General features: G+C 43.3%; 1 protein-coding gene across 8 annotated transcripts; it reads left to right on the plus strand.

Annotated features, from left to right (window-relative positions):
• Positions 1-922: 922 nt before the first annotated feature.
• On the plus strand, positions 923-29,391 carry LOC102412535 (WAP four-disulfide core domain protein 3). 8 transcript variants are annotated; one of them, XM_006048050.4, is made up of 11 exons: positions 923-1,081; positions 5,550-5,651; positions 7,981-8,082; positions 9,012-9,113; positions 11,467-11,568; positions 12,488-12,589; positions 19,547-19,654; positions 25,298-25,399; positions 26,603-26,713; positions 28,826-28,965; positions 29,141-29,391. In XM_006048050.4, exons 1-11 carry the CDS (start codon positions 994-996, stop codon positions 29,174-29,176), a joined length of 1,095 nt encoding a protein of 364 aa, XP_006048112.4. In that variant the 5' UTR covers positions 923-993; the 3' UTR covers positions 29,177-29,391. The 8 variants fall into 8 exon arrangements, with proteins under 8 accessions (XP_006048112.4, XP_006048113.4, XP_045020892.1 ...); XM_006048051.4 differs by having other exon boundaries at positions 28,829-28,965; XM_045164957.1 differs by lacking the exon at positions 25,298-25,399.
• Positions 29,392-53,524: the final 24,133 nt, after the last annotated feature.

The following is a 53,524-nucleotide window of genomic DNA, read 5'->3' on the forward strand; positions in this document are numbered from 1 at the left end:
CAGTTGACACTAAAGACCTCTTGAGTACCCAAATCCCCCAACTCACTCTGTTATTCCTAAGAGGAGGTGAGTGCTGGTACTACTTGAGATGTTATTGTTCCACCACATCCACATACATCTACAAGCATATAGATGCACAAATATTTAGCACCACCTTTAGGGAAGAAGGAGAAAGATGGGTCACTTAACAGTATCATATGATGCAATACAATATTTAGACCCAGGTGCTGATGCAGAGACAGAGGGTTATAGGAAAGGAGTCATGAAATATGAACCCAATAATATCTGAGTCTGAACCCCATTTAGTAGCTCTGTAACCTCAAGCAAGCTTGAGGTTTAACCTTGTGGTACCTCAGTTGTGATGCTTAAAGAGGAAAGCACCTTGCACACAGAGGTTGTTGAGTTACCTCTTCTATCTTTGAGCTTCCGTGGTGGCTCATATGCTAAAGAATCTGCCTGCAGTGCATGAGACTCTGGTTCCGTCCCTGCATTGGGAAGATCTCTTGGAGGAGAAAATGGCTACCCACCACAGTATTCTCGCCTGGAGAATCCCATGGACAGAGGAGCCTGGTGGGCTACAGTCCATGGGGCAGCAAAGAGTCAGACACAACTGCAGCCACTTGGCATGGCGTGGCTTCTATATATCTGTCTATCTCTCTATCTATATTCATCTACCTTTTATCACTGTCTTCTTCACCCGCCCTTACTTCTCTTGCTTTCTCATCTGATAGATTTTTTTTTTTTTAATTACACTAAGAACCATGTCTCAAAGAACTTGCTTGGAAAACAAACATTGCCCAACACCACACAGAGTTTGTGAGGGTTTTTTTTTGGGTTTTTTTTTTTGGTTCTTTTTTCCCTAGCAAAGTCAGCTGCTTGGCAGAGGTCCAAGTTTCAAGTTTCCTAAACGTTCCTTGAACGCAGGCCAGGCTCTCTGTCCAGCAGCGTATAAATCTCAGCTGCCTGGGCCTCGCACATGTGCCTCGTCTGCGCATGATGTCCTCAACTAGCAACATGAAGTTGGGTGGTCTCTTCCTCCTGGCCAGTCTCCTCACCCTCAACACAAGACTCCAGGCAATTGGTAAGTCTCGTCCCACCTCTCAGAACAAGAGAGTCAGAAAGTGGAAAATCTAGGACTGTCCTGTGCAATCTAAAGAGGGGATGGAACGGGGATGGATAAACATGGAGAACAGTCCACATGAGGAGACGCTGAGGCACGCTTTAATTTTCCCCAAAAGTCCCCACGCCAGCATCCCTCTGTGTCTGCCGACCTCCTCTCTCCCTCTCTCCAAAGGCCAACCTCTCCACTTGCACTGCCCTCACCTCCTCCTCTGACTCTGCTCCATCAGCTTCTGGGTCTGTTCCCAGCATCTCCACCCTCTTCTCTCCATTTGCTTCTACCTAAAACAAATACATTTCTGCATTGTTGAGAAACATGCTTCTGAACCCACTTCTGTTTTCTGTCTTTCTTGACAGTTACCAACCACACCTGAGCCTTTCTTATATCACTTCAACCACCACCACCACGACAATCACCACCAACAACCCTCCTCCATCAGTTATCCCCCGACTTCACTCTCCCAAAGCATCAATATCTTCCTGGTTGACAATCTAATAATTTTCTTGAATAGTCAACCTCCTTGGTATTTCTGCAGAATCTGACATTGTTCACGATTTTTTAATCTGAAACACTCTTCCACGGCTTCTCTTTGCTCTCCCTTTTCTGTGCTTTTGGCTTTCTTTTCCTACACTTCCACAGCCAAAGGTGATTTCTCTGGCTGTCTTGCTCCCCCCATATAATCAATGACCAGACTTTGTCAAATCTTCTTTCACAGTTTCTCTTATAGCCTTTGCAATCTGATTGCCACCACCCTAGTTACATACCTGGACCCTTGCATTACTCTTGGAACTCTTTCTCCTCTAAAACACATGTTGTGTGTTGAATTCCAGCCAACTCTATGCTTGAGTGTGAAATTATTCTTCCCAAAGTGCAGCTCTAATCAGGCAATTGATTTCTTCAACATGTAAATATGTTCTGTTATGTGACAACCTCCCCAACCCCGGACTGTGGAAATCTCCTCAATCCTTGAAAGCCCCAGTATACTATTTACATCATAAACATAATGGACACACTCAGTTCTTCTAGACTAGTGTGGTAGTTCTCAAACTTTAATATGACAGGAATTACCCAAGGATCCTGTTAAACTGCAGACTGTGATTCAGGTCTGGGATGGGGTCCAAAATTCTGCATTCTTAACAAGCTTCTAAGTGATGCTGATGACTCTGGCCTACAGACCACATTTTGGGTAGGAAGAGGCTCTGCCAATACTTTAGAATCACCCCAGAAGTGTATTAAAAAGACCAATGCCAAGACCCTCGGCTGGACCAATTAAATCAGGCTGTCTGAGGTCTCAAGCTCTGTGTTTGCTTGTGTGTGTTTACTGAGGTAAAATTTGCCATTTTAAGGTGTACCACTCAGTGGTTTTTAGTATATTCACAACATTGTTCAGCCATCACCACCATCTAATTGCAGACCACTCATCACCCCCTAAAGAAAGCCCATATCCATTGTCAAACTCCCTGTTCTTTCCTCCCTACCCCCCACCCCCTTCTAATCCACTTTCCATTTTTGAAGCATTTTTCTATTCTAGATATTTCATATCTAGAAATATGATATGATATAATCTAGAAATATTATATGATATTTCATATCATATAATTTCTAAAAGAAATTATATAACAATGTGGGCTTTTGTGTCTGGCTTCTTCAACATTTTCAAAGTTTATCTAAATTGTGGCATCTACCAGTACTCCATTCCTTTTTATGGCTGGATCGTATAGCTCTGCCAGGTATGATTTATACATTCATCAGTTGATGGACATTTGTGTTATTTCTACTTTGTGGCTAGTAAGCAAGTTATGCTGCTATGAGCATTTGTGTATAAATTTTTGTGTGAACATGCTTTCAGTTCCCTCGGGTGGATTTGCAAGGAGTAGAATTGCTGAGTCATGTGGCAAGTCTGTGATTAATTTCTTGAGGAACTGCCAAACTCTGCTTTCCACAGAGCCTGCACCAGTGTACCCAACATCAATCTGTGAGAGTTCTCATCCCTCCCACATCCTTTCCAACACTTGTTGACACCTGACTGTTAATTATAGCCATCATAGTGATTGTGGGATATCTTACCGTGATACCTCACTGTGGTTTCAATTTGCATTTCGAAATGGCAACCCACTCCAGTGTTCTTGCCTGGAGAATCCCAGGGACAGGGGAGCCTGGTGGGCTGCCGTCTATGGGGTCGCACAGAGTCGGACACGACTGAAGCGACTTAGCAGCAGCAGCAGCAGCAGCAGTGATTAATGATATTGGGTGCTTTTTCATATGCTTAATGTTCATTTGTATGTAATCTGTTCAAGAAATGTCTATTCAAGCCCTCCCTTTGCAAGATGGGAGGGTTTGTCCTTTTCTTGCTGAGTTGTAGGAATTCATTATATATTCTGGATTGCTGTCATTGTTTAGTTGCTAAGATGTGTCCGACCCTTTTGCAACCGCATGGACTATAGCCCACCAGGCTCCACTGTTCATGGGATTTCCCAGGCAAGAGTACTAGGGTGGATTTCCATTTCCGTCTCCAGGGGATCTTCCTAACCCAGGGAACCAACCCATGTCTCCTACACTGTAGTCAGACTGTTCACCACTGAGACACCTCAGAAGCATGTTTTAGATATTTGACCCTTATCAGACATATGATTTGCAAATATTTTCTCCCACTCTGTGGATTTTCTTTCCGTTTTCTTGACAATGTTCTTTAATGCACAAGAGATTTTAATTTTTTGAGGGCCAACTTATATGCCTCTTTTTTTGCTTTTGTTTTGGTTGTTGTATTTAAGAAACCATTGCCCAATCCAAGGTCACAAAGATTTATACCTATGTTTCCTCCTACGAGCTTTATAGTTTTAACTCCTACATTTAGGTCTTTGATCCATTTTGAGTGAATTTGTGCATATGTGTGTGTATATTGTATGGGTGTGTGTTACTCACTCAGTTGTGTCTGACTGTTTGTGACTCCATGGACTATAGTCCAACAGGCTCCTCTGTCCATGGAATTCTCCAGGCAAGAATACTGGAATGGATAGCCACTCCCTTCTCCAGGGGATCTTCCTGACCCAGGGATTGAGTCCAGGTCTCTCAAATTGCAGGTAGATTCTTTACTGTCTGAGCCACCAGGGAAGCCCATACTATAGGTATGTATGTATACATATGATTTGAGGCAGTAATCCCAATTTATTCTTTTGCGTGTGGATGTCCATCTTCTCAGCACCATTTATTGAAAAGACCATTCTTTCCCCATTGGATGGTCTTTGTCAATGTGTGTGATTGTATTTGTGAGTTCAAATCCCAGCTAATTCTCTACCACAGTAATCACTAAACCACTCCTATCTAGTCTTTGCAGTCCCTTTCTCATGTCACTTACTATTAAACATGCATAGTTTAACATGCATAGCTGTGACCTGTTGTTATTCAGAGCAAACTTGATTTCCCATCCTAGTTTTAATCTGCCTTCTTGAAACATCTAGTCCTGTTCCTTACACAGAGTTGACATTTTTCTTAGAATAAGCTAATGAATTAGAAACAAGGGAAATGAATGAATGAGTAAATGAACCATGAGCAAATGAATGAGTGGTTGGATATTGACAAAGAGTTGTGGTCCCCAACCTTCCTCCACAAATTGGCAAAGGCTGATGAAATCCTAAAATGTCAGACACACTAGCTCTGGAAGAATCTCTAGTCCATCTCAGCATCAGCATCAGCTGGAGCCCTCATTAAAATATACGTGTACAGGCGCAACCCTGGAGAAGCTGAGTAATTAGGCCTGAACAGGTCCTACTATCTGTAATTCATTGTAAAGATGATTGTTATCATCAGCCACATTTGGGAGTCACTCATCTAGTCTAGCCTCTCTTCACTTGCTCAAACCACAACACCAGACAACCTCCATTTACAGAGTATAAAAGTGAGATTGGAGGAGATTCATAATGTGGATGGCAGAGGCAGGTCACCCTGTGGCAGGAACCACAGTAAGAATTCTCTCGGTGGTGGTGATGTGATTCGTGATGGAGTCGTTATTCTTTTGCTGAAGTCTTTGATCAGCTTCCAGGGCTGCCTCCGTCTTTAAACTCTGTCTCTAGGAGTATCAAAGAGCCACACTGAGACTTTTTCAGGGATCTGAATCCAATAAATTCTCATCTGAAATAATTTCTTGACCTTTAGGAGCTTTACTCTGTATTCAAGGTTAATTTCACTGACTTGTATAGCAAAAGGGACATGTGCTTTAAAAGGAAATGTCCCTAAATTTAAATCCAAATATTCCTGCAAATTCTTCAGATATTATTTGATGAAAGGGTCAGATGAGGTTCTCTGTGGGTTCATGTTAAAACAATGAAGACCTAGATCAAAGTGTATCCTGATGTTATTAGGTCATGGTCATTTACAACATAAATAATCATGGTATTTAAGTGTCTCAACCCAGTTTTTTCTGATCGTGAAGGGGTCTGTGTGGAGCAGTGTCAAGACGACCAGGACTGCGCAGCAGGAGAGAAGTGCGTCAGCAATGGGTGTGGCCACGCGTGCTCACCAGCCCCGGAAGCAAGTAAGGCTGAGTGCTCCTCCCAATTCCTGGGCTACTATGCACTTGGTCCTTCCCAATCTTTCACCAAATGTTCAATAGTAATTTATCTTGAGCATGGTTTTGAATGTTTTCAACATAAAACATTCAAAGGATGGGGTGTTCTTTGAACTCCTTCATCACGGTACCGTGCATTTAGTCCTTCTCAGTTTTTTCCAGCACAGTCACTTCACCACTCCCCAAATATATATCTATGGTTGGAAAGTAAGACTCTACAACCAAAGCTATAGAAACAAAAAATGGTACCCACACTCCCTGTGCCCAGAGAAACATCACTGTTGGTCATTCCACACTTACTCTGTCCGTGTGTATGGACATGTTGGTGATTGCACATTTTTAACTCATTAAGATATTTAGCATTCCTTCAGCGCATTTCAGTTTCAACTTTTTATTATGGGTAATCTATGTACAAAGCAGACAGATTGGAATAATGATAGACCATGTACCTGTCACCCAACCGTTATCAACCTGTGGTCATTCTTCCTCCATGTCTAATCCCACCCACTTCCCCCATCCCTGTTATTTTCAGATTCCAGGCATTATTTGATCACATTTTACATGTATTCTACATGTAGCTCTAAAAGAGATGTATAAGGTTTATCTTACCTGTTTGGTTGTTATTTTATTTACTATTGTAGATGTATTTATTCGACACATAGTCTTTCCTTATATAACCTATTTTATTTGTGTAACCGGTCTATCCCTTTTCCTCTCTCTTATTATATGTTTTGCATTTAAAAAGCTTTCTGTTTTTTGTTCTAACAGATACCTTATATCAAGACCTTAGAGTACTTCCCTTGGTCCCCACCCTTTTTTTTATTATTGCCTATAGATTTCCTACTATGAGTAATAGTCATAATAAAATTAGCTCATTTCCATCTTTCACTCCTCTCCAATTCCCTATCCCCAGAAGTTAAGTTTAAGCATTTGCACTGGATCTTGTTAAGCTTACTCTGCTTTTCATATGTTCTTTCCTTTGTCCTTCCTGATATTTAATAGGTACATTGTCACAGCAAATAGTTCATAGACTCTCTTCATGAACATTATTGAGTCTTAATTCTTCTGTAAGTATGTATTTAATGACCTTACTAGTCCCAATTTTCATATCTCACCAGTACTTTGGTAGGCTGACAGTCAACCTCTAGTGGGTTCCTTAGGAAGCTCTCGTAGGAATGATGTCCCCAGTCTTCTCCATCAGTCACCTCATCGCTTTCCTTGGATTTCTGCACAGATGCAGACACCTCATTGGTCTGGTGGAAGATGGTGTTTTGTCTCCTTCCACCCACTCACATTCTGGAGTTTGAGGGGATATCTTGTTCTACAGATCTGTTGTCTATGTGTTTTGAATTGTGCTATTTTGATTGCTCTGTTTTTAAGGGGAGATTCTAGAAGGTCAAAAACTATGCCAATCTGCACAATTAAAACCACCTTCTCAGAATCTGACATTATTTTTGACTCACAACTTCCAAATATCTCCTTTATGAAGTGTATACTCAATCCTTTTCCCCTTTGTTCTCTTGGGATATGAATTCCTACTATTGACTTGTAAGCAATTCCAGATCCAAATTGTTTGTTGTATACGTGTATTATAAACATTTTCTCTCAATGAGGCTTGTCTTTTCTCTATCTTAATGTTGTCATTCAATGAAGAAAACTTCATAATTTAAATGAGATTCCATCTACCTACCTATTTTCATGCTCAGTAATATTTCTGTAAAATTTAAGAAATATTTGCCTATCCCAAGGTCCTGAAGCTATCTTTTATAGCATTTTCTAGAAGCTTTATTGCTTTACCTTTCCCTTAGATCTATAACTCACTTGAACAGATTTGTTGTGTGGTGTGAGGTAGGAGACAAGGTGTCTTTTTTTTCATACAGAGAGCCCAGTTCATCCAACCACATTTCAGTCCTGCAAGTTTGCTAAGCTTATCTTGATTCTTATCTTGATAATTGTTGGTTGTGGTGAACTTTCATATAAAATTTCAGAGTCAGTTTGTCTATTTTTGTGACAAATCCTTCTACAATTTTGACTGAGACTGTATTAAATTTCAATTTGGGGAAGAAATTGATATCTCTAAAACACCCTGTCTTTTCATCCAAGAACATGGCATCTCTCTGCATTTATAAGATAGTTAATTTTTTTTTCTTGTCGTATCATGTACCTTTCTGCACATAATTGGATAGATGTATTTCTAGGGAATTGATGGGTTTTGAATGATATTGTAAAGGCATTTGAAGTATTTATTTTGAGATTGTAAGAGAAGAGCTTTTAACCGCATATTTCCGCTCATCAGCCATCTGTAGCAGCGAGTGCAGAGAAGACAGGGATTGTGGGAGAGGAAAACAGTGCATCCAGGACGGCTGTCAACGAATCTGCTCCCCGCTGATGAGTGTAGGTGAGTCCTGACTTTCTGCACCCTGCTCTGTCCTGGAAGAGTTAAGTGCAGGACGTGATCTGATCTAGCACAATTGTGTGGTCATCCAGAGAAACACACTGGAATGCCTGAGGTGTTTATGATAATCACTGTGTCTGGAGTCACTTGTCTAGTCCAGACTCTCTTCACTTGCCCAGGCCATACATCAGTCACCCAGGTTCAGATGATAAAAGTGAGCTGGAAAGAGATGAATCGTGAGGGGGGCAGAAGCAGGTCAACCCTGCGGCAGGACCCACAGTGAGAATTCTTTTGGTGGTGGTGATGTGATTGTTGGTTGAGACATTGTTCTTTTGCCAAAGGTTTTGATGCAGCTTCCAGGGCTGCCTCCATCTTTAAATTCTGTCTCTATGAGTATCAAAAGTCACATTGAGACCTTTTTTAGGGATTAGAATCCAGTAAATCTTCTACTTGCATCAGAAATAATTTCTGGACCTTTAGGGGCTCAATTCTATATTCAAGGTTAATTTCAATGAATTGTATAGAAAAAGGCACATGTGCTTTAAAGGCAAAGAACCAGAATTGAAGTCCGATTGAACTTCAACCGAACTTCAAGCCCCAACTCTGCCATGGACCAGACAATTTCTCAATGGCCTCATCTATAAGATACCAAAAATAAAACCTACTGGTTAAAGATCATTGGGGTTGCCATTAACCTGCTTTCCTTGCATCTTTCTTTCCTACAAAGACTTCAGTCCTAAGGCATTTCTCCAAATACCCCTGCAAATACCTCAGCTATTATTTGCTGGAAGGGTCAGATGAGGTTCTATGTTATATCATATTTAAGCAGCGAAGTCCTAGATCAAAGTATACGCAGCTATTGTTATGTCATGGTCATTTATAAGCATTTCTTTAGTTTAAGTGTCTCAACCCAGTCTTTTCTGACCGTGAAGGTGTCTGTGTGGAGCAGTGCCGAGAAGACCGGGACTGCGCAACAGGAGAGAAGTGCGTCAGCAATGGGTGTGGCCACGTGTGCTCACCAGCCCCACAAGCAAGTAAGGCTGAGCGCCCTGCCCGAATTCCCGGGCTTAAAAGGACTATGTACTTGATCCTTCCCAACCTTTCAACAGATGTTCAACAGTAATTTATCTTGAGCATGGTTTTGAATGTTTTCAACATAAAACATTCAAAGGATAGGGTGTTCTTTGAACTCCTTCATCACGGTACCGTGCATTTAGTCCTTCTCAGTTTTTTCCAGCACAGTCACTTTACCACTCCCCAAATATATATCTATGGTTGGAAAGTTAAGACTCTACAACCAAAGCTATAGAAACAAATAATGGTACCCACACTCCCTTTGCCCAGAGAAACATCACTGTTGGTCATTCCACACTTACTCTGTCCATGTGTATGGCATGTTAGTGATTGCACATTTTTAACTCATTAAGATATTTAGCCTTCCCTCAGTGTATTTCAGTTTCAACTTTTTATTATGGGAAATCTATGTACAAAGCAGACAGATTGGTAGAACGATACACCATGTACCCGTCACCCAACCATTGTCAACGTGTGGTCTTTCTTCCTTCATGTCTAACCCCACCCATTCCCCCATCTCTGGTATTTTCAGATTCCAGGCATTATTTTATCACATATTAATTCTACATATAGCTCTAAAAGAGATGTATAAGGTTTATCTTATCTGTTTGGTTGTTATTTTATTTACTCTTGTAAATGTATTTATTCGACACATAGTCTTTCCTTATATAACCTATTTTATTTCTGCAACCTGTCTATCCCTTTCCCTCTCTCTTATTATATGTTCTGCATTTAGAAAGCTTTATGTTTTTGTTCTAATAGATACCTTATATCAAGACCTTAGAGCACTAACCATGGTCCCCACCCTTTATTTATTATTGCCTATAGATTTCTTACTATGAGTAATAGTCATAATAAAATTAGCTCATTTCCTTCTTTCCTTCCTCCCTACTTCCCTATCCCCAGCAGTTAAGTTTAAGCAATATCCTTGCATTTGCACTGAATCATGTTAAGGTACTTATCAAGCTTACTCTGCTTTTCATGTGTTCTTTCCTTTGTCCTTCCTGATATTTAATAAGTCTATTGTCACAGCATATAGAGGGTTCATAGAGTCTCTTCATATTATTAAGTCTTAACTCTTCTGTAAGTATGTATTTAATGACCTTACTAGTCCCAATTTTCATATCTCACCAGTACTTTGGTAGGCTGACAGTCAACCTCTAGTGGGTTCCTTAGGAAGCTCTCGCAGGAATGATGTCCCCAGTCTTCTCCACCAGTCACCTCATCGCTTTCCTTGGATTTCTGCACAGATGCAGACACCTCATTGGTCTGGTGGAGGGTGGTGTTTTGTCTCCTTCCACCCACTCACATTCTGGAGGCTGAGGGGATATCTTGTTCTACAGATCTGTTGTCTATGTGTTTTGAATTGTGCTATTTTGATTGCTCTGTTTTTAAGGGGAGATTCTAGAAGGTCAAAAACTATGCTAATCTGCACAATTAAAACCACCTTCTAAGAATCTGACATTATTTTCGTCTCACAACTTCTAATTATCTCCTTTATGAAGTGTCTGCTGAATCCTTTTCCCCATTTTTCTCTTAGTTTATAAATTGTTACTATTGACTTGTAAGGAACTCCGGATCCAAACTGTTTGTTGTATATGTGTATTATAAACATTTTCTCTCAATGAGGCTTGTCTTTTCTCTGTCTTAATGTTGTCATTCAATGAAGATTGAATGAGATTTAATTTAAATGAGATTCCATCTACCTATCTGTTTTCATGCTCAGTAATATTTCTGTAAAATTTAAGAAATATTTGCCTATCCCAAGGTCCTGAAGCTATCTTTTATAGCATTTTCTAGAAGCTTTATTGCTTTACCTTTCCCTTAGATCTATAACTCACTTGAACAGATTTGTTGTGTGGTGTGAGGTAGGAGACAAGGTGTCTTTTTTTTCATACAGAGAGCCCAGTTCATCCAACCACATTTCAGTCCTGCAAGTTTGCTAAACTTATCTCGATTCCTATCTGGATAATTGTTGATTTTGATGAACTTTAGTATAAAATTTCAGAGTCAGCTTGTCTATATTGTGACAAATCCTTTTACAATTTTGACTGGGACCGTATTAAATTTCTATTTGGTAAGAAACTGATGTCTTTAAAACACTGTATCTTTTTATCCATGAACATGACATCTGTCTGCATTTATGATAGTTAATTTTTTTTTCTTTGTCATATCGTGTAGTTTTCTGCACATAATTGGATAGATGTATTTCTAGGGAATTGATGGGTTTTGAATGATATTGTAAAGGCATTTGAAGTATTTATTCTGAGATTGTAAGAGAAGAGCTTTTAACCACATATTTCCGCTCATCAGCCATCTGTAGCAGCGAGTGCAGAGAAGACAGGGATTGTGGGAGAGGAAAACAGTGCATCCAGGACGGCTGTCGGCGAATCTGCTCCCCGCTGATGAGTGTAGGTGAGTCCTGACTCTCTGCACCCTGCTCTGTCCTGGAAGAGTTAAGTGCAGGACGTGATCTGATCTGGCACAATTGTGTGGTCATCCAGAGAAACACACTGGAATGCCTGAGGTGTTTATGATAATCACTGTGTCTGGAGTCACTTGTCTAGTCCAGACTCTCTTCACTTGCCCAGGCCATACATCAGTCACCCAGTTACAGGTGATAAAAGTGAGGAGATGAATCGTGAGGGGGGCAGAAGCAGGTCAACCCTGCGGCAGGACCCACAGTGAGAATTCTCTTGGTGGTGGTGATGTGATTGTTGGTTGAGACATTGTTCTTTTGCCAAAGGTTTTGATGCAGCTTCCAGGGCTGCCTCCATCTTTAAATTCTGTCTCTATGAGTATCAAAAGTCACATTGAGACCTTTTTTAGGGATTAGAATCCAGTAAATCCTCTACTTGCATCAGAAATAATTTCTGGACCTTTAGGGGCTCAACTCTATATTCAAGGTTAATTTCACTGAATTGTATAGGAAAAGGCACATGTGCTTTAAAGGCAAAGAACCGAACTTGAAGTCCGGTTGAACTTCAACCGAACTTCAAGTCCCAACTCTGCCATGGACCAGCCAATCTCTCAACAGCCTCATCTATGAAACACCAAAAATAAAACCTACTGGTTAAAGATCATTGGGGTTACCATTAACCTACTTTCCTTGTGTCTTTCTTTCCTAAGACTTCAGTCCTAAGGCATTTCTCCAAATACCCCTGCAAATACCTCAGCTATTATTTGCTGTTAGGGTCAGATGAGGTTCTATGTGAGATCATATCTAAACAGCAAAGTCCTAGATCTAAGTATACGCAGCTGTTTTTATGTTATGGTCATTTATAAGAATTTATTTAGCTTAAGAGTCTCAACCCAGTCTTTTCTGACCGTGAAGGTGTCTGTGTGGAGCAGTGCCAAGGAGACCGGGACTGCGCGGCAGGAGAGAAGTGCGTCAGCAATGGGTGTGGCCACGTGTGCTCACCAGCCCCACAAGCAAGTAAGGCTGAGTGCCCTGCCCTATGTCCTGGTCTCAGCAGGAATATATGCTTTGTTCTGCCCAACCTTTCAACAGTTGTTCAATAGCAATTAACTCTTGAGTATGGTTTTGAAAGCTTTCATCATAAAATATTTTTAAAAAGGAGATTTTTGGGAGTCTTCAATCACGATCTCATTGCATTCCATAATTCTCAACTTTTTTCAGCCTGGGCACTTCTTTTTAGGAACAACTCTTCTTTTTATCCCCTCCCCCCCAAATATATATTTATGGGTGCAAAACAAGACTCTACATCTAAAACTATGTAACCATATAAATGACACCCACAGTATCATCACCCAGAGAAACATCATTGTTAATCTTTCCACACTTACTCTCTCTATGGATGTGTTAGTGATTGCACATTTTTTTACTCATTAAGGTGTTTTGAATGTTCCTAAGCAGATTTCAGTGTCAGTTTGTATTTTGGGAAATTCTTCACACAAAGCAGACACATTGTGGAATGATAGACCGTGTACCCATCACCCAGCTTCAACCATTATCAACATATGGTCATCCTTCTTTCAAATCTAATCCCACCCGCCTCCCCTCATCCCCTGATATTTTCAAGGAAATTCCAGACATCATTTTATTGCATATTATTTCTATATACATCTCTGAAAGAGATACATGAGGTTTATCTTACCTTTTTTGGTTGGTATTTTATTTACTGTTGTGAATGTATTTATCAGGTATATAGTCATTGATTATATAGCCTATTTTATTTGTGTCATCTGTCTCTCCTTTTCCCTGTCTCTTACTGCATGCTTTGCATTTAGAAAGCTTTATGGGTTTTGTTCTGATAGTTACCTTATACCAAGACCTTAGAGTACTACCTTTGCTATTGTTCAGTTGCTGAGTTGTGTCCAACTCTTTGCAACCCCATGGACTGCAGCACGCCAGGCTTCCCTGTTCTTCACTATCTCCCAGAGTTTACTCAAACTCATGTCCATTGAGTCAGTGATGCCATCCAACCATCTCATCCTCTGTCACCCCCTTCTCCTCTTGCCCTCAATCTTTCCCAGACTCAGGGTCTTTTCTAATGAGTTGACTCTTCACACCGGGTACCCCAAGTGTTGGAACTTCAGCTTCAGCATCAGTCCTTCCAAAGAATATTCAGGGTTGATTTCCTTTAGTATTGACTGGTTTGATCTCCTTGCAGTCCAAGGGACTCTCAAGAGTCTTCTCTTTGGTCCCCCTCTTTTTTTAATTATCATCTATAGGTTTCTTACTATGAGTTACAGACATATAATAAAATTAGCTAATTTCCTCCTTTCCTTCCTCTCCACTCTTCTGCCCCCAGCAGCTGATTTTAAGCAACATCCTTTCATTTCCCCTGAATCAAGTTAAGTTACTTACCAAGCTTACTCTGCTTTTTGTATGTTCTTTCCTCCCTGATTTTTAATAGGTGGATTGCCAAAGCATATAGCAATTTCATAGACTCTCTCCATAGACCACTACTGAATCTTAATTTTTCACGTGAAATACATACTTACTGCAGAAAAGGCAGGAACTACAGAACAAATTGTGCTTCCCAGGTGGTGCTAGTAGTAAAGAACCGCCCCCCATTCCCCCGGCCGCCAGTGCAGGAGACATGAGAGACATAGGTTCAGTCCCTGGATTGGGAAGATACCCTGGAGGTGGTATTCTTGCCTGGAGAATCCCACAGACAGAGGAGTCAGGCAGGCTACAGTCCGTAGGGTCGCAAAGAGCAGGACAGGACTGAAGCAATTTAGCATGCCTGCACAAAACAAACTGGTGAAAGATGTGCCTATACTCTTATTACCTGGAGATAAACAGAGTTACATGTACATTCATATTCTTCCACATATATATTCAGGAGGTATGGTGCCAAATAATCATGGCATCACCCTCCACAAATATATTTTTTAAATTTCCTTTATCTGTTAACACTCAATAATATGTAGTGAATAGTTTGCCACAAGTGTGGACATGTGTTATACAACTTTATTTTTTTTAAAGACTTCAAAGTATTTTTATTGTACATATACCACATTTTGTTTACTAATCCTTAATCAATGGGCTTTTCAACTTCTCTAATACTTTTTTATCAAAGGATCCCCTTGGAACTAAATCTTTACGTGTATAACTTGATTCTTTCCTTAGGAAACATTCCTAGAAGTGATATTGCTGACTCAAAGGGCACGTATGTTGGCTTGTTTTTTTTAATTCAAACACACTTGGCTAATTTGCTTTTCCAAGGATGTATTGTTTAGGTCAAAAAGTTTCATGGACTTTAAAATGCTGCATATAGTTTTAAGTTTTCACCGTTTGACAGTGATAATAATTTCATATGAGTTTATTGTTTTAAACTACATGCAATTTTTTTATGATTTTTTTTAATACATATTTATTGCCTGTGCTGGGTCTTAGTTGCAGCATGTGGGATCTAGTTCCCTGACCAGGAAACGAACCTGGGTCCCTTGCATTGGGAGCATGGAGTCTTAACCACTGAACCATCAAGGAAGTCCCTACATGCAATTTTAAAACAACATGAGTGATGTTTATGAGATACGGTTCTTAGGGATTATTTCAATGATTCTTTGCAATAAGTTGGCATCCCAAAGAAAAGGAAAAGAGGGGAAAGCCCATATTTGGCAACCCTCTATGTCAGGTCTTTTCAAAGTTCATTCTTTTGTTTAATCTTGAGAACTTTAGGTATGAAAGATGTAGGTATTCACCTCACCTCCATTTTCCAGATGAGGAAACTTAAAAATGAACCAAATATATTTTGTTCCTCTTTCTCGTTTTACCGTGATTTGTGCCCACCCTCTTCTTTAAGTCACCTGGCTCACACTGCAGACAGTGACACCAAGGGGTGCCTTAACAGCGCCCCCAGCTGTTGTCCCCGCTTCAGGAAGGGCGATGCCGGGGCGCCTGGCTCGGGAGCTAGGTCTGTAGTGTGAGCTACCGTGGCGCCATCTGCTGGCTGCCACTGACCATTGCATAACCTCTGCAATCATAACATGGTGCTGGCTAAGGCGGATAAGGTAGAAATGTCTGTAGACCTCACCTTTGCATTTTATTTTCATTACACCTTCAAGAAGCAAATCTTATTATCCGCATTTCAAGTGCTTGGAAACTGGGCTTTAGGGAGAGTATGTGCTCCTCCTATATCAGGCAGTTGATAAACGGCAGCGACTCTTCATATCCAATGCCAGAGTACTTCCCAGCTGATCACCCAAAGTAACAAGGAAGGGACATTATCCACGTGGCCTGTATTTTCCTCCACATTCACACTATAAGGAAAAAAACCACCCTGCATCTTTGCATGAAGTGGCCACAAGTGTGTGTCCCTGGCGTGGCAGCTGCTGGCCACACTCTGTCTCATTCTCATGGCCACACTGCCCGCTTAATCTCCTTCCTGCTCAGATCTTCTTGTCCTGTTCTCTGCAAGGTGAACTGGAGCAGCCGCCTCTGTCCCAGGGTGGGTATTTCCCCAGGTCTGGCTGATTGATGGGACTTCCCCTGGGACTCCCCTCCTGACCCGCACAGCCCCGTTCTGCGGAGCTAGGACAGGAGGCCCCGGGGCTTCTGATGGGGAAGGCTAGTCCTGGGGCTGACATCATTGTCCCAGCTCACATGAGAACACGGCTGCTAGCTCCAGAGAGCCTTCACAGCAGTAGAGGGTAACAAGGAGGCTTGCAGTCACACAGACCACATTCAAACCCTGGCCCTTCCTTTTCCCAGCTCTGAGATGGCTGCAAGTTACTCATGCTAAAACAAGGATAATAGTCCTATCTCACAGGGTGATTCTAAGGATTAAGTGAGACTGTGCTAAATATGCAGCCAGGTGCCTGGCACTTAGTCAGTGCTCAATAAATGGTAGCCCAGAAACAAGTGAAGGGTGAGTGCCAGATATACGCCTTCCCTGAGGCTCCCTTGGTCAGGAGGGAGCATTCGCACAGACAGACATCCACTTGGCTTTTGGCTGGGCCACTAAGGATGGATGGAAATCACCACAAGCTCAAATGTCACCTCTGGGAGAATGAGAAAAAGGCCTCTTATGGTGGTCAGAGTCCAGTGGGTGCTCAGTTTGGTGACCAAATACCTTTATCCATGTGGAAAAATTGCCCTTCTCTCTGGGTGGAGGCAGTGCCCAGGTGGAAGGCTTCAGGATGAAGATGGGATGGATTATAGTCCTGCTCATCCTGTCACCGGACATAATTGTGCAGTGCACAACCTGTAAAACCATACATGGCAGCCCTGGGTGGAGTGGATGAGGGGGAAGTGTGAGTGCCTTGATTCCTCATAACATCTTTTTAAGCTGTCCTGTCACACTCATTTCCTAGACATAGAAGTTTGAGGTCAGAAAAGTTATGTGACTTGTTAATACATGGCAAAGCTGGTGTCCTCTACTTGAAAAACCCTGAACACTTTTCTACAGCCTCCCTGCAAGAGGAACTCCTGCAAGAGTCACCACTTCTGTCTCTTTCTTCATTTCCTCAAGGCACAGAACGCTGAATAGAAAGGACCCGCATCTGTCATATGGTGTGTTCTGTTCTGAAAGTCCCAACTGCAGCAAGCGAGCCCTGTCCCAGTGGGATTTCCCCACGTCTTGCTGGCTGCCTGCCTTCCTCCACAGCTCCCCTCCCTTCCCTTAGTCAGGATCCACAGGTCATCCTGAGAAGGTCTTCTGATAGAAGCAGCTTTCTGGGGCTGTCCTCCCATCCTGGTTCGTGGGTGAACACAGATGTTAGTGCTACAGAGAGGTGGCAGTGGTAACGAGGAAGCTTCTCTTCAAATCTTTATTTTGAAAGATTTGGGTGTCTCAGACTCTGTGTCTGCTTTTTTCTAGCTCTGGGGTCTTGTGGAAGTTACTCAAGCTCCCAGAGTTTCGGTTTCTGTACATTAAGAAGGCCCATCTGCTAGTGATCTTGTGACAAATAAATGAGATCACAGATGTGAGTCACTTGCCTAGAACCGGCACAATAACAAGGGCTCACTAAATGGTAGAAAAAGACCCTGGCAGTATGGGAGCCACTTATGCGCCGTTTCAGAAGATGCCCTTCATGGAAAGGGAGCATCACTCTCATGTGATTGTGGAAAACCAGGATATCCGGAGTCCAAAAATCTCCAATGAAATCCCAGCCCTGCCATGGGCCCTCCCCTGTTTTCACCTTGGTCTCTGTTTGGAGGACAATTAACAAGCCTTCAGTCCAACCTAGAGACCTGAACACTTTAAAGTGTTTGGATTCAAATGTTCAAAATTGCCCCATGAGGACACTGTAATTATGTAAAAAGTGTCAGGCAGTCCACATTGGTTGATTATCCAGTTAACTCAGTGATGCTATTAAACTGTTTAGTAATTTATTGAGTACAGTAGTTTCCACATGTGTTTGAAAACTTGCAGCGTCTACTATTTGACGATACTTGGTGTCTGGAAGGATTTACCAACCTCATGCATTAACTGATTCCTTGACAGATACATAGTCACTGTGGGAAGAAACATCAAATTCTGAGTTCCTGCTATTTTCCAGGCATGTTCTGAGATTGTTGCTTTTAAATCTCAGAAGTAGTAACGGATATTGTTAAACAAATGAGGGAACCAAGGCTTACAGTAATGAAAAGACTTACCTGTAGCCACATAGACAATGAGAGACAGCCTGGGTCTCTCTGTGAACCATACTGAAATTAGCATAAGCCCTCTATTGTGGCCTCCAGTTGCATAAATTAGCATATATCCTATTCTCTTGTATTAAGTATCCTATCATGCATGACATATGTGCTGTGCTATGCTTAGTCGCTCAGTTGTGTCTGATTCTTCTCAACTGTAGCCCGCCAGGCTCCTCTGTCCACGGGGATTCTCCAGGCAAGAATACTAGAGCGTGTTGCCCTGCCCTCCTCCAGGGGATCTTCCCAAACCAGGGATTGAACCCACATTGCAGGCAGATTCTTTACTATCTGAGCCACCAGGGAAGCCCTGCATGAATATATGTCTTTTACAATTTAACATGAGTTGTGGACATTTTGCCATGTCCACACAGATAGATTTCATAATTTTAGGATTATATGATGACTAGTGAATACAGAGTCGGACACGACTGAAGTGACTTAGCAGCAGCAGTGAATACATTTACTTTAATTCATTTAACCAGTTACCATTTGATGGTCGTTTTATTTGCTTGACATTTTTTTTTGCTATTGCCCAGGATGGTATAATGAACGTGATTTTATAGTTTTGTCCATCAGTGGAAATGTTTCCTGTAGAATATATTTCTTAGGAGTAAAACAAAAAGGTCAAGTTTATGTTTGTTTCCATAAATATTTTCTCCCTTTCTCCTCCTCTTTCTCCCTCCCTCTTTCTCTGTCTTCCCACTCTCTCCTTCCTTTCTGATACCCACTTCCTTACCCTCTCTTCCTCATTGACCAGAAGGACTTTCCTATTTTCTATGGGATGAGAACTCACATAATCTCCAGCGTCTTCTCTCTGCTCAGATTTCTAAGCCTTGTATAAGCAAAGAGGCACTTCTGAAATTTAGAAAATCTTTTCTCTCTCAGCAGAGCCTGTTGTCTAATTCAACAAAACCTAATTCAAAACTCACTGCCAGGCCCTGGCCTTTTTATTTCAGGCTGGTGTGCCTTCCCCACAAAGTAGGGGTTGCCATTGACTCCATGAGGTGGTGGTTGTGGGTGCGGATTGGAAAGCCAGAAACTAGGAAGAATCAGGAACAAAAAGATACGTGGGATCAGCGTCTCTGAATAATATCATCTCTGTTATGTCATGTACATTGTGAAAGCAGTCTTTAAGCTGAAAAGTTCTATATAGATTGTGAACTTTTGTTAAAGTGATAAAACGCAGATGCTGCCTCTTAAGAAGGGTTCCCTTTATTCTCTGCTGCAGCCCCTTCCTAGTACCTGCTTCTGAGACTTAAGTTTCTGATGCATCTTCTCTCGCAGGCATCTGTGAGTTCCAGTGCTTCAGAGATCGGGACTGTGGAGCCGGAAGACAGTGCGTCAGCGAAGGCTGTAACCGGGTCTGCTCCCCCGCACCCGAAGCATCAATAGGTAAGACGAAGAGCCCTGCCTGGTTCCCTAACCAGGTGTGCCAGGGCTAGCCCTGCCTGGCCTTTTCAAAACTGTGCTGCTGATCAGAAATGAGACAGAAACCCATCAACGTTCTTGGGGCCCCTTCCTCCACTCTTGCCCTTATAGGGGGAAAACAGGTCAGAGGGCCAGGTGCCCAGTATCTCATCAATAAAGATCCCTTAAAAAGACCCTTAATCATTTCCTTTTTTTTTTTACAAGTCATACTCATTATATAAAAATAAGAAACTAATGATGAGCCTATATAAGTGTGTGTGCATATGTATATACACACTATGATTATGATATAATTTTTTTACATATATATATATGTATGGTATGCTTTTATGACTTCCCTGGTGTCTCAGTGGTAAAGAGTCTGCCTCCCAATGCAGAATACACAGGTTTGATCCCTGGTCTGGGAGAAACCCCTGGAGAAGGAAATGGCAACCCACTCCACTATTCTTACCTGGGAAATCCCAGGACAGAGCAGCCTGACGGACTACAGTCCATGGAGTCAAAAAGAGTTGGACATGACTTAGTGACTGAACAATTGATAGCTTATGGTGAACGGTGTCAGATTTGTGGCGTCCATAGGAGAGAATTTCGATCCAGGGCCAGAGACAAAGCTTGATCACTCAGCTTTTGTGTAGAAAGTGAAGTCGCTCAGTCATGTCCGACTCTTTGCAACCCCATGGACTGTAGCCCACCAGGCTCCTCAGTCCATGGAATTCTCTAGGCAAGAGTACTGGAGTGGGTTGCCATTTCCTTCTCCAGCTTTTGTGTAGCAGAGTTTTATTACAGTGAAAAAGTGATAGGGAAATCTTCTGACACAGACATCAGAAGCGGATAGAGTGTCCTACTTACTAGTTTGGGTGGGGCTTTATATACTTTTTTGCATTGGTTACTAACAATAGAAAGGTCTTACCAGACTCACTCCCACAACAGGCATCTTAAAAGAACAGGATCAGTCAGAAGGTTTTTGTTAAGGAGAAACATGTCCTCAAGCAAGATATGTTGTTTTATGTAATCATCAGTACAGAGCTTAAGAAAAAACATACCCTTAAGCCAGATGTTCTGTTGTGTTGTGTAACCTTTTAGTTCAGTCACTCAGTCCTGTCCGACTCTTTGCGACCCCTTGGACTAGAGCATGCCAGGCCTCTCTGTCCATCACCAACTCCCAGAGTTTACTCAGACTCATGTCCATCAAGTTGGTGATGCCATCCAACCATCTCATCCTCTGTCATTCCCTTCTCCTCCTGCCCTCAATCTTTCCCAGCATCAGGGTCTTTTCAAATGAGTCAGCTCTTCATATCAGGTGGCCAAAGTATTGGAGTTTCAGCTTCAACATCAGTCCTTCCAAAGAACACCCAGGACTGATCTCCTTTAGAATGGACTGGATGGATCTCCTTGCAGTCCAAGAGACTCTCAAGAGTCTTCTCCAACACCACAGTTCAAAAGCATCAATTCTTTGGCACTCAGCTTTCTTTATGGTCCAATTCTCACATCCATACATGACTATTGGAAAATCTATAGCTTTGACTAGACGGACCTTTGTTGGCAAAGTAATGTCTCTGCTTTTTAATAGGCTGCCTAGGTTGGTCATAACTTTTCTTCCAAGGAACAAGCATCTTTTAATTTCATGGCTGCAATCACCATCTGCAGTGATTTTGGAGCCCCCAAAAAAGCCATTAGCTCTGGGCTTAATGAAAGTTAGTCTTAGGAGAAATAGAGGAGAAATAACATCTTAGAGGTTAAGAAAAAACATCTTATGTGACTAAGACACAGAAATGTAAAAAAAAAAAAGTTTGTCCTTTTCTCCTCCTGGAGAGCCCTGAACTCCTTATCAATCTACCTAAGAATAAGCTCTCTCACAATGCTTATATAATCATAATATTTTGACTGCCTAGAAAATAATGAACATTTCTACAGCATTATACTTATTATTTGCATTTATTAATTATTAATAATATTTACCATTATTATATTTTTAACCCCCAAAAGTCACCCCATACTTTTCTGTCACTCAAGTTTTATGGGAGCATCTTTCACTGTAAACACTTAATATAGTTAATTTTACTTTATTTCACATATTTAATTATTAATTCAATAAATTTATTTATTTAACTAAATTTCGTCTATCCCACCATATAGAACATACTACATCACCTCAGTAAATCACCTTCTAGTGGACATATCAGGTGGGATTTTGTTTACTGTTGCTATTCTAAGCAATACTTCAATGCTGGTTCTTCTCACTAGATTTTACATACCCCCTTATTATACTGCATGAAGAAACTGAAGTTTCTTGGGTCTAAGTGACTGTGAATTGCTCATGGTTATAAAGCCAGTGAGTGGCTGAGTCAGGATTGACTCCAGGTCCTTTCTTGGCATAGAGGGAGGTGGAGGGCAAGGCTCCAGAAACTTCAAATTCTACCTCTGCAGCTCACCAATGTGGGGTTCAGAGCAAGCTGCTTAACTTCAAGTTCCTCTGCTGTTATGTGGGTCAACACCTATGTCAGAGCATATGGTGATGGCTCAATGAGCTAATGTAGATCTGTATTTGGTCCTGACCATAGCACATACTTTCTAAAAAAAAAAAAAAGTAACAATAGGGAAAAGAATGGAGTAATAGGAAACACTGTCAGTAAGAGGCAACACTTCATGCAATTAGGAATTTTTTTCAAAATGTTGTTCTGGGGACACTGGGGAAAGGTATGTAATTTAAAAAAAAAAAAATTCATTTATTTATTCATTTTATTTTTGACTGCGCTGGGTCTTCCTGGCTTTGCACGGGCTTCCTCCCGCTGTGGTGTGTGGGCTTCTCATTGGCGTGGCTGCTCTTGTTGCAGAGCAGGGGCTCTCGGTGCTCAGGCTTCGGTAGCTGCAGCACACCGGTGCATTAGAGGTGGCTTTGGGCTCTGGAGCACAGACCCAGCAGCTGTGCCGCATGGGCTTAGTTTTCCATCGCATGTGGGATCTTCCCCAACCAGGGATAAGAACCCATATCTCATGCATTGACAGGCAGACGCCCATCCACTGCACCACCAGAGAAGCCCGTATGTAATATTTTATTACCCTCAGTTCCACATCAAGGAAACCCAGAAAATGATATCTCTGTTACTAAAAGGACTAAATGAAATATATGAATTTATACAGTATTGTCAGCCTTTTACAAGAAAATGGTAAGCAATTCAGCCAGCACAATCAAGTTTTTTTGAGAATAGCAGAGGATTTAGAATTAGAGACAAGAAAAGTGTGGTAAACTAGAGGCAAGTCAGGAGAGCAAAGGACAGCAGCATTTTTATAGAGGACAGGAGAAAGTTGGGAAGGGTTGTTTTGAACAGAAGTTCATTGGAGGAAAGTGAGAGTCTGAAGTGGTGGTGGCTTCTCATTGGCTACAGGCAAGGGCGGCTCCCAGTTGCCAGCCAACAGGAAATCTTCCTCTTTCCTGCTGGAGAATACAAGCTGCCTTGAGTGGTACCTGTGTGCGAGCTCTCCCTTCGTGGTTTCCGCACTTTATTTGTTTTCTGAACTTTTTATTTTATATTAGAGTATAGCTGATTGGAATCCCAGGTGGCTCAAACAGTAAAGAATCTGCCTGCAATGTGGAGACCTGGGTTCGATCCCTGGGTTGGGAAGATCTCCTGGAGGAGGGCATGGAAACCCACTCCAGTATTCTTGCCTGGAGAATCCCATGGACAGAGGAGCCTGGAGGACTATAGTCCGTGGACTTGCAGAGTCAGACAGGACAGAGCAATTAACACAACACAATAGCTGATTAGCAATGTTACGGTAGACAGCAAAGGGACTCAGCCACACATATACATGTATTCATTCTCCCCCAAACTCTCCTCCCATCCCCACTCTGATTTTGAGTTAGGTTTCCTTAACACATTTTCACAGTATAAACTTCTGGCAAAGCATATGTGCTCAGATAACCAGTGACTCCTTGCATGGGGCCACCCTGTGCCTGAACTCATGGGAGCTGGGACAAGCAAAAGGAATCTTAGTGTTCAGTCCACTTATACCTTTTATCCCTCTGCTGCTGCTGCTGCTGTTGCTAAGTCGCTTCAGTCATGTCCGACTCTGTGCAACCCCATAAACGGTAGCCCTCCAGGCTCCCCCGTCCCTGGGATTCTCTAAACCTGGCTAATTTAATTCAGGTCACCCAGAAGAGGGAAATGGAATAAAAACTGGAAAGGAACAGATGAGATTCAGCTTTGACACATACTCTGTTGGATACGGATCAGCTTCTTCTCTCAGATGACTTTCTTTGTGTAAGAAACTCCACATCTCAGATGACAAGTCTATCCTGGATAATAAATAGATGCTGCAGGAAGCTGGTGTGAGCGCACAGGCTCAACTTGCAGAGCTTTCACAGGGATTACTTGTTCTTCTCTTCCCTTAATGGCAAAGCTCTGGAAATCTTACAGGAGATGAGCTCGTTCATAGAACAGTCCCACCAGACCAGAGAATTAGGATGTGCAGGTTAGACCATCCTCGAGACAGGAGCCAGGAGCTGGAAACCTGGGACCTGAACTCTCCTCCCGTCGGGCCTGGGGGCCTCTGTCCAGAACCCCAAGCCAAGGTCTCCCAGCCAAACTCACTGGCAGTGAGTTGGTGACCACATCAGATTGGTTTCTCAAAGCCACAGGGGTGCCAGTCTCACTGTTGATCAGAGATGTCCATTTCTCTGCAAGCTGCCAGGACTTGCCATTTCCTCCTCTTGCCTTCTATTTCTGGGACCCCATTTCCCATCCCCTAAAAAGGCTTTGGTTGCATATTCCATTTAATTTGGCTCACTCTTTCAGGGCATCCTATCCTACCCCCCCCCGCCCCCCCCCCCACCCCCACCATCTCCCTAGCAACCATTCTGCTCAATTCTCTGCACAGCTGGATCAGAAGAAAACTTGAGAGGTCCCTTAACAAGTTACATACCCAATTGTTCCCCCACTTTGCCCTCAAGCAAGATCCCTAGATCAAATCTTTGTGCCTCTGAATGATTTTCTTTCTTTTTTAAATTATTTTTTAAAAGATTTTTTAAAAATGTGGACCATTTTTACAGTCTTTATTGAATTTGTTATAACATTGCTTCTGTTTTATGTTGGGGTTTTTTGGCCAGAAGGTATGTGGGATCTTAGTTCCTTGCTGCTACTGCTAAGTCACTTCAGTCGTGTCCAACTCTGTGCGATCCCATAGACGGCAGCTCACCAGGCTCCCCCATCCCTGGGATTCTCCAGGCAAGAACACTGGAGTGGGTTGCCATTTCCTTCTCCAATGCATGAAAGTGAAAAGTGAAAGTGAAGTCGCTCAGTTGCATCTGACCCTCAGCGACCCCATGGACTGCAGCCCACCAGGCTCTTCCGTCCATGGGACTTTCCAGGCAAGAGTAAACCGGGGATCAAACCCGTGTCTCTTGCATCTCCTGCATTGGCAGGAGAATTCTTTACCACTGAGCCACGTGACTCTAGAAGCACAAGCAGCAAATTCAGTCAAGCCGCTCAAAGAGGAGACATTCCTTTGAACCAAAGGCCACTGGATACAGTGACCTCCATCCTGTTCTCCACAGTGGCTGTACCAATTTACATTCCCACCAACTCACTGATCCTTTTCTGACATTAGGAATCTGTGTGCAACGCTGCCGAGGACACTGGGACTGTGGGGCTGGAGAACGATGTATCAGGAAGGGATGCAGTCGCATCTGCTCTCCAGTCCGCACAGCAGGTAAAAACACCCAGCCCTGCCCAGGTCCCCAGACCCCACACAACCCAGGGAGACTGTGTGCTTAGCTTTGCCCCAACTTCCCTCCTTAGATGGTTAATTCCCACAGTCTCCACATTCAGGCTTGTTCTTCCGGAGGGAAAAGCGTGTCACAGAGCTGTGTCCTAACTTTTTGAAACTCCTTCTTTTATTTTGTTATACAGCTTATAATGTTCGTTATAAAAAAAAAAAAAACACTCAGAAATACTACTAATTAGAAAGATACATGATCCATGATCCCATTACTCAGATAACGATGTTAGCATTTAAAATAAAAGCTTCCATATTTCATACACACACAGATATATTTTTTTCAGATTTCACAGGGAATAGATGTCCATTTTTGTGGTTACTGCATGCCTGGGACTGTGCTGAGCGCTGGGAGACAGCAAAGCGGAGATCTGCATCTTTAAAGACCTCGTAGTAGCAGAGACAGACGTACAAACAAACCAACAAAAATCCAGGATATATGATTTTTACAAATGTGGTGTCATAGACCACCCCTAATCAATAAACACAATTCTATCACACATTTTAAAAGCTTCATTGTTTCCCAGTATGTGGATATGCCTTATTTCCATACCCTCTTCTACTATTGAAGAATTAGATAATCTATCATTTTGAGTTACTTTTTAATAACAAGTACAAGATAAATGTCCTTGAGTTAAATCACATTTCATAGGATAAATTCCTAAACATGGAATGGCCAATTACATTTGAAAGCTTTTGATATACATTACTAAATTGCCTAATGAAGACATCTTTCAATACCAAAAATACGTATAGTCTCACGCCACATATTTGTAATTTAATAGATAAACATCTCCTTGCATTGTGTGTATACATCTGTGCATTATTGGTGTGTTTGCCTTTATATTTGTAAAAGCACAGAGAAGATTCCAGAAGGAGCTACAGGAAATAGGAGATATCTCCTGGGAAATGGGCTGAACGGGTTGGGGGAAAGCGAGACTTTCTTTTTACTTTATATAGTTGAGTACTTTTTGTTTTAAAACTTTTGAAATGTACTACTTTCATGATGATGCAAAATATGTAGATAGCTTGTCTATATTTTTTGAATTGAATAAAAGTTTAAAACAAGCAAACCTTCTCACAGCCCTCCCCTGCTATCCTGCCAGGCTTAACAGTTTTCCGCTGAATTTTCTTTAGGGGTAGGTATCTGCTTGGACCAATGCCAAGGACACCGGGACTGCCCGGCAGGAAGCCGGTGTGTCAGCAATGGATGTGGCCGTGTCTGCTCACCCACCCAGGACCGGCGAGGTAAGAGCTGCAAGGCTTCCACGTCCCTGACCCACTGAATGCTCAGCCCTGCTAGGACAGTGGCTATCAGACCCGCTGCACATAGAGAGAGGAGGCTGCTATCGTGGGGCCACAAGAGCCTCTGACAGAGTAGGAAAAGATGCCCCGTCTCCCAAGTCTAGAAGACCATGAAGGCGGATTGATAATATCTTGCTTTAGAAGTATTGGAAAACTTGAAAAGGCTGGAAATATTCTTAAAACAAAAGTGAAATAACGTTCAGGTACCAAATTATTCTTCCACAAGGGCCGAAAAGAACATGGTTACGAACAAGTTAGCCGATGTCTCACACCCAAACACACCAGTGTGACACTCAGGTCCATTCATTCAGTCCCCCAGTATGTACACCTGCCTAGGCTGATTCTCTCTCTCTCTCTTTTTTTTTTTTTTTTAACATTTTTCTATATTTGCTTCGTATCTTTATTTTAGATAGATAAACATTTCAAAGACACTTGAAACCACTTGAACAAGTATCTTTTTTCCCATTCCATTCTTCCCTTCCCAGAGGTCATAATGAACTTGATTTGGTTTTTAATCTCTTCTTGCTTGTTTTTATAAGTTTATACATATATGAGATTTCATGAGCATGATAGAGTTACACATACTATCATATAAATATTACACCACATGTATTATTCTGCAACTTGTGATTTTTCTCAACATGGCTATTTTAACATTTTTCTATTTTAATACATCTGATGACTAAGGCTTATCCTAAACTACTCTGTGCACTGTCCCATTTACCTCGTGATCCAGGCTGATACTTGCCAGCAGTGGCGGGCAGGTGCACTTTCCCCGCAGAACCTTCAGTTCCCTTACTTTCCTGAGTGAAGGCTAGGGTCGAGCACTGCTGCTATAATTTTGGTGGGTGAATCAAAGTGGCCTGAGAGGGACTTCCCTGGTTGTCCAGTGGTTAAGACCCTGAACTTCCAATGCAGAGGGGCACGGGTTCAATCACTGGCCAGGGAACTAAGATCCCACATGCTATGCAGCGCAACCAACAAACAGATAAAGTGGCCTGGGAACTAGGGAGGCTGTAGAGTTAAGACTGCATGTGTAATCCAAAGAACAGCTTGCTAACACACCTCTCCATTGTCTTGGGCTCAAGGACCACACTTAGATGTTTTTTAGGGGGCGTGTGTGTGTTGGAGGAGTATGTAAGGGAATCCCACAGATCAAGGAGGTCTCTGCCCAACACGGAGTAGAGAGAATTGTCGACCCCCATTTCACCTGATGCACAAGAGTAATTTCCAGCCTGCATTTTCCATGCCCCCAACTCAATAGGGTAGACTGTTTGGGGGGATGATATACAGCAGTTTCTCCAATAGCTACATGTGTAAGAATAACCTGAGTGGAAGGTTTGTTAAATCGAGATTGCTCTGCTCCAACCCTAGAGTTTCAGTAGGTCTGGGGTGGGGCCCAAGAATCGAATTTCTAACAAGCTCCTAGGGAATGCTGATCCTGCCGGGTCACGGGACCCAGTGTGAGTTGCACTGGATACTGGACTGGGGATCTTAGTTCCCCGGGCAAGGATTGAAGCCAGGCCATGGCAGTGATAGTTCCGAGTCCTAACCACTGGACTGCCAGGGAGCTCCCTTTTAAAAACTTGAAACCTGGCCTTTTGTCTTTCATCGGCTATTTCTTTCCAAATACAGTCATCAGAACCCTGTACTAGAATGATGCTGCTGATGGCCTGATGATTTTTCTCACTGTGGGACTCAGTGTTCGTTGGCACCTGAAGGCGTGTAGAATCGGTGGGAAGCTGGCGCTGTTTGTGATCTGGGATTTAATTATCTAGTTTCATCTGGAACCAAAAGAAGGGGGTTAGTGGCAAGGCTCTCTCCTCTTCTCCCAAGACGCTACAGCAGTTGGTCATGGTCATCAGTGTGTTTTCCCATAGACAAAGCAGCCCTGTGTGCCTCCAAAGTTGAGAAAGGGGGGTGATGGGGACATCAAGAAGGGAAGAGGCTAGAGGTCCCTCAGGAAGTGAGACTCTTAAGCTATCTCTCAGCACTGGGTCCCACTCCCTTCTATAGAGCCAGCCTGGGTTATGGAAGGTCTATTTTGTCTTTCAGCAGAACAGAGACCTGGAACATGTCCAAGGGTGCCAGAAGGAATGTTTGGAACTTGTGCTGAAAGGTGCACAGGAGATGGATCCTGTCCCCCAGGCCAAAAATGCTGCAGCAATGGGTGTGGAAAATCTTGCCAAGTCCCTGTGAGTATCGCGGAGCTACTTACGGGGAGGCTGAGTCCCTGCTGGCCTTTGCCAGCCCAGAAGGGACTCCAGCTGCCACTCTGCTCGTGGGAGTCTGGGTGGCACATGGAGAAAGCTGGTTGGAAGCAAAGAGCAGGAATTTCTGGAAAGTAACATAATTATCTTTGTGTTTTAGGATCTGGGCTTCACTATCCGTTTGGATGATAAATGAACCTTGGCCTCCTTCAGTAATTGTTTCCAAATGTATCTTTATTCTGAGATCTGTGCTTTCTTACTGTCTTTTCCGGAACCCCAGGATCACAGGATGTGGATCCAAAATAACTCAGTTTTAAGTGTTGGATTCTGGCAATTGTTTGATGATTCATGGCGTGACTGCTTTTAGAATTATCTTTTTTTCTGAATAAAATGATTTCTGTGGCATTATCATTCTTTCTATGTAAGTCATTCTTTCTATGTAAGATTTCTAGTTCACTTACATTAAGACCTCCACCGCAAACGAGTACTTAACCCCAATCCACAGACCTTCTCTCTTTTTCATTATCCATCACAATTCATGGCCTGGTTTCCTCCTCATCCTTTTTCCTGGAACCAGCCCAGGCACTCAATACTGCCTGGATATCTATCCACGCTTTCTCCCAAGAAAATTCACTCTCCCAACCACCAAGATGATAATGTCACACTTCTCTTTCTTCAAACACCCATGTCATCTACCTCTCACTCCAACCTCCACCATTCCAGTCTCACCATCTTTCTCGCCACATCTTTCATTAAGAAAAGAGCTGTGGGACTTTGGTGGTGATCTGGTGGTTAAGAATCTGCCTTCCAATGTGAGGAATATGGGTTCAATTCCTGGTCAGAGAACTAAGGTCCCGCATGTCACTCTGGAGCTTACATGCTTCAACTAGAGAGGCGCCCACCGGTGGCAACAAAGACCCAAGAGCCACGACCAAGGCCTGATGGAGCCAAAAGTAAATCAATATCTTTTAGAAAGAAAAAAGTGGCAAGTTTGCAACTTGTAATAGAATTTCCCTCCTTTTCTATCCCTGTATATTTGTACTCATTTTCTCTGCTTTATGGGCTTTCCTGCTTTCCTGGTGGCTCAGTGGTAAAGAACCTGCCTGCCAAGCAGGAGATGGGGGGTCTGATCCCTGGATCAGGAAGATCCTCTGGAGAAGGAAGTGACAACCCAATCCAGTATTCTTGCCTGGAGAATCCCATGGACAGAGGAGCCTGGCGGAGATAGTCCACGATGTCGCAAAGAGTCACGACTAACGCTTAACTTGCCTCCTCATACAGTCTGGCTAACACCCCTTCTTATGCATCAAAGACTTCTCTAATTGTTATTTCCAATGGGTAGAAGTCTCCCTTGCTACCGAATCTCTCTACTTGTCATGCAACTATGCCTTGACTTCACATTTCCTTTTTTTTTTTTTAAGATTTTTTGATGTGGACCCTTTTTTAAAGTCTTTATTGGATTTGTTACAATATTGCTTCTGTTTTATGTTTTGGTTTTTTGGCCCTAAGACATGTTGGATCTTAGTTCCCTGACCAGGGATCCACAATGTACCACCTGCATTGGAAGGCAAAATCTTAACCACTGGGCCACCAGAGAAGTCCTATGACTCCATGTTTCAATCCAGCTGCCATCCACCCCACAGATGAAATCCCGGCTCCCATTGTCTGTCTGTGTTTACTTCTTTACCTCCCAGCCACTGTCCCCTCCCACTTTCTCTCCTCAAAGTGCATGCCTCCTGCTTCCTTGGGATTGGCTCCAAGCCCCACCTCACCTCACTTTGGGACTCCAACCAAAGTTCCTGTGGTCTACCACACACTGAAGCTTGATGAGGCCAATCGTGTCGTCTACATAGCACTTCCCACAGGGACCCTCTGAGCAGGGCACACGAAATGGAAAGCTAGCACACTCCAAAACAAATGATCTCTGGAGACGGTAGAGTAGCTGAGGGCCTTGTTGGACCCCTGGTCTGGAGGATGATGCCCAAAGTAGTGACTGACAACTAAATTCTTTTCTTTTTCTTTTCATAGGTAAAATTAACGTTTAGCTCAACATTCACATGTTGTCAGTGCAAAAAAAAATTAGTGAGGGATTTTGCCTTCTTTTTTTCACACTAAATCTTTGAAGTCCAGTGTGTATTTTCCATTTATAGTGTATCTCATTCTGGGCTTTAAATTTTCATCAAAAATTCTTGACCTGTGTTTAGATTTCATAAAATGTACAGTTGAAAAAGAAGATTCAAGTACCAAATTTGTTCCAAACATGCTTAAATGTCTCCAATGACTAAGCTGAATATCTGCTTCTAAAAGTAAACTTAAATGACTTAACAGCTGACTAAATAAAGGTAGAACTCTCCTGCTCCTTGATTGCACAAGCCACATTTCAAGTGCTCACTTGCCACAGGTCGCTAATGGCTGCCATATTGGACATCCAAGCCCAGATCCTAGGGCAGCTCTCAAACCCGTGGTTCTTTTCATGATAACACATGCTCCAGAAAGGTCGCAAAGGATAGCCTCTTGCCTTTAGGAGTTTAAAATCCAGCTGAGGGTAGGGAAACATTTACAGGAGAAGGGAAATATTTTATTTGGTATATTACTCATGTCAGATACTTCCCCAATGTTATTTCCTTATCCTTACAACAACCCCATGAGTTGCGTATGCTGAGCTTCTAACTCTTGATGGAGAAGCATGGAGAGATTGTCAGGGTCATACAGCCAGGATGTGGTAGAACATGCATTTAAATGCAGATTTTAGTGGCTCCAAGATTCCTTCTTTTTCTTATATTATGTGCTGTGCTGTGCTTGCTTAGTCGCTCAGTTGTGTCCAACTGTTTGCAACCCCAGGCTCCTCTGTCCATGGGGATTCTCAATATACTACATTCAAAAATGCAGAATGACTGTGCATGCTAAGTTACTTCACTTGAGTCCGACTCTGTGCGACCCTATGGACTGCAGCCTGCCAGTCTCCCCTGTCAATCTGGAAATTTAATTCCAACCAACCACTTTGAAAGCTATTGTACTCACCATGCTCCTACAGCGGGAAGCACTCATAGTGTTTGAGGCCTTGGGAATTGACACAGCAGGGTTTCATAACACTTGGTTACTGACTTGCTACAGGATCGTGCTACCATTTGGGCCACCAAGAGCTTGAAATGTGAAAGTCGCTCAGTTGCATCCAACTCTTTGCCACCCCAAGGACTATATAATCCATGGAATTCTCCAGGCCAGAATACTGGAGTGAATAGCTGTTCCCTTCTCCAGGGGATCTTCCCAACCCAGGGATCGAAACCAGTCTCCCACATTGCAGGTGGATTCTTTCCCAGCTGAGCCACAAAGGAAGCCCAAGAATACTGTAGTGGGTAGCCTATCCCTTCTCCAGGAAATCTACCCAACCCAGGAATCTAACCAAGGTCTCCTACATTGCAGGTGGATTCTTTACCAACTGAGCTATCAGGGAAGCCATCAGAGCTTGAAAGACCTGAAGCAATTATGTAGTCTCAGGGCCAAGATAACCAAACAGTCCCTAACAGAGAGGGTATGGGTACTGGGTCCTCCTGAAACTTTGAGAGATAAAGAGGGAACCTCTGGGACTTCCCTGGCAGTCCAGGGGTTAAGACTCCATGCTTCGAGTGCTTCCACTGCAGGCATTGCTGGTCCATCCCTGGTCTGGGAACTAAGATCCCACATGCTGCATGATGCGGGGAGGGGAGGGAGTGGGAACCTCCAACATTGGGTTGTGAGAAGAGCACCATCTCAGTTGACAGTGGATTGCAATGTCCCTGGAGCCTAAAGCCTACGTGATGCTACCTGGAGAAGCAGCTGCTTGCTGGCTGGTACATTTGGATTTGTGCAATGGAAAGTCACTGGTAGCCCAGAAATCTGTACTTATTTCCAGCTGGTCCAGTTCCAAAATATTTGTCTACCTTACCCTTTTCTCCCCTTCACTGAGCTTCACTTTCTCAACCTCAAGCTGAAATCCCAGGGCTCACAAATACTCCCTCTCCTAGGCCAATAAAATGCACAGTGGGGTCAGGTGGAAAAACTAGGTCCACGTTATGGAGAACCTGTGGTAGAAGGAGGCATGAGGATTCTGTACAAGGCAGGAGGAGGGAAAACAGCTATTACACTCAGATGGGGTTTTCCTTTCACCTGAGCATGGCATGAAACTTACTTTACCGAAGGAATTTCTCCTTGTTAGCAGTTCAGGTTATGTGACTCAGGAAGGAATTCTAGAGTTCCATGGAGGTTGGGGGAAATGAGAGGGTGCCAGCGCCAACTCTTAGGTCAAGACTTGAGCCCTGTAGAATTAATATTTGGGTCTAGAATCTGCTGCTGCTAAGTCACTTCAGTCCTTTCCGACTCTGTGCAACCCCATAGACGGCAGCCCACCAGGCTCCCCCGTGCCTGGGATTCTCCAGGCAAGAACACTGGAGTGGGTTGCCATTTCCTCCTCCAATGCATGAAAGTGAAAAGTGAAAGTGAAGTCACTCAGTCATGTCCGACTCTCAGCGACACCATGGACTGCAGCCCACCAGGCTCCTCCGTCCATGGGATTTTCCAGGCAAGAGTACTGGAGTGGGGTGCCATTGCCTTCTCCGGGGTCTAGAATCTGGTGAGTGGCAATATGTAAGGAAAAGGCAGAAACAGTGTCAGGTGGAGGAGAGAGCTTGGGATTTGAAGTCAGAAAGACTTGGGTAATTAAGAAGTTGTGTGAATCTGGAGGAGTGATTATCTCCCCATGTGTGAAATGGAGATAACCCTTGAGAGAGTATTTTTGATCTTGAAAAGGAGTGAAAATAACGTGTGTATGTATATATAAATTATATGTATATATAATTATATATATATTGGAGCTTCCCAGGTGGCATGGTGTTAAGGAATCTGCCTGCCAATGCAAGAGATGCAGGTTTGATCCCTGGACTGGGAAGATCCCCAGGCATAGGAAATGGCAACCCACTCCAGTATTCTTGCCTGGAAAATTCCATGGACAGAGGAGCCTGGCAGGCCCCAGTCAATGAGATTACAAAGAGTCAGACATGACTGATCGGCTGAGCACATACACACAATTATATATATTTAAAATACTGGAACGCATGTATACCTGTGGGGGATTCATGTCAATGTATGGCAAAACCAATACAATACTGTAAAGTAATTAGCCTCCCCCCAAAATAAATAAATAAAATAAAATACATATATGTATCAACGTGTGTTTGTTTATAAAATCTGGCACATAGAAGTGCCTGGTATATACCAGGTCCCTTTCTTCCCACCTCCTTTTCCTCTGTCACTCAAAGTGGCCTCCATTCTTTAGTAGTATTGATAATTAGGCAGAACAAATTATTTCTTTTGGCTCAGAGGACTTATTTGAAAGAACAACATTACTCAACGCTAAACCCAGATCTGATTAATCCAGAAAGGTCAGCTGCCTATCAGGGAGTACACTTGCAGTTACCTGTGTCCTGATCCAGGTTCCATGACGCAGAGCTCAGAGAGAATGAGTATAACTCACAGCCCATTGCTGCCCATGTGCATCGTCCTCAAAGCAGAGTCCGCTCAGCAGCATGATGTGAATGCAGGGGTTCGATCATCCTCCCCACCGTCAACACAGAGCTGTAGGGCCTGCCCTCAAAACTCGCAAGGTGATTGGGGCGTCCTGGCAGTGAAACTGTTTACCTCAGACTGGGACTTGAACCGGTGTGCTGGGACTCAAACCCAGCCAAAATCCTGTTTGGCACGTGAACCCGTGTGACCGGTGTAGGGAATATGCTATGCACAGGCCTGTACTATAATTAACAGGACTTCTTTGAAAAATAAGAACGAGTTTCTCATCACCTCCAGTCAAAGGGCTGGGAGCAGTAAAATGTACATCGTGGAAAGACATCTTGAAAACAATTGGTTGAAGTACTGATGTGACTGATAGAAAACCATTAAGCCTTGAGGGAGTTGCAGAGAAATGACATTGAGGACTGTGCATTGTGTATCTTTATCTCTGATCTGAGATTGTAAACAACAGATATCTCTAGAGCACTAACAAGGAAGTAGATGTTAGCAATAAAAGGCATGCAAGGATTAGGATCTGGGCTTTTGCCTGCGAATGGCCTCAGCCCCCTGGTCCCCACTTTTATTTCTGAGTCTTATTTTTCCTTATTCTTCTGTGGCACCACTCCTTCAGGTCGGTTCATTGTTGGGCTGGTTCCAACAGCCAGGACTTGAACCCGGCCAAAATCCTGCTTGGGACTTGAACTCACGTGACTGGGACTCAAACCCAGCCAAAACACTGCCCCATTCCTGGTTTCAGGACCTAAAGAAGCTCAGGTACTTGATGTCTCATTGCAGAATGAATTCAGTGAGAGACAAAGTGATAAGTAAGTAGTTGCTTTATTCAGATTTAGAGAGGAGTACACTCCACAGACAGAGTGTGGGTCATCGCAGAGGGTGAGTGTGGCAGGTTAGTTTTTAGAGGCTGGGTAATTTCATATGCTAATGAGTGGGAGATTACCCCAGCTATTTTTGGAAAGGGGTGGAGATTTCCACCCAAGGAATTGGGCCACTGCCCACTCCTTGGCCTTTTGACAGTGCCTTGGAACTGTCATGGTGCCTCTGGGAGTGTCATTTAGCTTGCTGATTGAGGATCAAGGTCTAACCAAAGTCCACTTGTCTGCCATCTTGGACCCATTTGATTCTAATCGGGGTATGTTGTGTCCTTCAGTCAGTTCAGTTCAGTCACTCAGTCGTTTCTGACTTTTTGCAACCCCATGGGCAGCAGCACGCCAGGCTTCCCTGTCCATCACCAATCCCCAAGCTTGCCCAAACTCATGTCCATTGAGTCAGTGATGCCATCCAACCAACTCAGCCTCTGTCATCCCTTCTCCTCCCACCTTCAATCTTTCCCAGAATCAGGGTCTTTTCCAATGAGTCAGTTCTTGGTATCAGGTGGCCAAAATATTGGAGTTTCAGCTTCAGCATCAGTTCTACCAATGAATAGTCAGGACTGATTTCCTTTAGTATGACAATTTGATCTCTTTGAAGTCCAAAGGATTCTCAAGAGTCTTCTCCAACACTACAGTTCAAAAGCGTCAATTCTTCTGTGCTCAGCCTTCTTTATGGTTCAATTCTCACATCCATACATGACTACCGGAAAAACCATAGCTTTGACTAGACAGACCTTTGCCAGCAAAGCAATGTCTCTGCTTTTTAGTATGCTGTCTAGGTTTGTCATAACTTTTCTTCCTAGGAGCAAGCATCTTTTAATTTCATGGCTGCAGTCACCATCTGCAGTGATTTTGGAGCCCAAAAAAATAAAGTCTGACACTGTTTCCACTGTTTCCCCATCTATTTGCCATGAAGTGATGGGACCAGATGCCATGATCTTTGTTTTTGAATGTTGAGTTTTAAGCTAACTTTTTCACTCTCCTCTTTCACTTTCATCAAGAGGCTCTTTAGTTCTTCTTCGCTTTCTGCCTTACGGGTGGTGTCATCTGCGTATCTGAGGTTATTGATATTTCTCCCAGCAATCTTGATTCCAACTTGTGCTTCATCCAGCCTGGCATTTCACATGAAGAAGTCTGCATATAAGTTAAATAAGCAGGGTGACCGTATACAGCCTTGACGTACTCCTTTCCCAATTTGGAACCAGTTTCTTGCTCCATGTCCAGTTCTAAATGTTTCTTCTTGCCCTGCATACAGATTTTTCAGAAGGCAGGTAAGGTGGGCTGGTATTTCCATCTCTTTCAGAATTTTCCACATATTGTTGTGATCCACATAGTCAAAGGCCTTGGTGTAGTCAATAAAGCAGAAGTTGATGTTTTCCGGAAACTCTCTTGCTTTTTCTATGATCCAACAAATGTTGGCAATTTGATCTCTGGTTCCTCTGCCTTTTCTAAATCCAGCTTGAACATCTGGAAGTTCTTGGTTTATGTACTGTTGAAACCTGGCTTTGAGAATTTCTAGCCTATGAGATGTGTGCAATTGTGCAGTAGTTTGAACATTCTTTGGCACTGCCTTTTTTTGGGATTGGAAGAAAAACTGACCTTTTCCAGCCCTGTGGCCACTGCTGAATTTTCCAAATTTGCAGGCATATTGAGTGCAGCACTTTCACAGCATCATCTTTCAGGATTTGAAATAGCACAACTGGAATTCCATCACCTCCACTAGCTTTGTTCATAGTGATGCTTTCTAAGGCCCACTTGACTTCGCATTCCAGGATGATTGGCTCTAGGTGAATGATCACACTATCGTGGCTCTCTGAGTCATGAAGATCTTTTTTGTATAGTTCTTCTGTGTTTTCTTGCCACCTCTTCTTAATATTTTCTGCTTCTGTTAGTTCCATACCAATTCTATCCTTTATTGTGCCCATCTTTGCATGAAATGTTCCCTTGGTATCTCTAATTTTATTGAAGAGATCTCTAGTCTTTCCCATTCTATTGTTTTCCTCTATTTCTTTGCATTGATCACTGAGGAAGGCTTTCTCATCTCTCCTTGCTTTTCTTTGGAACTCTGCATTCAAATGAGTATATCTTTCCTTTTCTCCTTTGCCTTTCATTTCTCTTCTTTTCTCAGCTATTTGTAAGGCCTCCTCAGACAACCATTTTGCCTTTTTGCATTTCTTTTTCTTGGGGATGGTTTTGATCACTGCCTCCTCTACAATGTCACAAACCTCCATCTATAGTTCTTCAGGCACTCTGTCTATCAGATCTAATACCTTGAATCTATTTGTCACTTCCACTGTATAAGCATAAGGGACTTGATTTAGGCCATACCTGAATGGTCTAGTGGTTTTCCCTACCTTCTTCAATTTAAGTCTGAATTTGACCATAAGGAGTTCATGATCTGTTCCACAGTCAGCTCCCAGTCTTGTTTTTGCTGACTGTATAGAGCTTCTCCATCTTTGGCTGCAAAGAATATAATCAATCTGATTTTGGTTTTGACCATCTGGTGATGTCCATGTGGAGAGTCATCTCTTGTGTTGTTGGAAGGGAGTTGCTGTGGTTGCTATGACCAGTGCGTTCTCTTGGCAAAACTCTGTTAGCCTTTGCCCTGCTTCATTTTGTACTCCAAGGCCAAACTTGCCTGTTACTCCTACTTTTGCACTCCAGTCCCCTATGATGAAAAGGACATCTTTTTTTGGTATTATTTCTAGAAGGTCTTGTAGGTCTTCTCAGAACCATTCAACTTCAGCTTCTTCGGCATTAGTGCTTGGGCACAGGCTTGGATTACTGTGATATTGAATGGTTTGCCTTGGAAACAAACAGAGATCATTCTGTCGTTTTTGAGATTATACCCAAGTAGTGCATTTTAGACTCTTTTGTTGACTATGGGAGCTACTCCGTTTCTTCTAAGGGATTCTTGACGACAGCAGTAGATGTAATGGTCATCTGAATTAAATTCACCCATTCCAGTCGATTTCAGTTCATTGATTCCTAGAATGTAAATGTTCCCTCTTGCCATCTCCTGTTTGACCACTCCCAATTTACCTTGATTCACGGACCTAACATTCCAGGTTCCTATGCAATATTGTTCTTCACAACATCAGACTTGACTTCGATCACCAGTCACATCCACAACTGGGCGTTTTTTTTAGCTTTGGCTCTGTCTCTTCATGCTTTCTGGAGTTATTTCTCCACTGATCTCCAGTAGCTTATTGGGCACCTACTGACCTGGGGTCTTTGTTGGTGATCTGGTGGTTAAGAATCTGCCTTCCAATATGAGGGATATGGGTTCAATTCCTGAACCCATTTCAGGAATTAGTCAGAGAACTAAGGTCCCGCATGTCACTCTGGAGCTTACATGCTTCAACTAGAGAGACGCCCACCAGCTGCAACAAAGACCCAAAAGCCACAACTAAGGCCTGATGGAGCCAAAAGTAAATCAATATCTTTTAGAAAGAAAAAAGTGGCAAGTTTGCAACTTGTAATAGAAACTCCCTCCTTTTCTATCCCTGTATATTTGTACTCATTTTCTCTGCTTTATGGGCTTTCCTGCTTTCCTGGTGGCTCAGTGGTAAAGAACCTGCCTGCCAAGCAGGAGATGAGCGTCTGATCCCTGGATCAGGAAGATCCTCTGGAGAAGGAAGTGACAACCCAATCCAGTATTCTTGCCTGGAGAATCCCATGGACAGAGGAGCCTGGCGGAGATAGTCCACGATGTCGCAAAGAGTCAGTCACGACTAAAGCTTAACTTGCCTCCTCATACAGTCTGGCTAACACCCCTTCTTATGCATCAAAGACTTCTCTAATTGTTACCTCCGTTGGGTAGAAGTCTCCCTCGCTACTGAATCTCTCTACTGGTGACGCAACTATGCCTTGACTTCATATTTGCTTTTTTTTTTTGAGATTTTTTTTAAAAAGATTTTTTGATGTGGACCCTTTTTTAAAGTCTTTATTGAATTTGTTACAATATTGCTTCTGTTTTATGTTTTGGTTTTATGGCCCCAAGGCATGTTGGATCTTAGTTCCCTGACCAGGGATCCACAATGTACCACCTGCATTGGAAGGCAAAATCTTAACCACTGGGCCACCAGAGAAGTCCTATGACTCCATGTTTCAATCTAGCTGCCATCCACCCCACAGATGAAATCCCGGCTCCCATTGTCTGTCTGTGTTTACTTCTTTACCTCCCGGCCACCGTCCCCTCCCACTTTCCTCTCCTCAAAGTGCATGCCTCCTGCTTCCTTGGGATTGGCTCCAAGCCCCACCTCACCTCACTTTGGGACTCCAATCAAAGTTCCTGTGGTCTACCACACACTGAAGCTTGATGAGGCCAATCGTGTAGTCTACATAGCACTTCCCACGGGGACCCTCTGAGCAGGGCACACGAAATGGAAAGCAGATCTCTGGAGATGGTAGAGTAGCTGAGGGCCTTGTTGGACCCCTGGTCTGGAGGAAGATGCCCAAAGTAGTGACTGACAACTAAATTCTTTTTTTTTTTTCTTTTAATAGGTAAAATTAACATTTATCTCAACATTCACATGTTGTCAGTGCAAAAAAAAATTAGTGAGGGATTTTGCCTTCTTTTTTTCACACTAAATCTTTGAAGTCCAGTGTGTATTTTCCATTTATAGTGTATCTCATTCTGGGCTTTAAATTTTCATCAAAAATTCTTGACCTGTGTTTAGATTTCATAAAATGTACAGTTGAAAAAGAAGATTCAAGTACCAAATTTGTTCCAAACATGCTTAAATGTCTCCAATGACTAAGCTGAATATCTGCTTCTAAAAGTAAACTTAAATGACTTAACAGCTGACTAAATAAAGGTAAAACTCTCCTGCTCCTTGGTTGCACAAGCCACATTTCAAGTGCTCACTTGCCACGGATGGCTAATGGCCGCCATATTGGACATCCAAGCCCAGATCCTCAGGGCAGCTCTCAAACCCGTGGTTCTTTTCATGGTAACACATGCTCCAGAGAGGTCGCAAAGGATAGCCTCTTGCCTTTAGGTGTTTGAAATCCAACTGAGGGTAGGGAAACATTTAGAGGAGAAGGAAAATATTTTATTTGGTATATTATTCATGTCAGATACTCCTCGATGTTATTTCCTTATCCTTACAACAACCCCATGAGTTGCGTATGCTGAGCTTCTAACTCTTGATGGAGAAGCATGGAGAGATTGTCAGGGTCATACAGCCAGGATGTGGTAGAACATGCATTTAAATGCAGATTTTAGTGGCTCCAAGACTCCTTCTTTTTCTTATATTATGCGCTGTGCTGTGCTTGCTTAGTCACTCAGTCGTGTCCAACTCTTTGCAACCCCAGGCTCCTCTGTCCATGGGGATTCTCACTATACTACATTCAAAAATGCAGGATGCATGTGCGTGCTAAGTTACTTCAGTTGAGTTGAGTCCGACTCTGTGCGACCCTATGGGCTGCAGCCTGCCAGTCTCCCCTGTCAATCTGGAAATTTAATTCCAACCAACCACTTTGAAAGCTATTGTACTCACCATGCTCCTACAGCGGGAAGCACTCATAGTGTTTGAGGCCTTGGGAATTGACACAGCAGGGTTTCATAACACTTGGTTACTGACTTGCTACAGGATCGGTGCTACCATTTGGGCCACCAAGAGCTTGAAACGTGAAAGTTGCTCAGTTGCATCCAACTCTTTGCCACCCCAAGGACTATATAATCCATGGAATTCTCCAGGCCAGAATACTGGAGTGAATAGCTGTTCCCTTCTCCAGGGGATCTTCCCAACCCAGAGATCGAAACCAGTCTCCCACATTGCAGGTGGATTCTTTCCCAGCTGAGCCACAAGGGAAGCCCAAGAATACTGGAGTGGGTAGCCTATCCCTTCTCCAGGAAATCTACCCAACCCAGGAATCTAACCAAGGTCTCCTACATTGCAGGTGGATTCTTTACCAACTGAGCTATCAGGGAAGCCATCAGAGCTTGAAAGACCTGAAGCAATTATGTAGTCTCAGGGCCAAGATAACCAAACAGTCCCTAACAGAGAGGGTATGGGTACTGGGTCCTCCTGAAACTTTGAGAGATAAAGAGGGAACCTCTGGGACTTCCCTGGCAGTCCAGGGGTTAAGACTCCATGCTTCGAGTGCTTCCACTGCAGGCATTGCTGGTCCATCCCTGGTCTGGGAACTAAGATCCCACATGCTGCATGATGCGGGGAGGGGAGGGAGTGGGAACCTCCAACATTGGGTTGTGAGAAGAGCACCATCTCAGTTGACAGTGGATTGCAATGTCCCTGGAGCCTAAAGCCTACGTGATGCTACCTGGAGAAGCAGCTGCTTGCTGGCTGGTACATTTGGATTTGTGCAATGGAAAGTCACTGGTAGCCCAGAAATCTGTACTTATTTCCAGCTGGTCCAGTTCCAAAATATTTGTCTACCTTACCCTTTTCTCCCCTTCACTGAGCTTCACTTTCTCAACCTCAAGCTGAAATCCCAGGGCTCACAAATACTCCCTCTCCTAGGCCAATAAAATGCACAGTGGGGTCAGGTGGAAAAACTAGGTCCACGTTATGGAGAACCTGTGGTAGAAGGAGGCATGAGGATTCTGTACAAGGCAGGAGGAGGGAAAACAGCTATTACACTCAGATGGGGTTTTCCTTTCACCTGAGCATGGCATGAAACTTACTTTACCGAAGGAATTTCTCCTTGTTAGCAGTTCAGGTTATGTGACTCAGGAAGGAATTCTAGAGTTCCATGGAGGTTGGGGGAAATGAGAGGGTGCCAGCGCCAACTCTTAGGTCAAGACTTGAGCCCTGTAGAATTAATATTTGGGTCTAGAATCTGCTGCTGCTAAGTCACTTCAGTCCTTTCCGACTCTGTGCAACCCCATAGACGGCAGCCCACCAGGCTCCCCCGTGCCTGGGATTCTCCAGGCAAGAACACTGGAGTGGGTTGCCATTTCCTCCTCCAATGCATGAAAGTGAAAAGTGAAAGTGAAGTCACTCAGTCATGTCCGACTCTCAGCGACACCATGGACTGCAGCCCACCAGGCTCCTCCGTCCATGGGATTTTCCAGGCAAGAGTACTGGAGTGGGGTGCCATTGCCTTCTCCGGGGTCTAGAATCTGGTGAGTGGCAATATGTAAGGAAAAGGCAGAAACAGTGTCAGGTGGAGGAGAGAGCTTGGGATTTGAAGTCAGAAAGACTTGGGTAATTAAGAAGTTGTGTGAATCTGGAGGAGTGATTATCTCCCCATGTGTGAAATGGAGATAACCCTTGAGAGAGTATTTTTGATCTTGAAAAGGAGTGAAAATAACGTGTGTATGTATATATAAATTATATGTACATGTAATTATATATATATTGGAGCTTCCCAAGTGGCGTGGTGTTAAAGAATCTGCCTGCCAATGCAAGAGATGCAGGTTTGATCCCTGGACTGGGAAAATCCCCAGGCACAGGAAATGGCAACCCACTCCAGTATTCTTGCCTGGAAAATTCCATGGACAGAGGAGCCTGGCAGGCCCCAGTCAATGAGATTGCAAAGAGTCAGACGTGATTGATCGGCTGAGCACATACACACAATTATATATATTTAAAATACTGGAACGCATGTATACCTGTGGGGGATTCATGTCAATGTATGGCAAAACCAATACAATATTGTAAAGTAATTAGCCTCCCCCGAAAATAAATAAATAAAATACATATATGTATCAATGTGCGTCTGTTTATAAAATCTGGCACATAGAAGTGCCTAGTATATACCAGTTCCCTTTCTTCCCACGTCCTTTTCCTCTGTCACTCAAAGTGGCCTCCATTCTTTAGTAGTATTGATAATTAGGCAGAACAAACTATTTCTTTTGGCTCAGAGAGCTTATTTGAAAGAACAACATTACTCAATGCTAAACCCAGATCTGATTAATCCAGAAAGGTCAGCTGCCTATCAGGGAGTACACTTGCAGTTACCTGTGTCCTGATCCAGGTTCCATGATGCAGAGCTCAGAGAGAATGAGTATAACTCACAGCCCATTGCTGCCCATGAGCATCGTCCTCAAAGCAGAGTCCGCTCAGCAGCATGATGTGAATGCAGGGGTTCGATCATCCTCCCCACCGTCAACACAGAGCTGTAGGGCCTGCCCTCAAAACTCGCAAGGTGATTGGGGCGTCCTGGCAGTGAAACTGTTTACCTCAGACTGGGACTTGAACCGGTGTGCTGGGACTCAAACCCAGCCAAAATCCTGTTTGGCACGTGAACCCGTGTGACCGGTGTAGGGAATATGCTATGCACAGGCCTGTACTATAATTAACAGGACTTCTTTGAAAAATAAGAACGAGTTTCTCATCACCTCCAGTCAAAGGGCTGGGAGCAGTAAAATGTACATCGTGGAAAGACATCTTGAAAACAATTGGTTGAAGTACTGATGTGACTGATAGAAAACCATTAAGCCTTGAGGGAGTTGCAGAGAAATGACATTGAGGACTGTGCATTGTGTATCTTTATCTCTGATCTGAGATTGTAAACAACAGATATCTCTAGAGCACTAACAAGGAAGTAGATGTTAGCAATAAAAGGCATGCAAGGATTAGGATCTGGGCTTTTGCCTGCGAATGGCCTCAGCCCCCTGGTCCCCACTTTTATTTCTGAGTCTTATTTTTCCTTATTCTTCTGTGGCACCGCTCCTTCAGGTCGGTTCATTGTTGGGCTGGTTCCAACAGCCAGGACTTGAACCCGGCCAAAATCCTGCTTGGGACTTGAACCCACGTGGCTGGGACTCAAACCCAGCCAAAACCCTGCCCCATTCCTGGTTTCAGGACCTAAAGAAGCTCAGGTACTTGATGTCTCATTGCAGAATGAATTCAGTGAGAGACAAAGTGATAAGTAAGTAGTTGCTTTATTCAGATTTAGAGAGGAGCACACTCCACAGACAGAGTGTGGGTCATCGCAGAGGGTGAGTGTGGCAGGTTAGTTTTTAGAGGCTGGGTAATTTCATATGCTAATGAGTGGGAGATTACCCCAGCTATTTTTGGAAAGGGGTGGAGATTTCCACCCAAGGAATTGGGCCACTGCCCACTCCTTGGCCTTTTGACAGTGCCTTGGAACTGTCATGGTGCCTCTGGGAGTGTCATTTAGCTTGCTGATTGAGGATCAAGGTCTAACCAAAGTCCACTTGTCTGCCATCTTGGACCCATTTGATTCTAATCGGGGTATGCTGTGCCCTTCAGTCAGTTCAGTTCAGTCACTCAGTTGTTTCTGACTTTTTGCAACCCCATGGGCAGCAGCACGCCAGGCTTCCCTGTCCATCACCAATCCCCAAGCTTGCCCAAACTCATGTCCATTGAGTCAGTGATGCCATCCAACCAACTCAGCCTCTGTCATCCCTTCTCCTCCCACCTTCAATCTTTCCCAGAATCAGGGTCTTTTCCAATGAGTCAGTTCTTGGTATCAGGTGGCCAAAATATTGGAGTTTCAGCTTCAGCATCAGTTCTACCAATGAATAGTCAGGACTGATTTCCTTTAGTATGACAATTTGATCTCTTTGAAGTCCAAAGGATTCTCAAGAGTCTTCTCCAACACTACAGTTCAAAAGCGTCAATTCTTCTGTGCTCAGCCTTCTTTATGGTTCAATTCTCACATCCATACATGACTACCGGAAAAACCATAGCTTTGACTAGACAGACCTTTGCCAGCAAAGCAATGTCTCTGCTTTTTAGTATGCTGTCTAGGTTTGTCATAACCTTTCTTCCTAGGAGCAAGCATCTTTTAATTTCATGGCTGCAGTCACCATCTGCAGTGATTTTGGAGCCCAAAAAAATAAAGTCTGACACTGTTTCCACTGTTTCCCCATCTATTTGCCATGAAGTGATGGGACCAGATGCCATGATCTTTGTTTTTGAATGTTGAGTTTTAAGCTAACTTTTTCACTCTCCTCTTTCACTTTCATCAAGAGGCTCTTTAGTTCTTCTTCGCTTTCTGCCTTACGGGTGGTGTCATCTGCGTATCTGAGGTTATTGATATTTCTCCCAGCAATCTTGATTCCAACTTGTGCTTCATCCAGCCTGGCATTTCACATGAAGAAGTCTGCATATAAGTTAAATAAGCAGGGTGACCGTATACAGCCTTGACGTACTCCTTTCCCAATTTGGAATCAGTTTCTTGCTCCATGTCCAGTTCTAAGTGTCACTTCTTGCCCTGCATACAGATTTTTCAGAAGGCAGGTAAGGTGGGCTGGTATTCCCATCTCTTTCAGAATTTTCCACATATTGTTGTGATCCACATAGTCAAAGGCCTTGGTGTAGTCAATAAAGCAGAAGTTGATGTTTTCCGGAAACTCTCTTGCTTTTTCTATGATACAAAGAATGTTGGCAATTTGATCTCTGGTTCCTCTGCCTTTTCTAAAACCAGGTTGAACATCTTGAAGTCCTTGGTTTATGTACTGTTGAAACCTGGCTTTGAGAATTTCTAGCCTATGAGATGTGTGCAATTGTTCAGTAGTTTGAACAGTCTTTGGCATTTCCTTTTTTGGGGATTGGAATAAAAACTGACCTTTTCCAGTCCTGTGGCCACTGCTGAGCTTTCAAAATTTGCTGGCATATTGAGTGCAGCACGTTAACACCGTTGTCTTTCAGGATTTGAAATAGCACAACTGGAATTCCATCACCTCCACTAGCTTTGTTCGTAGTGATGCTTCCTAAGGCCCACTTGACTTCGCATTCCAGGATGACTGGCTCTAGGTGAGTGATCACACTATCGTGGCTCTCTGAGTCATGAAGATCTTTTTTGTATAGTTCTTCTGTTCTGTGTATTCTTGCCACCTCTTCTTAATATTTTCTGCTTCTGTTAGTTCCATACCAATTCTGTCCTCTGTTGTGCCCATCTTTGCATGAAATGTTCCCTTGGTATATCTAGTTTTCTTGAAGAGATCTCTAGTCTTTTCCACTCAACTGTTTTCCTCTATTTCTTTGCACTGATCACTGGGAAAGGCTTTCTTATCTTTTCTTGCTATTCTTTAGAACTCTGCATTCAAATGGGTATATCTTTCCTTTTCTCCTTTGCTTTTCTCTTCTCTTCACAGATATATGTAAGACCTCCTCAGACAGCCATTTTGCTTTTTTGCATTTCTTTTTCCTGAGGATGGCCTTTATCCCTGTCTCCTGTACAATGTCACGAACCTCCATCCATAGTTTATCAGGCACCCTGTCTATCAGATCTAGTCCCTTAAATCTATTTGTCACTTCCACTGTATAATCATAAGGGATTTGATTTAGGTCATACCTGAATGGTTGAGTGGTTTTCCCCCACTTTATTCAATTTAAGTCTGAATCTGGCAATAAGGAGTTCATGATCTGAGCCACAGTCGGCTCCTGGTCTTGTTTTTGCTGACTGTATAGAGCTTGTCCATCTTTGGCTGCAAAGAATATAATCAATCTGATTTTGGTATTGACCATCTGGTGATATCCATGTGTAGACTTGTCTCTTGTGTTGTTAGAAGGGAGTGTTTCCTATGACCAGTACGTTCTCTTGGCAAAACTCTGTTAGCCTTTGCCCTGCTTCATTTTGTACTCCAAGGCCAAACATGCCTGTTACTCCTACTTTTGCACTCCAGTCCCCTATGATGAAAAGGACATCTTTTTTTGGTATTATTTCTAGAAGGTCTTGTAGGTCTTCTTAGAACCATTCAACTTCAGCTTCTTCGGCATTAGTGCTTGGGGCACAGACTTGGATCACTGTGATATTGAATGGTTTGCCTTGGAAACAAACAGAGATCATTCTGTCGTTTTTGAGATTATGCCCAAGTAGTGCATTTTAGACTCTTTTGTTGACTATGGGAGCTACTCCGTTTCTTCTAAGGGATTCTTGACGACAGCAGTAGATGTAATGGTCATCTGAATTAAATTCACCCATTCCAGTCGATTTCAGTTCATTGATTCCTAGAATGTAAATGTTCCCTCTTGCCATCTCCTGTTTGACCACTCCCAATTTACCTTGATTCATGGACCTAACATTCCAGGTTCCTATGCAATATTGTTCTTCACAACATCAGACTTGACTTCGATCACCAGTCACATCCACAACTGGGCGTTTTTTTTAGCTTTGGCTCTGTCTCTTCATGCTTTCTGGAGTTATTTCTCCACTGATCTACAGACCTGGGGAGTTCATCTTTCAGTGTCGTATCTTTTTGCCTTTTCATACTGTTATGTCCTTGGGCTGGGTCATTCTTTCAAAAGTCGTTCCATGCCCCTTTCCCTCCTGTTACAGCAGCAACTACCTATTACCATCAGGAGGAGGAAGTCAGGGACCCAGGACAAAGGCAAGAAGGGAAAAGGAGTGGGAAAATCAAGGGGCACATGGTATAGGAAGAAAAAGTGCAGGGGGACATCTCAAGTGCCACCTCTGCATCTGCTCACACACTTGCCCTCCAAATGCACTCCTCACCCTTCCCACAAGCCTCCTTTACTGCTGCACATATCTGTATTCACCAAGCTGTTTTGCTGGGCACATAATGAGTGCCCAATAATACCAATAACACGGAGTTCCTTTTGTTTAAAGGAGAAGTATCCTTTAAAAGGAAAAGCTGCTGAGGACTTCCCTGGTGGTCCAGTGGTTAAGATGCCATGCTTCCAGTACAGGGGACCCAGGTTCAATCCTTGATCAGGTACTAAGATCCCACATACCATGAGGCCAAAATTTAAAAAATAAATGAAAAAATAAACAGAAAGGCTCTCATACCTGTGGAGGTTTAAACTAACAACCTTCTTAGAGATGAGGACTCGTGAGCCATAGAGAGGGCATGACTTAATCCGAGGTCATACGGTGGTGATTCTGACAGTTAAGCCTGGTTTCCTTGAGTTACGAGCAAGATTCCTTTTTAAAATAAAACTCTCTTGAATCCTTGAAAACAACATTTAATGGGTGTTTGCTATCTTCCAGGCACTGTTCCGAATATAATTATTCAATTGAATTCTCACTCCAACAGTGTAGGGTAGGTACTATTCTTAAGCGAATAATTGCAGAACACAGGGAAAAACAGATCTGGTATGTGGAGCAGTCATCGCTGATAAGAAGCCGCTATTGTTGCTGATCATAATGTTACGAAAACTCTTACGGGGAGCAGGAACTCTTTGGGTGGGGACAAATCCTTCCAGACACTGGCAAGGCTCTTGAGCATCTTTTGTAAAAATGATGATTGTTTGTGACTTAACTGACCCTCCTCTAGCTAATGACTCTTTAGACAGAAATTAGTCACCTGCTAAGCTTCCTGACCTCCATACCAGAATCATGAACTCAGAGATAGTCACTGAGCTGACAGTAATACCAGCTTAAGCCCTGGAGTCTCTTCATGATTCAATCTATAATTTCCAGCAGAATAAAATATGGAAAGATCCTGATTCCTCTTTCTTTAGTGGTATTTCCTTAATGAACTGATACACTTTGGCCTGAGTTGTCTGCAGGTGCCCTAATATAGGAAATAGAAAGGCATACATTCTCTTTCGCAGAAATTAATAATAGTAGCTGCCAGTTCTGAGGACTGTATACATATAAATCCATATACATCAGTCTGTCCAACAACCCTATGAGGAGTTGTTGCCTATGCCTGCTTATCAGATGAGGAAGCAAAACCCAGAAAAGGAAGGCAATTTTCCCAAGGTCACACAGCTCGCAAGTAGTGGAGCCAGATGTAAATTGGATCAGTCATACTCTAGAGTCCTCTTTCTTACCTACAGTACTGTATAAGCATTGGTCTTATTTTCACAACCTCGGAATGACTGAGTGAAGAGCCAGGAATAAGGGCCATCTGTTGTTCCTTAACTCCTAAAATCAAAGTTACAGTTTTAGGTGGATGAACCCTCCCTTTGATCTGACTGTGTGCTCAGAATCTTCTCTAGCTCAGAGCTGTTGTGCTCTGCTAATGAAAGCTTGACAATTAGTGCCCGCTCGGTGAAGTAGAATTCTGTATCCTCAAAAGCTCATTTATCTGTGCCGCATAGAGGAAATTTTCTAAGAATTTGGACTTAACCTGATGGTAATGAGTTCTAGAGAAGAGCGCTGTCTTTGGAATTTAAGCTTGGTTCTGCATTGAAATGCTGTTTGGGGGATGTTAATAAACCTCTCCGTGACTTAGTTTGCTCATCTGTAAAATGGCAATAATCCTATCTGTATTGGAAACCATATTGTGTGTCTTCCTAATTATAATGTCTCCCTGAATCCCCCTCCAACACACACACACACACACACACACACACACACTCACTCACACACACAAACACACACAGAGCCTTCAGCAGCTTTGTTTGTGTTGTTAGTTTGAGGGGATGGAGGTGACACCTGACTCAAACCAGGGCAAGGAAATTCTCTCCCCTGGCACTTTAGATTTGGGATTGGGAAAAATCTAGCACTTTCTGGACTCATCTTGAACTTGAGGGCTCAGAGGAGGTCATATTCCCCCTACCATATGGTTTGACAAACTGAGAAAGATGGTCAGCAGAGAAAAAAATGATGAAATAGATGTGAAAGTGAAGCAGAGATGGCTCCTTTGCATTTTCGTACTTAATTTCCTGTTTTAGCAATCGGACTCCTAACCAACAAACCACCTCACAGCCTTGTTAGAATTAAATACGAGGAGGTCTTTAAGGAGCCAAGCCAGGAGTAAAACCAGTGCTTACTAAATGGCATGTAGAAGTTGTTATGCTCTTCGCTCACATCTGCGGTGGGCTTCTATTCAGATAAAGGTTTTGTTGATTTTTTTGTGTGTGACAAAGCAAAAAAAAATTTTGACTTTATAGACCTATAAGGCTTAAATGTCTATTTAGCTCACAGCACCAAATAGCTGCATGCCAAGGCAAATCCAGGGAAGACTAAGGCCTCATTACCAAGGCTCTGAAGGCCCTGCTTGGCTCTAAGGAATCCAGAAGGCAAGCTAAGCATGTACTTTCAGCACCAGCAAAGCAAAGAACCCAAAATAAAATCAGAAAAGAGAACATCTAAAAGGAAATGAACTTAATTTCAACAATACTTTTGAGTTTAGGGCAGTTTTTAAAATTTTTTAGCCTTTTTTAAAAATTGAAATTGCATATAGAGTGATATTCTTTTCACTGTTTAGCATCTCTAAAAGTTTTTGGCTCTGAACTATTACAGAAATTAGACAGCAACCAATCTTTGGGATAGATAGGATTGAGTTCAGGTAATTTGCCAAATTGTTTGATGAATAACCTATAAATGTAGCCCTTAACACACCTAGGAGTATTCGCAATGAATGAGGTCAATGGTTTGCCCAAAGGACCTCTGACAGGTGTATTTCAAGTGACAAATGGAGCATAACAGGGCAGATCTCTTCCTGTAGCCCCAGAATTAGGAACCAGGGCCCCTGGTGAAATGTCGAGTACTGCACTCTCTAAAGGGAAGTCAGCCATCTCGCCAAGGCCATACTAAGAGACTATAAACTGGTCCTGCCATTAGCAACCAGGCCAGTCATCCTCATCTCTACATTACGATAGCGATCATACAGGACACAGTATTGATGACCAAAATTCATACATGCCTCCCCTCCATTCCGGCTAACACTGGGGAGGGAAGAGGGCCCATTCCTCCAAAACCCAAGGGGAGTGTGTGTTTCAGATGAGGAGTGGGGAATGAAATTCACTCCCTAGCTGGTTGGTTACTGTAGCCCTCCCTCAGCCCAGTGCTTCCTGATGAGAGATTCTCTGGAAGAGTTTAACACGTGTATCGGGAATCTGGGTTCTCAGAAATGAAGGTGGACAGGATGAGGTGGAATGCCAGCCAGGAAAATGACACTGATCATCCAGGCAAAGGCTACCATACCATACCACCTTTACTTAGGTCCTCAGCAGAAGAGAGAAGCAGAGCCCACCCAAAGGAGACTAGAGTCACCTCCTTGCCACCAGCAGGTGGCCGAGGAGCACCCCTGTGGCTGGCTTACCGCTCCTCCCTGCCCTCAATACCAGAGGCGCCAGGGCCCAGAGCAAGGTGGGGTGAAGGGGAAGAGCAGGCTGTAGCTTCCCCAGCTAGCCCCCCGCTCCTACGTTGTAATCACTGTCAGGACCTATTCCTCATGCCCAGCACGTGCCTGGTCCAGAGAAGACATCTGATACTTGTGTTCAAAAAGGAAGGAGTGAATGAAAGTTCCCCTACTCCAGTTCACCCCCTTTCTCAGCCACTCATTGCTTTCCTGGCTTAGGAGTCTTACATGTCTGTCAGAGGAGGGTGTTCCCTTGGCTCAGAGACTTAGGTAACAATGTGGCATTACCCAAGGTACACATGGTGTGTGTGTCACATTTCTCAGGAAATGTCAGCTTCTGGGCAGGGCTTAGACTCCCGCAGCTCCTAGTCCCACCCTCAGCCTTTCATTCCAGCTCAGAGGGTGGAAGAGGATAAATTTCTGCTCTTGTGAGCCTTGTTGCATTTCTATCCGAAGACCTCCGACAGCAGCATGAAGTTGGCAGGCTTCCTCCTGCTTGTGACCCTAGTCATCCTCTGCTCCGTCATGCAGGAGCTTCAGGCTGCGGTGAGACCGTTTAGACTTTTTGGTGAGTCCATGCAGAAGGCAGCCCCATCCTTTTTGCAACGAAGGAGCCAGATTGTAAGCCATGGGGGGCCAGTGGGTGCAGGGGAAGGAGGGGAAGAAAAGAGAGAGGGAAAGGTATTCCCGGCAAGCAGTCACTGCAGGGGCCCGCCTTGACTGCAGGATCTCTGTGCTTCTGCTTTTACTTTTTCCCCTCCTTTCCTCTGGTCATCCCTCCATCTGGACTCTCCGAAAGGGAAGCCTTTTGCCCTCTCAATGGCCTCCGTCCATTTCTCCAGCCTCTCTCTCTCTTCACCAGTTTCTTTATCTCTTGCTACAAATAAGTTGGATTGCTTACAGAAAAATTTTCTTAAAGATGTGAAACATGATTCATCTTTTCCTTTTACTGCCAACTTTCTCAAAGGAGTAATCTTCATTCTCTGCCTTTTCTTCCCCATGACTCATCCCTTAATCCCCTGAAGGCTGACTGTAGTCTCTATTGCTGCCTCTACCACTCTCCCAGATCTTCTCCTTCTTCACCTTTTTTTTTCTTAAAAATAAATTTTTTTTTTTTTTTAATTTACTTATTTGGGCTTCCCAGGTGGCGCTAGTGGTAAAGAACCTGCCTGCCAATGCAGGAAACATAAGAGACTCAGGTTCGATCCCTGGGTTGGGAAGACCTGGAGGAGGGCACGGCAACCCACTCCAGTATTCGTCCCTGGAGAATCCCACGGACAGAGGAGCCTGGTGGGCTACATAGGGTCACAAACAGTCAGACATGACTGACGTGACTTAGCACACACGTGTTTTCTTATTTACTTGGCTGTGCCAGGTCTTAGCTGCCGCACGTGAGATCTTCCATCTTCATTGCAACATGCAGCATCTTTAGCTGCTCCATGTTAGATCTAGTTCCCTGACCAGGGATTGAACCCAGGCTCCCCGCAATGGGATCATACTGTCTTGGCCCCTGGACCACAAGGGAAGTCCATCTCCCAGACCTTCTTAACAAACCTCACAACTGTCTTGAGGAACCAGTTAAAGGTTAAAAGTCTTTAAGCTCTGCAGCATCTTTTTGCTCGCCAGTCCATCAATTCTCCAGCTTTTTTCTCTCTTAGATTATCTTCACTGTATCTTCTTCTCCCTAAATGTCACTGGAAACTCTTGCCCCTCTTTTCTTTGTTCTCCTTCCCTTACATTGGTTGCCAAATACCAGTCATTCTTTGCAACTGGTTCTTACACATGTTCCTTCCTTTCCGACCCTCGTTGTCACACTGCCTTTTCAGCCCTGATTACTCCACGCTCGGCCCAGTGCAGTGGCTTCCTGACAGCTCTCCCTGCCCCTCTCTTTCTTCTGAAAGTTGCCTGCTTGGTGAATCCTGGTCCATGCTATGCTCTCACACCAGTTAATCTTTGTAAGTAAACTGCCATCACATCTCTCTCTTGACCTACCAAGTGAAATCTCAATCCTAGGTCCCTCTGTAACTTCGTCCCCTGCCTGCCGTGGGCTTCTCTAGCAGCTCAGACAGTAAAGAATCTGCCTACAATTCAGGAGACCTGGGTTCGATCCCTGGGTTGAGAAGATCCCCTGAAGAAGGAAATGACAACCCACTCCAGTATTCTTGCCTGGAGA

The sequence above is a fragment of the Bubalus bubalis genome, chromosome 3, assembly GCF_019923935.1.
Source record: "Bubalus bubalis isolate 160015118507 breed Murrah chromosome 3, NDDB_SH_1, whole genome shotgun sequence".
Taxonomy (NCBI): Eukaryota; Metazoa; Chordata; class Mammalia; order Artiodactyla; family Bovidae; genus Bubalus; species Bubalus bubalis.

Excerpts from the sequence above, each read along its gene's own strand:
- LOC102412535 (XM_006048050.4), top strand. The coding sequence starts at position 994 with ATGATGTCCTCAACTAGCAACATGAAGTTGGGTGGTCTCTTCCTCCTG. Across the intron at positions 8,083-9,011 it reads CTCCCCGCTGATGAGTGTAG|GTGTCTGTGTGGAGCAGTGC; the intron begins GTGAGTCCTGAC and ends CTGACCGTGAAG. Across the intron at positions 26,714-28,825 it reads ACCCACCCAGGACCGGCGAG|CAGAACAGAGACCTGGAACA; the intron begins GTAAGAGCTGCA and ends TTTGTCTTTCAG.